The following is a 70,668-nucleotide window of genomic DNA, read 5'->3' as shown; positions in this document are numbered from 1 at the left end:
CTCTCTCTCTATACAGTAGCAGGTCCAGTCTCTCTCTCTATATAGCAGCAGGTCCAGTCTCTCTCTCTATATAGCAGCAGGTCCAGTCTCTCTCTCTATACAGTAGCAGGTCCAGTCTCTCTCTCTATACAGTAGCAGGTCCAGTCTCTCTCTATATAGCAGCAGGTCCAGTCTCTCTCTATATATAGCAGCAGGTCCAGCTCTCTCTCTCTCTATAGTAGAAGGTCCAGTCTCTCTCTCTATATAGCAGCAGGTCCAGTCTCTCTCTCTATATATAGCAGCAGGTCCAGTCTCTCTCTCTATAGCAGCAGGTCCAGTCTCTCTCTCTATAGCAGCAGGTACAGTCTCTCTCTATATAGCAGCAGGTCCAGTCTCTCTCTATATATATAGCAGCAGTTCCAGTCTCTCTCTCTATAGCAGCAGGTACAGTCTCTCTCTATATAGCAGTAGGTAAAGTCTCTCTCTCTATATATAGCAGCAGGTCCAGTCTCTTTCTCTCTATAGCAGCAGGTCCAGTCTCTCTCTCTATATATAGCAGCAGGTCCAGTCTCTTTCTCTCTCTATAGTAGCAGGTCCAGTCTCTCTCTATATAGTAGCAGGTCCAGTCTCTCTCTATATAGCAGCAGGTCCAGTCTCTCTCTCTATATACAGCAGTAGGTCCTGTCGCTTTCTCTCTCTATAGCAGCAGGTCCAGTCTCTCTCTCTATATATAGCAGCAGGTCCGGTCTCTCTCTCTCTATAGTAGAAGGTCCAGTCTCTCTCTCTATATTGCAGCAGGTCCACTCTCTCTCTCTCTATAGTAGCAGGTCCAGTCTCTCTCTCTCTATATGGCAGCAGGTCCAGTCTCTCTCTATACACTAGCAGGTCCAGTCTCTCTCTCTCTACAGCAGCAGGTCCAGTCTCTCTCTATATATAGCAGCAGGTCCAGTCTCTCTCTCTATATATAGCAGCAGGTCCAGTCTCTCTCTCTATAGCAGCAGGTACAGTCTCTCTTTATAAAGTAGCAGGTCCACTCTCTCTCTCTCTATAGTAGCAGGTCCAGTCTCTCTCTCTATATGGCAGCAGGTCTAGTCTCTCTCTATACAGTAGCAGGTCCAGTCTCTCTCTCTCTATATGGCAGCAGGTCCAGTCTCTCTCTCTATATATAGCAGCAGGTCCAGCCTCTCTCTCTATAGCAGCAGGTCCAGTCTCTCTCTCTATAGCAGCAGGTACAGTCTCTCTCTCTATAGCAGCAGGTCCAGTCTCTCTCTCTCTCTATAGCAGCAGGTCCAGTATCTCTCTCTATATAGCAGCAGGTCCAGTATCTCTCTATATAGCAGCAAGTCCAGTCTCTCTCTATACAGTAGTATGTCCAGTCTCTCTCTCTATATATAGTAGCAGGTCCAGTCTCTCTCTATATAGCAGCAAGTCCAGTCTCTCTCTCTATACAGTAGCAGGTCCAGTCTCTCTCTCTATATAGTAGCAGGTCCAGTCTCTCTCTCTATATAGCAGCAGGTCCAGTCTCTCTCTCTATACAGTAGCAGGTCCAGTCTCTCTCTCTATACAGTAGCAGGTCCAGTCTCTCTCTCTATAGAGTAGCAGGTCCAGTCTCTCTCTATACAGTAGCAGGTCCAGTCTCTCTCTCTCTCTCTCTATAGCAGCTGGTCCAGCCTCTCTCTCTATGTATAGCAGCAGGTAAAGTCTCTCTCTATATAGCAGCAAGTCCAGTCTCTCTCTCTATATAAATAGCAGCAGGTCCAGTCTCTCTCTCTATAGTAGCAGGTACAGTCTCTCTCTATACAGTACCAGGTCCAGTCTCTCTCTCTATATAGCAGCAGATCCAGTCTCTCTCTCTATATAGCAGCAGGTCCAGTCTCTCTCTCTATACAGTAGCAGGTCCAGTCTCTCTCTCTATACAGTAGCAGGTCCAGTCTCTCTCTATATAGCAGCAGGTCCAGTCTCTCTCTCTATATAGTAGCAGGTCCAGTCTCTCTCTCTATATAGCAGCAGGTCCAGTCTCTCTCTCTATATAGCAGCAGGTCCAGTCTCTCTCTCTATACAGTAGCAGGTCCAGTCTCTCTCTCTATACAGTAGCAGGTCCAGTCTCTCTCTCTATATAGCAGCAGATCCAGTCTCTCTCTCTATATAGCAGCAGGTCCAGTCTCTCTCTCTATACAGTAGCAGGTCCAGTCTCTCTCTCTATACAGTAGCAGGTCCAGTCTCTCTCTATATAGCAGCAGGTCCAGTCTCTCTCTATATATATAGCAGCAGGTCCAGTCTCTCTCTCTCTATAGTAGAAGGTCCAGTCTCTCTCTATATATAGCAGCAGGTCCAGTCTCTCTCTCTATATATAGCAGCAGGTCCAGTCTCTCTCTCTATAGCAGCAGGTCCAGTCTCTCTCTCTATACCAGCAGGTACAGTCTCTCTCTATATAGCAGCAGGTCCAGTCTCTCTCTATATATATAACAGCAGTTCCAGTCTCTCTCTCTATAGCAGCAGGTACAGTCTCTCTCTATATAGCAGTAGGTAAAGTCTCTCTCTCTATATATAGCAGCAGGTCCAGTCTCTTTCTCTCTATAGCAGCAGGTCCAGTCTCTCTCTCTATATATAGCAGCAGGTCCAGTCTCTTTCTCTCTCTATAGTAGCAGGTCCAGTCTCTCTCTATATAGTAGCAGGTCCAGTCTCTCTCTATATAGCAGCAGGTCCAGTCTCTCTCTATATATACAGCAGTAGGTCCTGTCGCTTTCTCTCTCTATAGCAGCAGGTCCAGTCTCTCTCTCTATATATAGCAGCAGGTCCAGTCTCTCTCTCTCTATAGTAGAAGGTCCAGTCTCTCTCTCTATATTGCAGCAGGTCCACTCTCTCTCTCTCTATAGTAGCAGGTCCAGTCTCTCTCTCTATATGGCAGCAGGTCCAGTCTCTCTCTATACACTAGCAGGTCCAGTCTCTCTCTCTCTACAGCAGCAGGTCCAGTCTCTCTCTATATATAGCAGCAGGTCCAGTCTCTCTCTCTATATATAGCAGCAGGTCCAGTCTCTCTCTCTATAGCAGCAGGTACAGTCTCTCTTTATAAAGTAGCAGGTCCACTCTCTCTCTCTCTATAGTAGCAGGTCCAGTCTCTCTCTCTATATGGCAGCAGGTCCAGTCTCTCTCTATACAGTAGCAGGTCCAGTCTCTCTCTCTCTATATGGCAGCAGGTCCAGTCTCTCTCTATATATATATAGCAGCAGGTCCAGCCTCTCTCTCTATAGCAGCAGGTCCAGTCTCTCTCTCTATAGCAGCAGGTACAGTCTCTCTCTATATAGCAGCAGGTCCAGTCTCTCTCTCTCTCTATAGCAGCAGGTCCAGTATCTCTCTCTATATAGCAGCAGGTCCAGTCTCTCTCTATACAGTAGTAGGTCCAGTCTCTCTCTCTATATATAGTAGCAGGTCCAGTCTCTCTCTATATAGCAGCAAGTCCAGTCTCTCTCTCTATACAATAGCAGGTCCAGTCTCTCTCTCTATATAGTAGCAGGTCCAGTCTCTATCTCTACATAGCAGCAGATCCAGTCTCTCTCTCTATACAGTAGCAGGTCCAGTCTCTCTCTCTATACAGTAGAAGGTCCTGTCTCTCTCTCTATATAGTAGCAGGTCCAGTCTCTCTCTATACAGTAGCAGGTCCAGTCTCTCACTCTCTCTCTATAGCAGCTGGTCCAGCCTCTCTCTCTATGTATAGCAGCAGGTCCAGTCTCTCTCTATATATCAGCAGGTCCAGTCTCTCTCTCTATATAGCAGCAGGTCCAGTCTCTCTCTCTATATATAGCAGCAGGTCCAGTCTCTCTCTCTATATATAGCAGCAGGTCCAGTCTCTCTCTCTCTATAGCAGCAGGTACAGTCTCTCTCTATATAGCAGCAGGTCCAGTCTCTCTCTCTATAGCAGCAGGTAAAGTCTCGTTCTCTCTATAGCAGCAGGTCCAGTCTCTCTCTCTATATATAGCAGCAGGTCCAGTCTCTCTCTCTCTATAGTAGAAGGTCCAGTCTCTCTCTCTCTATAGCAGCAGGTCCAGTCTCTCTCTCTCTATATAGCAGCAGGTCCAGTCTCTCTCTATATATAGCAGCAGGTCCAGTCTCTCTCTCTATAGTAGAAGGTCCAGTCTCTCTCTCTATATAGCAGCAGGTCCAGTCTCTCTCTGTATATAGCAGCAGGTCCAGTCTCTCTCTCTATATATAGCAGCAGGTCCAGTCTCTCTCTATACAGTAGAAGGTCCAGTCTCTCTCTATATAGCAGCAGGTCCAGTCTCTCTCTATATATAGCAGCAGGTCCAGTCTCTCTCTCTATATATAGCAGCAGGTCCAGTCTCTCTCTATACAGTAGAAGGTCCAGTCTCTCTCTCTCTACAGCAGCAGGTCCAGTCTCTCTCTATATATAGCAGCAGGTCCAGTCTCTCTCTCTATATATAGCAGCAGGTCCAGTCTCTCTCTCTATAGCAGCAGGTACAGTCTCTCTTTATAAAGATGCAGGTCCACTCTCTCTCTCTCTATAGTAGCAGGTCCAGTCTCTCTCTCTATATGGCAGCAGGTCTAGTCTCCCTCTATACAGTAGCAGGTCCAGTCTCTCTCTCTCTATATGGCAGCAGGTCCAGTCTCTCTCTATATATATATAGCAGCAGGTCCAGCCTCTCTCTCTATAGCAGCAGGTCCAGTCTCTCTCTCTATAGCAGCAGGTACAGTCTCTCTCGCTATAGCAGCAGGTCCAGTCTCTCTCTCTCTCTATAGCAGCAGGTCCAGTATCTCTCTCTATATAGCAGCAGGTCCAGTATCTCTCTATATAGCAGCAGGTCCAGTCTCTCTCTATACAGTAGTATGTCCAGTCTCTCTCTCTATATATAGTAGCAGGTCCAGTCTCTCTCTATATAGCAGCAAGTCCAGTCTCTCTCTCTATACAGTAGCAGGTCCAGTCTCTCTCTCTATATAGTAACAGGTCCAGTCTCTCTCTCTATATAGCAGCAGGTCCAGTCTCTCTCTCTATACAGTAGCAGGTCCAGTCTCTCTCTCTATACAGTAGCAGGTCCAGTCTCTCTCTCTATAGAGTAGCAGGTCCAGTCTCTCTCTATACAGTAGCAGGTCCAGTCTCTCTCTCTCTCTCTATAGCAGCTGGTCCAGCCTCTCTCTCTATGTATAGCAGCAGGTAAAGTCTCTCTCTATATAGCAGCAAGTCCAGTCTCTCTCTCTATATAAATAGCAGCAGGTCCAGTCTCTCTCTCTATAGTAGCAGGTACAGTCTCTCTCTATACAGTACCAGGTCCAGTCTCTCTCTCTATATAGCAGCAGATCCAGTCTCTCTCTCTATATAGCAGCAGGTCCAGTCTCTCTCTCTATACAGTAGCAGGTCCAGTCTCTCTCTCTATACAGTAGCAGGTCCAGTCTCTCTCTCTATATATAGTAGCAGGTCCAGTCTCTCTCTATATAGCAGCAGGTCCAGTCTCTCTCTCTATACAGTAGCAGGTCCAGTCTCTCTCTCTATATAGTAGCAGGTCCAGTCTCTCTCTCTATGTAGCAGCAGGTCCAGTCTCTCTCTCTATACAGTAGCAGGTCCAGTCTCTCTCTCTATACAGTAGCAGGTCCAGTCTCTCTCTCTATATAGTAGCAGGTCCAGTCTCTCTATATATATAGTAGCAGGTCCAGTCTCTCTCTATGCAGTAGCAGGTCCAGTCTCTCTCTCTCTCTATAGCAGCAGGTCCAGTCTCTCTCTATACAGTAGCAGGTCCAGTCTATCTCTCTCTCTCTATATATAGCAGCAGGTCCAGTCTCTCTCTCTATAGCAGCAGGTACAGTCTCTCTCTATATAGCAGCAGGTCCAGTCTCTCTCGATATATATTTAGCAGCAGGTCCAGTCTCTCTCTCTATAGCAACAGGTACAGTCTCTCTCTATAAAGTAGCAGGTCCAGTCTGTCTCTCTCTATAGTAGCAGGTCCAGTCTCTTTCTCTATATAGCAGCAGGTCCAGCCTCTCTCTCTCTATATAGCAGCAGGTCCAGTCTCTCTCTCTATATAGCAGCAGGTCCAGTCTCTTTCTCTCTATAGCAGCAGGTCCAGTCTCTCTCTCTATAGCAGCAGGTACAGTCTCTCTCTATATAGCAGCAGGTCCAGTCTCTCTCTATATATATATAGCAGCAGGTCCAGTCTCTCTCTCTCTATAGCAGCAGGTACAGTCTCTCTCTATATAGCAGTAGGTCCAGTCTCTCTCTATATATATAGCAGCAGGTCCAGTCTCTGTCTCTCTATAGCAGCAGGTCCAGTCTCTCTCTCTATATATAGCAGCAGGTCCAGTCTCTCTCTATATATATATAGCAGCAGGTCCAGTCTCTCTCTCTCTATAGCAGCAGGTACAGTCTCTCTCTATATAGCAGTAGGTCCAGTCTCTCTCTCTATATATAGCAGCAGGTCCAGTCTCTTTCTCTCTCTATAGTAGCAGGTCCAGTCTCTCTCTATATAGTAGCAGGTCCAGTCTCTCTCTATATAGCAGCAGGTCGTGTCTCTCTCTATATATATAGCAGTAGGTCCAGTCGCTTTCTCTCTCTATAGTAGCAGGTCCAGTCTCTCGATATATAGCAGCAGGTCCAGTCTCTCTCTATATATAGCAGCAGGTCCAGTCTCTCTCTATATATAGCAGCAGGTCCAGTCTCTGTCTCTATATATAGCAGCAGGTCCAGTCTCTCTCTCTATATATAGCAGCAGGTCCAGTCTCTCTCTCTATAGCAGCAGGTACAGTCTCTCTCTATATAGTAGCAGGTCCAGTCTCTCTCTCTATAGCAGCAGGTACAGTCTCGTTCTCTCTATAGCAGCAGGTCCAGTCTCTCTCTCTATAGCAGCAGGTACAGTTTCTCTCTCTATAGCAGCAGGCCCAGTATCTCTGTCTATAGCAGCAGGTCCAGTCTCTCTCTCTCTATAGTAGAAGGTCCAGTCTCTCTCTCTCTATAGTAGAAGGTCCAGTCTCTCTCTCTATATAGCAGCAGGTCCAGTCTCTCTCTATACAGTAGCAGGTACAGTCTCTCTCTCTATATATATAGCAGCAGGTCCAGTCTCTCTCTCTATAGCAGCAGGTACAGTCTCTCTCTATATTGCAGCAGGTCCACTCTCTCTCTATAGTAGCAGGTCCAGTCTCTCTCTCTATATGGCAGCAGGTCCAGTCTCTCTCTATACAGTAGCAGGTCCAGTCTCTCTCTCTCTCTCTCTCTCTCTATATCAGCAGGTCCAGTCTCTCTCTATATATAGCAGCAGGTCCAGTCTCTCTCTCTATATATAGCAGCAGGTCCAGTCTCTCACTCGATAGCAGCAGGTACAGTCTCTCTCTATAAAGTAGCAGGTCCACTCTCTCTCTCTATAGTAGCAGGTCCAGTCTCTCTCTCTATATGGCAGCAGGTCCAGTCTCTCTCTATACATTAGCAGGTCCAGTCTCTCTCTCTATATATGGGAGCAGGTCCAGTCTCTCTCTATATATATAGCAGCAGGTCCAGCCTCTCTCTATATATATAGCAGCATATCCAGTCTCTCTCTCTATTGCAGCCGGTACAGTCTCTCTCTATATAGCAGCAGGTCCAGTCTTTCTCTCTCTATATAGCAGCAGGTCCAGTCTCTCTCTCTATAGCAGCAGGTACAGTCTCTCTCTATATAGCAGCAGGTCCAGTCTCTCTCTCTCTATATAGCAGCAGGTCCAGTCTATCTCTCTATAGCAGCAGGTACAGTCTCTCTCTATATAGCAGCAGGTCCAGTCTCTCTCTCTCTGTAGTAGCAGGTCCAGTCTCTCTCTATATATAGCAGCAGGTCCAGCCTCTCTCTATATATATAGCAGCAGGTCCAGTCTCTCTCTCTATATAGTAGCAGGTCCAGTCTCTCTCTCTATATAGCAGCAGATCCAGTGTCTTTCTCTCTATAGCAGCAGGTCCAGTCTCTCCCTCTATAGCAGCAGGTACAGTCTCTCTCTATATAGCAGCTGGTCCAGTCTCTCTCTCTATATACAGCAGAAGGTCCAGTTTCTTAGAGCAGGTCCAGTCTCTCTCTCTATAGCAGCAGGTACAGTCTCTCTCTATATAGCAGCAGGTCCAGTCTCTCTCTCTCTCTATAGTAGCAGGTTGAGTCTCTCTCTATATAGCAGCAGGTCCAGTCTCTCTCTCTATAGCAGCAGGTACGGTCTCTCTCTATATAGCAGCAGGTCCAGTCTCTCTCTCTATATATAGCAGCAGGTCCAGTCTCGTTCTCTCTATAACAGCAGGTCCAGTCTCTCTCTATATATATAGCAGCAGGTCCAGTCTCTCTCTATGGTAGAAGGTCCAGTCTCTCTCTCTATATAGCAGCAGGTCCAGTATCTCTCTCTATATAGCAGCAGGTCCAGTCTCTCTCTCTCTAGCAGCAGGTACAGTCTATCTCTATATAGCAGCAGGTCCACTCTCTCTCTATAGTAGCAGGTCCAGTCTCTCTCTCTATATGGCAGCAGGTCCAGTCTCTCTCTATACAGTAGCAGGTACAGTCTCTCTCTATATAGCAGCAAGTCCAGTCTCTCTCTATATAGTAGCAGGTCCACTCTCTCTCTCTATAGTAGCAGGTCCAGTCTCTCTCTATATAGCAGCAGGTCCAGTCTCTTTCTCTCTATAGCAGCAGGTCCAGTCTCCTTCTCTATAGCAGCAGGTACAGTCTCTCTCTATATAGCAGCATGTCCAGTCTCTCTCTAGTCTCTCTATATAGCAGCAGGTGGCAGGTCCAGTCTCTCTCTCTATATATAGCAGCAAGTACAGTCTCTTTCTCTCTCTATAGTAGCAGGTCCAGTCTCTCTCTATATAGCAGCAGGTCCAGTCTCTCTCTATATATAGCAGCAGGTCCAATCTCTCTCTATATAGCAGCAGGTCCAGTCTCTCTCTCTGTATATAGCAGCAGGTACAGTCTCTCTCTCTATAGCAGCAGCTCCAGTCTCTCTCTCTAAATAGCAGCAGGTCCAGTCTCTCTCTCTATATATAGCAGCAGGTCCAGTCTCGTTCTCTCTATATATAGCAGCTGGTCCAGTCTCTCTCTCTATATATAGCAGCTGGTCCAGTCTCTCTCTCTATATAGTAGAAGGTCCAGTCTCTCTCTCTATTTAGCAGCAGGTCCAGTCTCTCGCTCTATATAGCAGCAGGTCTAGTCTCTCTCTATATATAGTAGCAGGTCCAGTCTCTCTCTCTATATAGCAGCAGGTCCAGTCTCTCTCTCTATATAGCAGCAGGTCCAGTCTCTCTCTCTATATAGCAGTAGGTCCAGTCTCTCTCTATATATAGTAGCAGGTCCAGTCTCTCTCTCTATATAGCAGCAGGTCCAGTCTCTCTCTATATATAGCAGCAGGTCCACTCCCTCTCTCTCTCTCTCTCTCTCTATAGTAGCAGGTCCAGTCTCTCTCTCTATAGCAGCAGGTATAGTCTCTCTCTATATAGCAGCAGGTCCACTCTCTCTCTCTCTCTCTCTCTCTCTATAGTAGCAGGTCCAGTCTCTCTCTCTATATAGCAGCAGGTCCAGTCTCTCTCTCTCTCTCTATAGCAGCAGGTCCAGTCTCTCTCTATATATAGCAGCAGGTCCAGTCTCTCTCTCTATATATATAGCAGCAGGTCCAGTCTCTCTCTATATATATAGCAGCAGGTCCAGTCTCTCTCTCTATAGCAGCAGGTACAGTCTCTCTCTATATAGCAGCAGGTCCAGTCTCTCTCTCTATATATAGCAGCACGTCCAGTCTCTCTCTCTATAGCAGCAGGTCCAGTCTCTCTCTCTATAGCAGCAGGTCCAGTCTCTCTCTCTATATAGCAGCAGGTCCAGTCTCTCTCTATATATAGCAGCAGGTCCAGTTTCTCTCTATATAGCAGCAGGTCCAGTCTCTCTCTCTATATGGCAGCAGGTCCAGTCTCTCTCTCTATATAGCAGCAGGTCCAGTCTCTCTCTCTATATAGCAGCAGGTCCAGTTTCTCTCTATATAGCAGCAGGTCCAGTCTCTCTCTCTATATAGCAGCAGGTCCAGCCTCTCTCTCTCTATATAGCAGCAGGTCCAGTCTCTCTCTCTATATAGCAGCAGGTCCAGTCTCTCTCTCTATAGCAGCAGGTCCAGTCTCTCTCTCTATAGTAGCAGGTCCAGTCTCTCTCTCTATTTGGCAGCAGTTCCAGTCTCTCTCTATATAGCAGCAGGTCCATGCTCTTTCTCTCTATAGCAGCAGGTCCACTCTCTCTCTCTCTATATAGAGCAGCAGGTCCAGTCTCTTTCTCTCTATAGCAGCAGGTCCAGTCTCTCTCTATATAGCAGCAGGTACGGTCTCTCTCTATATAGCAGCAGGTCCAGTCTCTCTTTCTATATATAGCATCAGGTCCAGTCTCGTTCTCTCTATAGCAGCAGGTCCAGTCTCTCTATATATATATAGCAGCAGGTCCAGTCTCTCTCTATGGTAGAAGGTCCAGTCTCTCTCTCTATATAGCAGCAGGTCCAGTATCTCTCTCTATATAGCAGCAGGTCCAGTCTCTCTCTCTCTAGCAGCAGGTACAGTCTCTCTCTATATAGCAGCAGGTCCACTCTCTCTCTATAGTAGCAGGTCCAGTCTCTCTCTCTATATGGCAGCAGGTCCAGTCTCTCTCTATACAGTAGCAGGTACAGTCTCTCTCTATATAGCAGCAGGTCCAGTCTCTCTCTATATAGTAGCAGGTCCACACTCTCTCTCTATAGTAGCAGGTCCAGTCTCTCTCTCTATATATATAGCAGCAGGTCCAGCCTCTCTCTCTATAGCAGCAGGTCCAGTCTCTCTCTCTATAGCAGCAGGTACAGTCTCTCTCTCTATAGCAGCAGGTCCAGTCTCTCTCTCTCTCTATAGCAGCAGGTCCAGTATCTCTCTCTATATAGCAGCAGGTCCAGTATCTCTCTATATAGCAGCAAGTCCAGTCTCTCTCTATACAGTAGTATGTCCAGTCTCTCTCTCTATATATAGTAGCAGGTCCAGTCTCTCTCTATATAGCAGCAAGTCCAGTCTCTCTCTCTATACAGTAGCAGGTCCAGTCTCTCTCTCTATATAGTAGCAGGTCCAGTCTCTCTCTCTATATAGCAGCAGGTCCAGTCTCTCTCTCTATACAGTAGCAGGTCCAGTCTCTCTCTCTATACAGTAGCAGGTCCAGTCTCTCTCTCTATAGAGTAGCAGGTCCAGTCTCTCTCTATACAGTAGCAGGTCCAGTCTCTCTCTCTCTCTCTATAGCAGCTGGTCCAGCCTCTCTCTCTATGTATAGCAGCAGGTAAAGTCTCTCTCTATATAGCAGCAAGTCCAGTCTCTCTCTCTATATAAATAGCAGCAGGTCCAGTCTCTCTCTCTATAGTAGCAGGTACAGTCTCTCTCTATACAGTACCAGGTCCAGTCTCTCTCTCTATATAGCAGCAGATCCAGTCTCTCTCTCTATATAGCAGCAGGTCCAGTCTCTCTCTCTATACAGTAGCAGGTCCAGTCTCTCTCTCTATACAGTAGCAGGTCCAGTCTCTCTCTATATAGCAGCAGGTCCAGTCTCTCTCTCTATATAGTAGCAGGTCCAGTCTCTCTCTCTATATAGCAGCAGGTCCAGTCTCTCTCTCTATATAGCAGCAGGTCCAGTCTCTCTCTCTATACAGTAGCAGGTCCAGTCTCTCTCTCTATACAGTAGCAGGTCCAGTCTCTCTCTATATATAGCAGCAGATCCAGTCTCTCTCTCTATATAGCAGCAGGTCCAGTCTCTCTCTCTATACAGTAGCAGGTCCAGTCTCTCTCTCTATACAGTAGCAGGTCCAGTCTCTCTCTATATAGCAGCAGGTCCAGTCTCTCTCTATATATATAGCAGCAGGTCCAGTCTCTCTCTCTCTATAGTAGAAGGTCCAGTCTCTCTCTATATATAGCAGCAGGTCCAGTCTCTCTCTCTATATATAGCAGCAGGTCCAGTCTCTCTCTCTATAGCAGCAGGTCCAGTCTCTCTCTCTATACCAGCAGGTACAGTCTCTCTCTATATAGCAGCAGGTCCAGTCTCTCTCTATATATATAACAGCAGTTCCAGTCTCTCTCTCTATAGCAGCAGGTACAGTCTCTCTCTATATAGCAGTAGGTAAAGTCTCTCTCTCTATATATAGCAGCAGGTCCAGTCTCTTTCTCTCTATAGCAGCAGGTCCAGTCTCTCTCTCTATATATAGCAGCAGGTCCAGTCTCTTTCTCTCTCTATAGTAGCAGGTCCAGTCTCTCTCTATATAGTAGCAGGTCCAGTCTCTCTCTATATAGCAGCAGGTCCAGTCTCTCTCTATATATACAGCAGCAGGTCCAGTCTCTTTCTCTCTATAGGAGCAGGTCCAGTCTCTCTCTCTATATATAGCAGCAAGTACAGTCTCTTTCTCTCTCTATAGTAGCAGGTCCAGTCTCTCTCTATATAGCAGCAGGTCCAGTCTCTCTCTATATATAGCAGCAGGTCCAATCTCTCTCTATATAGCAGCAGGTCCAGTCTCTCTCTCTGTATATAGCAGCAGGTACAGTCTCTCTCTCTATAGCAGCAGCTCCAGTCTCTCTCTCTAAATAGCAGCAGGTCCAGTCTCTCTCTCTATATATAGCAGCAGGTCCAGTCTCGTTCTCTCTATATATAGCAGCTGGTCCAGTCTCTCTCTCTATATATAGCAGCTGGTCCAGTCTCTCTCTCTATATAGTAGAAGGTCCAGTCTCTCTCTCTATTTAGCAGCAGGTCCAGTCTCTCGCTCTATATAGCAGCAGGTCTAGTCTCTCTCTATATATAGTAGCAGGTCCAGTCTCTCTCTCTATATAGCAGCAGGTCCAGTCTCTCTCTCTATATAGCAGCAGGTCCAGTCTCTCTCTATATATAGCAGTAGGTCCAGTCTCTCTCTATATATAGTAGCAGGTCCAGTCTCTCTCTCTATATAGCAGCAGGTCCAGTCTCTCTCTATATATAGCAGCAGGTCCACTCCCTCTCTCTCTCTCTCTCTCTCTATAGTAGCAGGTCCAGTCTCTCTCTCTATAGCAGCAGGTATAGTCTCTCTCTATATAGCAGCAGGTCCACTCTCTCTCTCTCTCTCTCTCTCTCTCTATAGTAGCAGGTCCAGTCTCTCTCTCTATATAGCAGCAGGTCCAGTCTCTCTCTCTCTCTCTATAGCAGCAGGTCCAGTCTCTCTCTATATATAGCAGCAGGTCCAGTCTCTCTCTCTATATATATAGCAGCAGGTCCAGTCTCTCTCTATATATATAGCAGCAGGTCCAGTCTCTCTCTCTATAGCAGCAGGTACAGTCTCTCTCTATATAGCAGCAGGTCCAGTCTCTCTCTCTATATATAGCAGCACGTCCAGTCTCTCTCTCTATAGCAGCAGGTCCAGTCTCTCTCTCTATAGCAGCAGGTCCAGTCTCTCTCTCTATATAGCAGCAGGTCCAGTCTCTCTCTATATATAGCAGCAGGTCCAGTTTCTCTCTATATAGCAGCAGGTCCAGTCTCTCTCTCTATATGGCAGCAGGTCCAGTCTCTCTCTCTATATAGCAGCAGGTCCAGTCTCTCTCTCTATATAGCAGCAGGTCCAGTTTCTCTCTATATAGCAGCAGGTCCAGTCTCTCTCTCTATATAGCAGCAGGTCCAGCCTCTCTCTCTCTATATAGCAGCAGGTCCAGTCTCTCTCTCTATATAGCAGCAGGTCCAGTCTCTCTCTCTATAGCAGCAGGTCCAGTCTCTCTCTCTATAGTAGCAGGTCCAGTCTCTCTCTCTATTTGGCAGCAGTTCCAGTCTCTCTCTATATAGCAGCAGGTCCATGCTCTTTCTCTCTAAGCAGCTTTTAAGCAGCAGGTCCAGTCTCTTTCTCTCTATAGCAGCAGGTCCAGTCTCTCTCTATATAGCAGCAGGTACGGTCTCTCTCTATATAGCAGCAGGTCCAGTCTCTCTTTCTATATATAGCATCAGGTCCAGTCTCGTTCTTTCTATAGCAGCAGGTCCAGTCTCTCTATATATATATAGAAGCAGGTCCAGTCTCTCTCTATGGTAGAAGGTCCAGTCTCTCTCTCTATATAGCAGCAGGTCCAGTATCTCTCTCTATATAGCAGCAGGTCCAGTCTCTCTCTCTCTAGCAGCAGGTACAGTCTCTCTCTATATAGCAGCAGGTCCACTCTCTCTCTATAGTAGCAGGTCCAGTCTCTCTCTCTATATGGCAGCAGGTCCAGTCTCTCTCTATACAGTAGCAGGTACAGTCTCTCTCTATATAGCAGCAGGTCCAGTCTCTCTCTATATAGTAGCAGGTCCACACTCTCTCTCTATAGTAGCAGGTCCAGCTCTCTCTCTATATATATAGCAGCAGGTCCAGCCTCTCTCTCTATAGCAGCAGGTCCAGTCTCTCTCTCTATAGCAGCAGGTACAGTCTCTCTCTCTATAGCAGCAGGTCCAGTCTCTCTCTCTCTCTATAGCAGCAGGTCCAGTATCTCTCTCTATATAGCAGCAGGTCCAGTATCTCTCTATATAGCAGCAAGTCCAGTCTCTCTCTATACAGTAGTATGTCCAGTCTCTCTCTCTATATATAGTAGCAGGTCCAGTCTCTCTCTATATAGCAGCAAGTCCAGTCTCTCTCTCTATACAGTAGCAGGTCCAGTCTCTCTCTCTATATAGTAGCAGGTCCAGTCTCTCTCTCTATATAGCAGCAGGTCCAGTCTCTCTCTCTATACAGTAGCAGGTCCAGTCTCTCTCTCTATACAGTAGCAGGTCCAGTCTCTCTCTCTATAGAGTAGCAGGTCCAGTCTCTCTCTATACAGTAGCAGGTCCAGTCTCTCTCTCTCTCTCTATAGCAGCTGGTCCAGCCTCTCTCTCTATGTATAGCAGCAGGTAAAGTCTCTCTCTATATAGCAGCAAGTCCAGTCTCTCTCTCTATATAAATAGCAGCAGGTCCAGTCTCTCTCTCTATAGTAGCAGGTACAGTCTCTCTCTATACAGTACCAGGTCCAGTCTCTCTCTCTATATAGCAGCAGATCCAGTCTCTCTCTCTATATAGCAGCAGGTCCAGTCTCTCTCTCTATACAGTAGCAGGTCCAGTCTCTCTCTCTATACAGTAGCAGGTCCAGTCTCTCTCTATATAGCAGCAGGTCCAGTCTCTCTCTCTATATAGTAGCAGGTCCAGTCTCTCTCTCTATATAGCAGCAGGTCCAGTCTCTCTCTCTATATAGCAGCAGGTCCAGTCTCTCTCTCTATACAGTAGCAGGTCCAGTCTCTCTCTCTATACAGTAGCAGGTCCAGTCTCTCTCTCTATATAGCAGCAGATCCAGTCTCTCTCTCTATATAGCAGCAGGTCCAGTCTCTCTCTCTATACAGTAGCAGGTCCAGTCTCTCTCTCTATACAGTAGCAGGTCCAGTCTCTCTCTATATAGCAGCAGGTCCAGTCTCTCTCTATATATATAGCAGCAGGTCCAGTCTCTCTCTCTCTATAGTAGAAGGTCCAGTCTCTCTCTATATATAGCAGCAGGTCCAGTCTCTCTCTCTATATATAGCAGCAGGTCCAGTCTCTCTCTCTCTATAGCAGCAGGTCCAGTCTCTCTCTCTATACCAGCAGGTACAGTCTCTCTCTATATAGCAGCAGGTCCAGTCTCTCTCTATATATATAACAGCAGTTCCAGTCTCTCTCTCTATAGCAGCAGGTACAGTCTCTCTCTATATAGCAGTAGGTAAAGTCTCTCTCTCTATATATAGCAGCAGGTCCAGTCTCTTTCTCTCTATAGCAGCAGGTCCAGTCTCTCTCTATTATATAGCAGCAGGTCCAGTCTCTTTCTCTCTCTATAGTAGCAGGTCCAGTCTCTCTCTATATAGTAGCAGGTCCAGTCTCTCTCTATATATAGCAGCAGGTCCAGTCGCTCTCTCTCTATAGCAGCAGGTCCAGTCTCTCTCTCTTATATAGCAGCAGGTCCAGTCTCTCTCTCTCTATAGTAGCAGGTCCAGTCTCTCTCTCTATATTGCAGCAGGTCCACTGTCTCTCTCTCTATAGTAGCAGGTCCAGTCTCTCTCTCTATAGCAGCAGGTCCAGTCTCTCTCTCTACTACAGCAGCAGGTCCAGTCTCTCTCTATATAGCAGCAGGTCCAGTCTCTCTCTCTATATATAGCAGCAGGTCCAGTCTCTCTCTCTATAGCAGCAGGTACAGTCTCTCTCTATACAGTAGCAGGTCCAGTCTCTCTCTCTCTATAGTAGCAGGTCCAGTCTCTCTCTCTATATAGCAGCAGGTCCAGCCTCTCTCTCTATAGCAGCAGGTCCAGTCTCTCTCTCTCTATAGCAGCAGGTCCAGTCTCTCTCATATATAGCAGCAGGTCCAGTCTCTCTCTCTCTCTATAGCAGCAGGTCCAGTCTCTCTCTCTATATAGCAGCAGGTCCAGTCTCTCTCTCTATACAGTAGCAGGTCCAGTCTCTCTCTCTCTATAGTAGCAGGTCCAGTCTCTCTCTCTATATAGCAGCAGGTCCAGTCTCTCTCTCTATACAATAGCAGGTCCAGTCTCTCTCTCTATACAGTAGCAGGTCCAGTCTCTCTCTCTATAGAGTAGCAGGTCCAGTCTCTCTCTATACAGTAGCAGGTCCAGTCCTCTCTCTCTCTCTATAGCAGCTGGTCCAGCCTCTCTCTCTATGTATAGCAGCAGGTAAAGTCTCTCTCTATATAGCAGCAAGTCCAGTCTCTCTCTCTATATAAATAGCAGCAGGTCCAGTCTCTCTCTCTATAGTAGCAGGTACAGTCTCTCTCTATACAGTACCAGGTCCAGTCTCTCTCTCTATATAGCAGCAGATCCAGTCTCTCTCTCTATATAGCAGCAGGTCCAGTCTCTCTCTCTATACAGTAGCAGGTCCAGTCTCTCTCTCTATACAGTAGCAGGTCCAGTCTCTCTCTATATAGCAGCAGGTCCAGTCTCTCTCTCTATATAGTAGCAGGTCCAGTCTCTCTCTCTATATAGCAGCAGGTCCAGTCTCTCTCTCTATATAGCAGCAGGTCCAGTCTCTCTCTCTATACAGTAGCAGGTCCAGTCTCTCTCTCTATACAGTAGCAGGTCCAGTCTCTCTCTCTATATAGCAGCAGATCCAGTCTCTCTCTCTATATAGCAGCAGGTCCAGTCTCTCTCTCTATACAGTAGCAGGTCCAGTCTCTCTCTCTATACAGTAGCAGGTCCAGTCTCTCTCTATATAGCAGCAGGTCCAGTCTCTCTCTATATATATAGCAGCAGGTCCAGTCTCTCTCTCTCTATAGTAGAAGGTCCAGTCTCTCTCTATATATAGCAGCAGGTCCAGTCTCTCTCTCTATATATAGCAGCAGGTCCAGTCTCTCTCTCTATAGCAGCAGGTCCAGTCTCTCTCTCTATACCAGCAGGTACAGTCTCTCTCTATATAGCAGCAGGTCCAGTCTCTCTCTATATATATAACAGCAGTTCCAGTCTCTCTCTCTATAGCAGCAGGTACAGTCTCTCTCTATATAGCAGTAGGTAAAGTCTCTCTCTCTATATATAGCAGCAGGTCCAGTCTCTTTCTCTCTATAGCAGCAGGTCCAGTCTCTCTCTCTATATATAGCAGCAGGTCCAGTCTCTTTCTCTCTCTATAGTAGCAGGTCCAGTCTCTCTCTATATAGTAGCAGGTCCAGTCTCTCTCTATATAGCAGCAGGTCCAGTCTCTCTCTATATATACAGCAGTAGGTCCTGTCGCTTTCTCTCTCTATAGCAGCAGGTCCAGTCTCTCTCTCTATATATAGCAGCAGGTCCAGTCTCTCTCTCTCTATAGTAGAAGGTCCAGTCTCTCTCTCTATATTGCAGCAGGTCCACTCTCTCTCTCTCTATAGTAGCAGGTCCAGTCTCTCTCTCTATATGGCAGCAGGTCCAGTCTCTCTCTATACACTAGCAGGTCCAGTCTCTCTCTCTCTACAGCAGCAGGTCCAGTCTCTCTCTATATATAGCAGCAGGTCCAGTCTCTCTCTCTATATATAGCAGCAGGTCCAGTCTCTCTCTCTATAGCAGCAGGTACAGTCTCTCTTTATAAAGTAGCAGGTCCACTCTCTCTCTCTCTATAGTAGCAGGTCCAGTCTCTCTCTCTATATGGCAGCAGGTCCAGTCTCTCTCTATACAGTAGCAGGTCCAGTCTCTCTCTCTCTATATGGCAGCAGGTCCAGTCTCTCTCTATATATATATAGCAGCAGGTCCAGCCTCTCTCTCTATAGCAGCAGGTCCAGTCTCTCTCTCTATAGCAGCAGGTACAGTCTCTCTCTATATAGCAGCAGGTCCAGTCTCTCTCTCTCTCTATAGCAGCAGGTCCAGTATCTCTCTCTATATAGCAGCAGGTCCAGTCTCTCTCTATACAGTAGTAGGTCCAGTCTCTCTCTCTATATATAGTAGCAGGTCCAGTCTCTCTCTATATAGCAGCAAGTCCAGTCTCTCTCTCTATACAATAGCAGGTCCAGTCTCTCTCTCTATAGCAGCAGGTCCAGTATCTCTCTCTATATAGCAGCAGGTCCAGTCTCTCTCTATACAGTAGTAGGTCCAGTCTCTCTCTCTATATATAGTAGCAGGTCCAGTCTCTCTCTATATAGCAGCAAGTCCAGTCTCTCTCTCTATACAATAGCAGGTCCAGTCTCTCTCTCTATATAGTAGCAGGTCCAGTCTCTATCTCTACATAGCAGCAGATCCAGTCTCTCTCTCTATACAGTAGCAGGTCCAGTCTCTCTCTCTATACAGTAGAAGGTCCTGTCTCTCTCTCTATATAGTAGCAGGTCCAGTCTCTCTCTATACAGTAGCAGGTCCAGTCTCTCGCTCTCTCTCTATAGCAGCTGGTCCAGCCTCTCTCTCTATGTATAGCAGCAGGTCCAGTCTCTCTCTATATATCAGCAGGTCCAGTCTCTCTCTCTATATAGCAGCAGGTCCAGTCTCTCTCTCTATATATAGCAGCAGGTCCAGTCTCTCTCTCTATATATAGCAGCAGGTCCAGTCTCTCTCTCTCTATAGCAGCAGGTACAGTCTCTCTCTATATAGCAGCAGGTCCAGTCTCTCTCTCTATAGCAGCAGGTAAAGTCTCGTTCTCTCTATAGCAGCAGGTCCAGTCTCTCTCTCTATATATAGCAGCAGGTCCAGTCTCTCTCTCTCTATAGTAGAAGGTCCAGTCTCTCTCTCTCTATAGCAGCAGGTCCAGTCTCTCTCTCTCTATATAGCAGCAGGTCCAGTCTCTCTCTATATATAGCAGCAGGTCCAGTCTCTCTCTCTATAGTAGAAGGTCCAGTCTCTCTCTCTATATAGCAGCAGGTCCAGTCTCTCTCTGTATATAGCAGCAGGTCCAGTCTCTCTCTCTATATATAGCAGCAGGTCCAGTCTCTCTCTCTATAGCAGCAGGTACAGTCTCTCTCTATATTGCAGCAGGTCCACTCTCTCTCTCTCTCTATAGTAGCAGGTCCAGTCTCTCTCTCTATATGGCAGCAGGTCCAGTCTCTCTCTATAGAGTAGAAGGTCCAGTCTCTCTCTCTCTAGAGCAGCAGGTCCAGTCTCTCTCTATATATAGCAGCAGGTCCAGTCTCTCTCTATATATAGCAGCAGGTCCAGTCTCTCTCTCTATAGCAGCAGGTACAGTCTCTCTTTATAAAGTAGCAGGTCCACTCTCTCTCTCTCTATAGTAGCAGGTCCAGTCTCTCTCTCTATATGGCAGCAGGTCTAGTCTCTCTCTATACAGTAGCAGGTCCAGCTCTCTCTCTCTATATGGCAGCAGGTCCAGTCTCTCTCTATATATATAGCAGCAGGTCCAGCCTCTCTCTCTATAGCAGCAGGTCCAGTCTCTCTCTCTATAGCAGCAGGTACAGTCTCTCTCTCTATAGCAGCAGGTCCAGCTCTCTCTCTCTCTATAGCAGCAGGTCCAGTATCTCTCTCTATATAGCAGCAGGTCCAGTATCTCTCTATATAGCAGCAGGTCCAGTCTCTCTCTATACAGTAGTATGTCCAGTCTCTCTCTCTATATATAGTAGCAGGTCCAGTCTCTCTCTATATAGCAGCAGGTCCAGTCTCTCTCTCTATACAGTAGCAGGTCCAGTCTCTCTCTCTATATAGTAGCAGGTCCAGTCTCTCTCTCTATATAGCAGCAGGTCCAGTCTCTCTCTCTATACAGTAGCAGGTCCAGTCTCTCTCTCTATACAGTAGCAGGTCCAGTCTCTCTCTCTATAGAGTAGCAGGTCCAGTCTCTCTCTATACAGTAGCAGGTCCAGTCTCTCTCTCTCTCTCTATAGCAGCTGGTCCAGCCTCTCTCTCTATGTATAGCAGCAGGTAAAGTCTCTCTCTATATAGCAGAAGGTCCAGTCTCTCTCTCTATACAGTAGCAGGTCCAGTCTCTCTCTCTATACAGTAGCAGGTCCAGTCTCTCTCTCTATATAGCAGCAGATCCAGTCTCTCTCTCTATATAGCAGCAGGTCCAGTCTCTCTCTCTATACAGTAGCAGGTCCAGTCTCTCTCTCTATACAGTAGCAGGTCCAGTCTCTCTCTATATAGCAGCAGGTCCAGTCTCTCTCTATATATATAGCAGCAGGTCCAGTCTCTCTCTCTCTATAGTAGAAGGTCCAGTCTCTCTCTATATATAGCAGCAGGTCCAGTCTCTCTCTCTATATATAGCAGCAGGTCCAGTCTCTCTCTCTATAGCAGCAGGTCCAGTCTCTCTCTCTATAGCAGCAGGTACAGTCTCTCTCTATATAGCAGCAGGTCCAGTCTCTCTCTATATATATAGCAGCAGTTCCAGTCTCTCTCTCTATAGCAGCAGGTACAGTCTCTCTCTATATAGCAGTAGGTAAAGTCTCTCTCTATATATAGCAGCAGGTCCAGTCTCTTTCTCTCTATAGCAGCAGGTCCAGTCTCTCTCTCTATATATAGCAGCAGGTCCAGTCTCTTTCTCTCTCTATAGTAGCAGGTCCAGTCTCTCTCTATATAGTAGCAGGTCCAGTCTCTCTCTATATAGCAGCAGGTCCAGTCTCTCTCTTATATACAGCAGTAGGTCCTGTCGCTTTCTCTCTCTATAGCAGCAGGTCCAGTCTCTCTCTCTATATATAGCAGCAGGTCCAGTCTCTCTCTCTCTATAGTAGAAGGTCCAGTCTCTCTCTCTATATTGCAGCAGGTCCACTCTCTCTCTCTCTATAGTAGCAGGTCCAGTCTCTCTCTCTATATGGCAGCAGGTCCAGTCTCTCTCTATACACTAGCAGGTCCAGTTCTCTCTCTCTCTACAGCAGCAGGTCCAGTCTCTCTCTATATATAGCAGCAGGTCCAGTCTCTCTCTCTATATATAGCAGCAGGTCCAGTCTCTCTCTCTATAGCAGCAGGTACAGTCTCTCTTTATAAAGTAGCAGGTCCACTCTCTCTCTCTCTATAGTAGCAGGTCCAGTCTCTCTCTCTATATGGCAGCAGGTCTAGTCTCTCTCTATACAGTAGCAGGTCCAGTCTCTCTCTCTCTATATGGCAGCAGGTCCAGTCTCTCTCTATATATATAGCAGCAGGTCCAGCCTCTCTCTCTATAGCAGCAGGTCCAGTCTCTCTCTCTATAGCAGCAGGTACAGTCTCTCTCTATATAGCAGCAGGTCCAGTCTCTCTCTCTCTCTATAGCAGCAGGTCCAGTATCTCTCTCTATATAGCAGCAGGTCCAGTCTCTCTCTATATAGCAGCAGGTCCAGTTCTCTCTCTATACAGTAGTAGGTCCAGTCTCTCTCTCTATATAGTAGCAGGTCCAGTCTCTCTCTCTATATAGCAGCAGGTCCAGTCTCTCTCTCTATACAGTAGCAGGTCCAGTCTCTCTCTCTATACAGTAGCAGGTCCAGTCTCTCTCTCTATAGAGTAGCAGGTCCAGTCTCTCTCTATACAGTAGCAGGTCCAGTCTCTCTCTCTCTCTCTATAGCAGCTGGTCCAGCCTCTCTCTCTATGTATAGCAGCAGGTAAAGTCTCTCTCTATATAGCAGCAAGTCCAGTCTCTCTCTCTATATAAATAGCAGCAGGTCCAGTCTCTCTCTCTATAGTAGCAGGTACAGTCTCTCTCTATACAGTACCAGGTCCAGTCTCTCTCTCTATATAGCAGCAGATCCAGTCTCTCTCTCTATATAGCAGCAGGTCCAGTCTCTCTCTCTATACAGTAGCAGGTCCAGTCTCTCTCTCTATACAGTAGCAGGTCCAGTCTCTCTCTATATAGCAGCAGGTCCAGTCTCTCTCTCTATATAGTAGCAGGTCCAGTCTCTCTCTCTATATAGCAGCAGGTCCAGTCTCTCTCTCTATATAGCAGCAGGTCCAGTCTCTCTCTCTATACAGTAGCAGGTCCAGTCTCTCTCTCTATACAGTAGCAGGTCCAGTCTCTCTCTCTATATAGCAGCAGATCCAGTCTCTCTCTCTATATAGCAGCAGGTCCAGTCTCTCTCTCTATACAGTAGCAGGTCCAGTCTCTCTCTCTATACAGTAGCAGGTCCAGTCTCTCTCTATATAGCAGCAGGTCCAGTCTCTCTCTATATATAGCAGCAGGTCCAGTCTCTCTCTCTCTATAGTAGAAGGTCCAGTCTCTCTCTATATATAGCAGCAGGTCCAGTCTCTCTCTCTATATATAGCAGCAGGTCCAGTCTCTCTCTCTATAGCAGCAGGTCCAGTCTCTCTCTCTATACCAGCAGGTACAGTCTCTCTCTATATAGCAGCAGGTCCAGTCTCTCTCTATATATATAACAGCAGTTCCAGTCTCTCTCTCTATAGCAGCAGGTACAGTCTCTCTCTATATAGCAGTAGGTAAAGTCTCTCTCTCTATATATAGCAGCAGGTCCAGTCTCTTTCTCTCTATAGCAGCAGGTCCAGTCTCTCTCTCTATATATAGCAGCAGGTCCAGTCTCTTTCTCTCTATATAGTAGCAGGTCCAGTCTCTCTCTATATAGTAGCAGGTCCAGTCTCTCTCTCTGTATATAGCAGCAGGTCCAGTCTCTCTCTATATATACAGCAGTAGGTCCTGTCGCTTTCTCTCTCTATAGCAGCAGGTCCAGTCTCTCTCTCTATATATAGCAGCAGGTCCAGTCTCTCTCTCTCTATAGTAGAAGGTCCAGTCTCTCTCTCTATATTGCAGCAGGTCCACTCTCTCTCTCTCTATAGTAGCAGGTCCAGTCTCTCTCTCTATATGGCAGCAGGTCCAGTCTCTCTCTATACACTAGCAGGTCCAGTCTCTCTCTCTCTACAGCAGCAGGTCCAGTCTCTCTCTATATATAGCAGCAGGTCCAGTCTCTCTCTCTATATATAGCAGCAGGTCCAGTCTCTCTCTCTATAGCAGCAGGTACAGTCTCTCTTTATAAAGTAGCAGGTCCACTCTCTCTCTCTCTATAGTAGCAGGTCCAGTCTCTCTCTCTATATGGCAGCAGGTCCAGTCTCTCTCTATACAGTAGCAGGTCCAGTCTCTCTCTCTCTATATGGCAGCAGGTCCAGTCTCTCTCTATATATATATAGCAGCAGGTCCAGCCTCTCTCTCTATAGCAGCAGGTCCAGTCTCTCTCTCTATAGCAGCAGGTACAGTCTCTCTCTATATAGCAGCAGGTCCAGTCTCTCTCTCTCTCTATAGCAGCAGGTCCAGTATCTCTCTCTATATAGCAGCAGGTCCAGTCTCTCTCTATACAGTAGTAGGTCCAGTCTCTCTCTCTATATATAGTAGCAGGTCCAGTCTCTCTCTATATAGCAGCAAGTCCAGTCTCTCTCTCTATACAATAGCAGGTCCAGTCTCTCTCTCTATATAGTAGCAGGTCCAGTCTCTATCTCTACATAGCAGCAGATCCAGTCTCTCTCTCTATACAGTAGCAGGTCCAGTCTCTCTCTCTATACAGTAGAAGGTCCTGTCTCTCTCTCTATATAGTAGCAGGTCCAGTCTCTCTCTATACAGTAGCAGGTCCAGTCTCTCGCTCTCTCTCTATAGCAGCTGGTCCAGCCTCTCTCTCTATGTATAGCAGCAGGTCCAGTCTCTCTCTATATATCAGCAGGTCCAGTCTCTCTCTCTATATAGCAGCAGGTCCAGTCTCTCTCTCTATATATAGCAGCAGGTCCAGTCTCTCTCTCTATATATAGCAGCAGGTCCAGTCTCTCTCTCTCTATAGCAGCAGGTACAGTCTCTCTCTATATAGCAGCAGGTCCAGTCTCTCTCTCTATAGCAGCAGGTAAAGTCTCGTTCTCTCTATAGCAGCAGGTCCAGTCTCTCTCTCTATATATAGCAGCAGGTCCAGTCTCTCTCTCTCTATAGTAGAAGGTCCAGTCTCTCTCTCTCTATAGCAGCAGGTCCAGTCTCTCTCTCTCTATATAGCAGCAGGTCCAGTCTCTCTCTATATATAGCAGCAGGTCCAGTCTCTCTCTCTATAGTAGAAGGTCCAGTCTCTCTCTCTATATAGCAGCAGGTCCAGTCTCTCTCTGTATATAGCAGCAGGTCCAGTCTCTCTCTCTATATATAGCAGCAGGTCCAGTCTCTCTCTCTATAGCAGCAGGTACAGTCTCTCTCTATATTGCAGCAGGTCCACTCTCTCTCTCTCTCTATAGTAGCAGGTCCAGTCTCTCTCTCTATATGGCAGCAGGTCCAGTCTCTCTCTATACAGTAGAAGGTCCAGTCTCTCTCTCTCTACAGCAGCAGGTCCAGTCTCTCTCTATATATAGCAGCAGGTCCAGTCTCTCTCTATATATATAGCAGCAGGTCCAGTCTCTCTCTCTATAGCAGCAGGTACAGTCTCTCTTTATAAAGAAGCAGGTCCACTCTCTCTCTCTCTATAGTAGCAGGTCCAGTCTCTCTCTCTATATGGCAGCAGGTCTAGTCTCCCTCTATACAGTAGCAGGTCCAGTCTCTCTCTCTCTATATGGCAGCAGGTCCAGTCTCTCTCTATATATATATAGCAGCAGGTCCAGCCTCTCTCTCTATAGCAGCAGGTCCAGTCTCTCTCTCTATAGCAGCAGGTACAGTCTCTCTCTCTATAGCAGCAGGTCCAGTCTCTCTCTCTCTCTATAGCAGCAGGTCCAGTATCTCTCTCTATATAGCAGCAGGTCCAGTATCTCTCTATATAGCAGCAGGTCCAGTCTCTCTCTATACAGTAGTATGTCCAGTCTCTCTCTCTATATATAGTAGCAGGTCCAGTCTCTCTCTATATAGCAGCAAGTCCAGTCTCTCTCTCTATACAGTAGCAGGTCCAGTCTCTCTCTCTATATAGTAACAGGTCCAGTCTCTCTCTCTATATAGCAGCAGGTCCAGTCTCTCTCTCTATACAGTAGCAGGTCCAGTCTCTCTCTCTATACAGTAGCAGGTCCAGTCTCTCTCTCTATAGAGTAGCAGGTCCAGTCTCTCTCTATACAGTAGCAGGTCCAGTCTCTCTCTCTCTCTCTATAGCAGCTGGTCCAGCCTCTCTCTCTATGTATAGCAGCAGGTAAAGTCTCTCTCTATATAGCAGCAAGTCCAGTCTCTCTCTCTATATAAATAGCAGCAGGTCCAGTCTCTCTCTCTATAGTAGCAGGTACAGTCTCTCTCTATACAGTACCAGGTCCAGTCTCTCTCTCTATATAGCAGCAGATCCAGTCTCTCTCTCTATATAGCAGCAGGTCCAGTCTCTCTCTCTATACAGTAGCAGGTCCAGTCTCTCTCTCTATACAGTAGCAGGTCCAGTCTCTCTCTCTATATATAGTAGCAGGTCCAGTCTCTCTCTATATAGCAGCAGGTCCAGTCTCTCTCTCTATACAGTAGCAGGTCCAGTCTCTCTCTCTATATAGTAGCAGGTCCAGTCTCTCTCTCTATGTAGCAGCAGGTCCAGTCTCTCTCTCTATACAGTAGCAGGTCCAGTCTCTCTCTCTATACAGTAGCAGGTCCAGTCTCTCTCTCTATATAGTAGCAGGTCCAGTCTCTCTATATATATAGTAGCAGGTCCAGTCTCTCTCTATGCAGTAGCAGGTCCAGTCTCTCTCTCTCTCTATAGCAGCAGGTCCAGTCTCTCTCTATACAGTAGCAGGTCCAGTCTATCTCTCTCTCTCTCTATATAGCAGCAGGTCCAGTCTCTCTCTCTATAGCAGCAGGTACAGTCTCTCTCTATATAGCAGCAGGTCCAGTCTCTCTCGATATATATTTAGCAGCAGGTCCAGTCTCTCTCTCTATAGCAACAGGTACAGTCTCTCTCTATAAAGTAGCAGGTCCAGTCTGTCTCTCTCTATAGTAGCAGGTCCAGTCTCTTTCTCTATATAGCAGCAGGTCCAGCCTCTCTCTCTCTATATAGCAGCAGGTCCAGTCTCTCTCTCTATATAGCAGCAGGTCCAGTCTCTTTCTCTCTATAGCAGCAGGTCCAGTCTCTCTCTCTATAGCAGCAGGTACAGTCTCTCTCTATATAGCAGCAGGTCCAGTCTCTCTCTATATATATATAGCAGCAGGTCCAGTCTCTCTCTCTCTATAGCAGCAGGTACAGTCTCTCTCTATATAGCAGTAGGTCCAGTCTCTCTCTATATATATAGCAGCAGGTCCAGTCTCTGTCTCTCTATAGCAGCAGGTCCAGTCTCTCTCTCTATATATAGCAGCAGGTCCAGTCTCTCTCTATATATATATAGCAGCAGGTCCAGTCTCTCTCTCTCTATAGCAGCAGGTACAGTCTCTCTCTATATAGCAGTAGGTCCAGTCTCTCTCTCTATATATAGCAGCAGGTCCAGTCTCTTTCTCTCTCTATAGTAGCAGGTCCAGTCTCTCTCTATATAGTAGCAGGTCCAGTCTCTCTCTATATAGCAGCAGGTCGTGTCTCTCTCTATATATATAGCAGTAGGTCCAGTCGCTTTCTCTCTCTATAGTAGCAGGTCCAGTCTCTCTCTTTATATAGCAGCAGGTCCAGTCTCTCTCTATATATAGCAGCAGGTCCAGTCTCTGTCTCTATATATAGCAGCAGGTCCAGTCTCTCTCTCTATATATAGCAGCAGGTCCAGTCTCTCTCTCTATAGCAGCAGGTACAGTCTCTCTCTATATAGTAGCAGGTCCAGTCTCTCTCTCTATAGCAGCAGGTACAGTCTCGTTCTCTCTATAGCAGCAGGTCCAGTCTCTCTCTCTATAGCAGCAGGTACAGTTTCTCTCTCTATAGCAGCAGGCCCAGTATCTCTGTCTATAGCAGCAGGTCCAGTCTCTCTCTCTCTATAGTAGAAGGTCCAGTCTCTCTCTCTCTATAGTAGAAGGTCCAGTCTCTCTCTCTATATAGCAGCAGGTCCAGTCTCTCTCTATACAGTAGCAGGTACAGTCTCTCTCTCTTATATATAGCAGCAGGTCCAGTCTCTCTCTCTATAGCAGCAGGTACAGTCTCTCTCTATATTGCAGCAGGTCCACTCTCTCTCTATAGTAGCAGGTCCAGTCTCTCTCTCTATATGGCAGCAGGTCCAGTCTCTCTCTATACAGTAGCAGGTCCAGTCTCTCTCTCTCTCTCTCTCTCTCTATATCAGCAGGTCCAGTCTCTCTCTATATATAGCAGCAGGTCCAGTCTCTCTCTCTATATATAGCAGCAGGTCCAGTCTCTCACTCGATAGCAGCAGGTACAGTCTCTCTCTATAAAGTAGCAGGTCCACTCTCTCTCTCTATAGTAGCAGGTCCAGTCTCTCTCTCTATATGGCAGCAGGTCCAGTCTCTCTCTATACATTAGCAGGTCCAGTCTCTCTCTCTATATATGGGAGCAGGTCCAGTCTCTCTCTATATATATAGCAGCAGGTCCAGCCTCTCTCTATATATATAGCAGCATATCCAGTCTCTCTCTCTATTGCAGCCGGTACAGTCTCTCTCTATATAGCAGCAGGTCCAGTCTCTCTCTCTATATAGCAGCAGGTCCAGTCTCTCTCTCTATAGCAGCAGGTACAGTCTCTCTCTATATAGCAGCAGGTCCAGTCTCTCTCTCTCTATATAGCAGCAGGTCCAGTCTATCTCTCTATAGCAGCAGGTACAGTCTCTCTCTATATAGCAGCAGGTCCAGTCTCTCTCTCTCTGTAGTAGCAGGTCCAGTCTCTCTCTATATATAGCAGCAGGTCCAGCCTCTCTCTATATATATAGCAGCAGGTCCAGTCTCTCTCTCTATATAGTAGCAGGTCCAGTCTCTCTCTCTATATAGCAGCAGATCCAGTGTCTTTCTCTCTATAGCAGCAGGTCCAGTCTCTCCCTCTATAGCAGCAGGTACAGTCTCTCTCTATATAGCAGCTGGTCCAGTCTCTCTCTCTATATACAGCAGAAGGTCCAGTCTCTCTCTCTATAGCAGCAGGTCCAGTCTCTCTCTCTATAGCAGCAGGTACAGTCTCTCTCTATATAGCAGCAGGTCCAGTCTCTCTCTCTCTCTATAGTAGCAGGTTGAGTCTCTCTCTATATAGCAGCAGGTCCAGTCTCTCTCTCTATAGCAGCAGGTACGGTCTCTCTCTATATAGCAGCAGGTCCAGTCTCTCTCTCTATATATAGCAGCAGGTCCAGTCTCGTTCTCTCTATAGCAGCAGGTCCAGTCTCTCTCTATATATATAGCAGCAGGTCCAGTCTCTCTCTATGGTAGAAGGTCCAGTCTCTCTCTCTATATAGCAGCAGGTCCAGTATCTCTCTCTATATAGCAGCAGGTCCAGTCTCTCTCTCTCTAGCAGCAGGTACAGTCTATCTCTATATAGCAGCAGGTCCACTCTCTCTCTATAGTAGCAGGTCCAGTCTCTCTCTCTATATGGCAGCAGGTCCAGTCTCTCTCTATACAGTAGCAGGTACAGTCTCTCTCTATATAGCAGCAAGTCCAGTCTCTCTCTATATAGTAGCAGGTCCACTCTCTCTCTCTATAGTAGCAGGTCCAGTCTCTCTCTATATAGCAGCAGGTCCAGTCTCTTTCTCTCTATAGCAGCAGGTCCAGTCTCCTTCTCTATAGCAGCAGGTACAGTCTCTCTCTATATAGCAGCATGTCCAGTCTCTCTCTCTATATATAGCAGCAGGTCCAGTCTCTCTCTCTATAGCAGCAGGTACGGTCTCTCTCTATATAGCAGCAGGTCCAGTCTCTCTCTATATATACAGCAGCAGGTCCAGTCTCTTTCTCTCTATAGGAGCAGGTCCAGTCTCTCTCTCTATATATGGCAGCAAGTACAGTCTCTTTCTCTCTCTATAGTAGCAGGTCCAGTCTCTCTCTATATAGCAGCAGGTCCAGTCTCTCTCTATATATAGCAGCAGGTCCAATCTCTCTCTATATAGCAGCAGGTCCAGTATCTCTCTCTGTATATAGCAGCAGGTACAGTCTCTCTCTCTATAGCAGCAGCTCCAGTCTCTCTCTCTAAATAGCAGCAGGTCCAGTCTCTCTCTCTATATATAGCAGCAGGTCCAGTCTCGTTCTCTCTATATATAGCAGCTGGTCCAGTCTCTCTCTCTATATATAGCAGCTGGTCCAGTCTCTCTCTCTATATAGTAGAAGGTCCAGTCTCTCTCTCTATTTAGCAGCAGGTCCAGTCTCTCGCTCTATATAGCAGCAGGTCTAGTCTCTCTCTATATATAGTAGCAGGTCCAGTCTCTCTCTCTATATAGCAGCAGGTCCAGTCTCTCTCTCTATATAGCAGCAGGTCCAGTCTCTCTCTCTATATAGCAGTAGGTCCAGTCTCTCTCTATATATAGTAGCAGGTCCAGTCTCTCTCTCTATATAGCAGCAGGTCCAGTCTCTCTCTATATATAGCAGCAGGTCCACTCCCTCTCTCTCTCTCTCTCTCTCTATAGTAGCAGGTCCAGTCTCTCTCTCTATAGCAGCAGGTATAGTCTCTCTCTATATAGCAGCAGGTCCACTCTCTCTCTCTCTCTCTCTCTCTATAGTAGCAGGTCCAGTCTCTCTCTCTATATAGCAGCAGGTCCAGTCTCTCTCTCTCTCTCTATAGCAGCAGGTCCAGTCTCTCTCTATATATAGCAGCAGGTCCAGTCTCTCTCTCTATATATATAGCAGCAGGTCCAGTCTCTCTCTATATATATAGCAGCAGGTCCAGTCTCTCTCTCTATAGCAGCAGGTACAGTCTCTCTCTATATAGCAGCAGGTCCAGTCTCTCTCTCTATATATAGCAGCACGTCCAGTCTCTCTCTCTATAGCAGCAGGTCCAGTCTCTCTCTCTATAGCAGCAGGTCCAGTCTCTCTCTCTATATAGCAGCAGGTCCAGTCTCTCTCTATATATAGCAGCAGGTCCAGTTTCTCTCTATATAGCAGCAGGTCCAGTCTCTCTCTCTATATGGCAGCAGGTCCAGTCTCTCTCTCTATATAGCAGCAGGTCCAGTCTCTCTCTCTATATAGCAGCAGGTCCAGTTTCTCTCTATATAGCAGCAGGTCCAGTCTCTCTCTCTATATAGCAGCAGGTCCAGCCTCTCTCTCTATATATAGCAGCAGGTCCAGTCTCTCTCTCTATATAGCAGCAGGTCCAGTCTCTCTCTCTATAGCAGCAGGTCCAGTCTCTCTCTCTATAGTAGCAGGTCCAGTCTCTCTCTCTATTTGGCAGCAGTTCCAGTCTCTCTCTATATAGCAGCAGGTCCATGCTCTTTCTCTCTATAGCAGCAGGTCCACCTCTCTCTCTCTATATAGAGCAGCAGGTCCAGTCTCTTTCTCTCTATAGCAGCAGGTCCAGTCTCTCTCTATATAGCAGCAGGTACGGTCTCTCTATATATAGCAGCAGGTCCAGTCTCTCTTTCATATATAGCATCAGGTCCAGTCTCGTTCTCTCTATAGCAGCAGGTCCAGTCTCTCTCTATATATAGCAGCAGGTCCAGTCTCTCTCTATGGTAGCAGGTCCAGTCTCTCTCTCTATATAGCAGCAGGTCCAGTATCTCTCTCTATATAGCAGCAGGTCCAGTCTCTCTCTCTATAGCAGCAGGTCCAGTCTCTCTCTCTATAGTAGCAGGTCCAGTCTCTCTCTCTATTTGGCAGCAGTTCCAGTCTCTCTCTATATAGCAGCAGGTCCATGCTCTTTCTCTCTATAGCAGCAGGTCCACTCTCTCTCTCTATATATAGAGCAGCAGGTCCAGTCTCTTTCTCTCTATAGCAGCAGGTCCAGTCTCTCTCTATATAGCAGCAGGTACGGTCTCTCTATATATAGCAGCAGGTCCAGTCTCTCTTTCTATATATAGCATCAGGTCCAGTCTCGTTCTCTCTATAGCAGCAGGTCCAGTCTCTCTATATATATAGCAGCAGGTCCAGTCTCTCTCTATGGTAGAAGGTCCAGTCTCTCTCTCTATATAGCAGCAGGTCCAGTATCTCTCTCTATATAGCAGCAGGTCCAGTCTCTCTCTCTCTAGCAGCAGGTACAGTCTCTCTCTATATAGCAGCAGGTCCACTCTCTCTCTATAGTAGCAGGTCCAGTCTCTCTCTCTATATGGCAGCAGGTCCAGTCTCTCTCTATACAGTAGCAGGTACAGTCTCTCTCTATATAGCAGCAGGTCCAGTCTCTCTCTATATAGTAGCAGGTCCACACTCTCTCTCTATAGTAGCAGGTCCAGTCTCTCTCTATATAGCAGCAGGTCCAGTCTCTTTCTCTCTATAGCAGCAGGTCCAGTCTCCTTCTCTATAGCAGCAGGTACAGTCTCTCTCTATATAGCAGCATGTCCAGTCTCTCTCTCTATGTATAGCAGCAGGTCCAGTCTCTCTCTCTATAGCAGCAGGTACGGTCTCTCTCTATATAGCAGCAGGTCCAGCCTCTCTCTCTCTCTATATAGCAGGAGGTCCAGTCTCTCTCTCTATATAGCAGCAGGTCCAGTCTCTTTCTCTCTATAGCAGCAGGTCCAGTCTCCTTCTCTATAGCAGCAGGTACAGTCTCTCTCTATATAGCAGCAGGTCCAGTCTCTCTCTCTATATATAGCAGCAGGTCCAGTCTCTCTCTCTATAGCAGCAGGTACGGTCTCTCTCTATAAAGCAGCAGGTCCAGTCTCTCTCTCTATATATAGCAGCAGGTCCAGTCTCTCTCTCTATATATAGCAGCAAGTCCAGTCTCTTTCTCTCTCTATAGTAGCAGGTCCAGTCTCTCTCTATATAGCAGCAGGTCCAGTCTCTCTCTATATATAGCAGCAGGTCCAATCTCTCTCTATATAGCAGCAGGTCCAGTCTCTCTCTCTGTATATAGCAGCAGGTACAGTCTCTCTCTCTATAGCAGCAGCTCCAGTCTCTCTCTCTATATAGCAGCAGGTCCAGTCTCTCTCTCTATATATAGCAGCAGGTCCAGTCTCGTTCTCTCTATATATAGCAGCTGGTCCAGTCTCTCTCTCTATATATAGCAGCTGGTCCAGTCTCTCTCTCTCTATATAGTAGAAGGTCCAGTCTCTCTCTCTATATAGCAGCAGGTCCAGTCTCTCGCTCTATATAGCAGCAGGTCTAGTCTCTCTCTATATATAGTAGCAGGTCCAGTCTCTCTCTCTATATAGCAGCAGGTCCAGTCTCTCTCTATATATAGCAGCAGGTCCAGTCTCTCTCTCTATATAGCAGCAGGTCCAGTCTCTCTCTATATATAGTAGCAGGTCCAGTCTCTCTCTCTATATAGCAGCAGGTCCAGTCTCTCTCTATATATAGCAGCAGGTCCACTCTCTCTCTCTCTCTCTCTATAGTAGCAGGTCCAGTCTCTCTCTATATAGCAGCAGGTCCACTCTCTCTCTCTCTCTCTATAGTAGCAGGTCCAGTCTCTCTCTCTATATAGCAGCAGGTCCAGTCTCTCTCTCTCTCTCTCTCTCTCTATAGCAGCAGGTCCAGTCTCTCTCTCTATATATATAGCAGCCGGTCCAGTCTCTCTCTCTATATATAGCAGCAGGTCCAGTCTCTCTCTCTATAGCAGCAGGTCCAGTCTCTCTCTCTATATATAGCAGCACGTCCAGTCTCTCTCTCTATAGCAGCAGGTCCAGTCTCTCTCTCTATAGCAGCAGGTCCAGTCTCTCTCTCTATATAGCAGCAGGTCCAGTCTCTCTCTCTATATAGCAGCAGGTCCAGTTTCTCTCTATATAGCAGCAGGTCCAGTCTCTCTCTCTATATAGCAGCAGGTCCAGCCTCTCTCTCTCTATATAGCAGCAGGTCCAGTCTCTCTCTCTATATAGCAGCAGGTCCAGTCTCTCTCTCTATAGCAGCAGGTCCAGTCTCTCTCTCTATAGTAGCAGGTCCAGTCTCTCTCTCTATATAGAGCAGCATGTCCAGTCTCTTTCTCTCTATAGCAGCAGGTCCAGTCTCTCTCTATATAGCAGCAGGTCCATGCTCTTTCTCTCTATAGCAGCAGGTCCACTCTCTCTCTATATATAGAGCAGCAGGTCCAGTCTCTTTCTCTCTATAGCAGCAGGTCCAGTCTCTCTCTATATAGCAGCAGGTCCATGCTCTTTCTCTCTATAGCAGCAGGTCCACTCTCTCTCTCTCTCTCTATAGAGCAGCAGGTCCAGCCTCTCTCTCTCTATAGAGCAGCAGGTCCAGTCTCTCTCTCTCTATAGAGCAGCAGGTCCAGCCTCTTTCTCTCTATAGAGCAGCAGGTCCAGTCTCTCTCTCTCTATATAGCAGCAGGTCCAGCCTCTCTCTCTCTATAGAGCAGCAGGTCCAGTCTCTTTCTCTCTGTAGCAGCAGGTCCAGCCTCTCTCTCTCTATAGAGCAGCAGGTCCAGCCTCTTACTTTGCGATCTTAGCCAGCCAGAGTTACGTTTCACTCCAGTTTTTGTTTTTGCCACTTTCCCATTGATATGCAAACATTGTTTTTCTGGAATGTAGGTCGGGGGGACAATGTGTGGCCTCAACAGCTGTTTGCTCTTTGGTCCTCACTTCCCTGGTGAGGACTTCACGTGCTGTCTCCTGTTGTGCTGGTTTGGGAACCAGTCTTTAGGGCTGCCTTGCCTGCCTTCCAACCATTGTGTCATTGCTTCAGGCTGGATGCTGGTAGTAGGTGTGTCGGATTACTGTGTGCCTGCTTATGGTGTGATCTGAACTCTGTTACAGGGGAGATATGGCAGTAGGTTTGGAAGAATGCACCAAGTCTACCAAACATACATATTGTGATGGAGATTGGAGTGTTTGCCAATACTTAGTGTTTAAAATATATGTTTTTTATTTGGGGTTAATGGTTTGAATAGTTGATGAAAACTTTCTTTGAAAATTCTAGAATTCAAGAGAAGGTTAGTGTTTAAGTTAAAGGCACCCTATTCGCTACATGCCCTGTGAGCCCTGGTCCAACGTAGTGCACTATATGTAGGGTTCAGGGAATAGGATGCCATTTAGGACACGTCCATGTGATGTCACTGGTGTGTAACCTGAGGAGCTGTCTTCAAATCAAAACAAACCTTTGACTAAACAGAGGAACACGGAAGTGAACACATCCTCCTTTACAAGGCTTTACCTGTCCAGAAACCCCGCATACTACAATGAATGTATGACTTTACAAGGCTTTACCTGTCCAGAAACCCCGCATACTACAATGAATGTATGACTTTACAAGGCTTTACCTGTCCAGAAACCACGCATACTACAATGAATGTATGACTTTACAAGGCTTTACCTGTCCAGAAACCACGCATACTACAATGAATGTATGACTTTACAAGGCTTTACCTGTCCAGAAACCATGCATACTACAATGAATGTATGACTTTACAAGGCTTTACCTGTCCAGAAACCACGCATACTACAATGAATGTATGACTTTACAAGGCTTTACCTGTCCAGAAACTACGCATACTACAATGAATGTATGACTTTACAAGGCTCTACCTGTCCAGAAACCATGCATACTACAATGAATGTATGACTTTACAAGGCTTTACCTGTCCAGAAACCACGCATACTACAATGAATGTATGACTTTACAAGGCTTTACCTGTCCAGAAACCATGCATACTACAATGAATGTATGACTTTACAAGGCTTCACCTGTCAAAATACAAACACAGACTAAAATTAATGGATGACTTTATTTTTTATTTTATTTTATTTCACCTTTATTTAACCAGGTAGGCAAGTTGAGAACAAGTTCTCATTTACAATTGCGACCTGGCCAAGATAAAGCAAGCAGTTTGACACATACAACAACACAAAGTTACACATGGAGTTAAATAAACATACAGTCAATAATATAGTAGAAAAATAAGTCTATATACAAAGTGAACAAATGAGGTGAGATAAGGGAGGTAAAGGCAAATGGTGGCAAAGTAAATATAATATAGCAAGTAAAACAATGGAATGGTAGATTTACAGTGGAAGAAAGTGCAAAGTAGAAATAGAAATAATGGGGTGCAAAGGAGCAAAATAAATAAATACAGTAGGGGAAGAGGTAGTTGTTTGGGCTAAATTATAGATGGGCTATGTACAGGTGCAGTAATCTGTGAGCTGCTCTGACAGCTGGTGCTTAAAGCTAGTGAGGGAGATAAGTGTTTCCAGTTTCAGAGATTTTTGTAGTTCGTTCCAGTCATTGGCAGCAGAGAACTGGAAGGAGAGACGGCTGAAGGAGGAATTGGCTTTACCTGTCCAAATACAACCACAGACTAAAATGAATGGATGCTTTTACAAGGCCTTATCTGTCCAAATACAACCACAGACTAAAATGAATGGATGCTTTTACAAGGCCTTATCTGTCCAAATACAACCACAGACTAAAATGAATGGATGCTTTTACAAGGCCTTATCTGTCCAAATACAACCACAGACTAAAATGAATGGATGCTTTTACAAGGCCTTATCTGTCAAAATCCCACTGCAGACTAAAATGAATGGATGCCAACAAAGGTAGGAAGGTGAACAGCGAGAAGGAAGGTGTATTTTGGTCTGATGGCTGGTAGGAATGGGTCTGGTCTGGTCCTGGTATAGAAACTGACTGACTGGGCGACCGGCCGCCTGTCGACCGACCGACACACGTTATATTATAGACCCCTGGTGGATCAGGGTACAGACTGACTGACTGCTTGACTGACTGGGTACTGACTGACTGACTGCCTAGGTGTAGACTGGAACCAGTGGGAGGGAGACAGGAAACTGTTGCCCACAGGATAACATTGTTGTACGGAGGGTGTCTGGGGGGACACAGGCAGGTTAGGAGCACCATGGGTAGCGCTGAGATGCATGTCTAAAGTTATGTCCCAAATAACACCCTATTCCCTATGTAGTGCACTACTTTGACCAGAGTCCTCATCAAAAGTAGTGCACTTCATAGGAAATAGGGTGTTATTTGGGACTCATTCTAAGTCTCTGGAGTCACTATGTGGTATATTGTGTGGCATTTATTTACTCTCTCTTTTTAAATGTCTTTGTCTATTTAGGATTCTAATTATTACATTAAATGAGAACTTTGAATTATTGATTTACTAATGTGTTCTCTTACGGGAGTAGGTTAAGAATGATGATCAAGAAAAAAATCCTTATCATACAGTCAGTCAACACTCACACACACACACACACACACACACACACACACCACACACACATGCACACACACACATTAACATTTTACATTTACGTCATTTAGCAGACGCTCTTATCCAGAGCGACTTACATACCCTCCCTTATTCTCTTGCAGTTGTTGAATGACAGATATAAGATGTCTTGATGGTGTGCACACAGGACGCAGGAGGCCTGTCAGTGAATGACAGATATAAGATGTCTTGATGGTGTGCACACAGGACGCAGGAGGCCTGTGAGTGAATGACAGATATAAGATGTCTTGATGGTGTGCACACAGGACGCAGGAGGCCTGTGAGTGAATGACAGATATAAGATGTCTTGATGGTGAGCACACAGGACGCAGGAGGCCTGTGAGTGAATGACAGATATAAGATGTCTTGATGGTGAGCACACAGGAGGCCTGTGAGTGAATGACAGATATAAGATGTCTTGATGGTGTGCACACAGGACGCAGGAGGCCTGTGAGTGAATGACAGATATAAGATGTCTTGATGGTGTGCACACAGGACGCAGGAGGCCTGTGAGTGAATGACAGATATAAGATGTCTTGATGGTGAGCACACAGGACGCAGGAGGCCTGTGAGTGCCGTTGCTGCCGACAGACCCCACAGTCCACACTGTAAATCAACCCTGGGGATGTTCCTCTGAGACTTACCTGCTGTGTGTGTGTGTGTGTGTGTGTGTGTGTGTGTGTGTGTGTGTGTGTGTGTGTGTGTGTGTGTGTGTGTGTGTGTGTGTGTGTGTGTGTGTGTGTGTGTGTGTGTGTGTCTGTGTGTGTCACACTCAGCCAGCCAGAGAGGGCCTGTAGACGGGTGGGATAACACTCACACGGAGATTGAGTTACCATGGAATTAGCTCAGGGCTGTGGGAAGCAGCACCTCCTGAACACACACACACTCACTTAGACACACACATAAACACACACACACTCACTGAGACACACACATAAACACACTCACTGAGACACACACATAAACACACACACTCACTGAGACACACACATAAACACACACACACTCACTGAGACACACACACACACACTCACTGAGACACACATAAACATACACACACACACTCACTGAGACACACACACACACTCACTGAGACACACATAAACATACACACACACACTCACTGAGACACACACACACACACTCACTGAGACACACACACACACACTCACTGAGACACACACATAAACACACACACACTCACTGAGACACACACATAAACACACACACACACACAAACAGTCACTAAGGGAAACCTGAGGGAAGACTGAAGGCAGCTGGGCACACGCCAGTTCTCTAACAAATGCTTTCTGATAGCTTTTAACTTCCTGACATTGCCTTGAGAACCAGTATGAGGCTCATGGTGCATGGGATTCTTGGATTAGTTCATTATAATAGTTCTGGTGCCATATTTATATTTCTTTACAGTAAGGTCATAATATTACAATCATGTAAAATAAAGACAAAGCAAACGAACTAAGGGCAAATTATTGCAAATCAGAAGACATAATTGTTCCAATGCCATGAGGGCAAACATCCAAGCATCCAGAAGAGATATGAGGGTTGAAATTGGTTTGCTGGGGAAAGCAACATAATTGGTTTGCTGGGGAAAGCAACATAATTGGTTTGCTGGGGAAAGCAACATAATTGGTTTGCTGGGGAAAGCAACATAATTGGTTTGCTGGGGAAAGCAACATAATAGGTTTGCTGGGGAAAGCAACATAATTGTTTCGCAGGGGAAAGTAACATAATAGGTTTGCTGAGGAAAGTAACAAAATTGGTTTGCTGGGGAAAGTAACATAATTGGTTTGCTGGGGAATGTAACATAATTGTGTGTAATGATCACAAATAATTCAGTACCAATACAGAAGGCCTTGACAGTAGTCAGTGTGAGGAGAACGGTTTGTCTGGGTAATGGAAACCATCTGACCACCAGTCTTGGCCACATGTGTCCCAAATGGCACCCTAAAGTGTATATAGTGCACTACTTTTGACCAGTGTAGTGCAAAAGTAGTGCACTATATATGGAATAGGGTGCCATTTGTTACGCATACCTAGTGTAGATGAAGCAGCACCACCGTAGAGCCTGATTAGGGCTAACAGCTCCATAAACAGAGTTGGAGCGACGCCTCCAAAATCCACTGAAGTTCAGGGAAAAGTCACAGAGGGGCCATGTACGGCTTCTGTCTGGGGTCAAGGTAAAGCAAGTGGTTGTCGTTGATCTGGCTGAGATGTTTGGTCTGTGGACTGTCCTGCCAAATGCCTGTCAGAACTCTCTAAGCATTCTGGAATACAGAGAGAATAACACAGGGAGGCTGTCCAGGGAGGCTGTCCAGGGAGGCTGTCCAGGGAAGCCGTTCAGGGAGACCGTCCAGGAAGACAGTCCAGGGAAGCCGTTCAGGGAGACCGTCCAGGAAGCCGTTCAGGGAGACCGTCCAGGAAGACAGTCCAGGGAAGCCGTTCAGGGAGACCGTCCAGGAAGCCGTTCAGGGAGGCCGTCCAGGAAGACAGTCCAGGAAGGCCGTCCAGGGAGGCCGTCCAGGAGACCGTCCAGGGAGGCCGTCCAGGAGACCGTCCAGGGAGGCCGTCCAGGAGACCGTCCAGGGAGGCCGTCCAGGAGACCGTCCAGGAAGACAGTCCAGGGAGGCCGTCCAGGAGACCGTCTAGGGAGACCGTCCAGGGAGGCTGTCCAGGGAGGCTTTCCAGGGGAGGCTGTCTAGGGAGTCTGTCCAGTGAGGCAGTCCAGGGATGCTGTCCAGGGGAGGCTGTCTAGGGAGACTGTGTGTGTGCGTGTGTGTGTGCGTGTGCGTGTGTGCATGTGCATGTGTGCGCGTGTGTGTGTGTGTGTGCAGTTGCTCCTTGGAATCAACTCCAAGTGCCAACAAGTTAACAACTGAGCTGATGGACAGGCCAGGGAAACAGGTGCTCTCCTCCAAGGTGCTGCTGGGAACAGAACAGAGACAGACAGGGGAGAGACCTGCTCCAAGGTGCTGCTGGGAACAGAACAGAGACAGACAGGGGAGAGACCTGCTCCAAGGTGCTGCTGGGAACAGAACAGAGACAGACAGGGGAGAGACCTGCTCCAAGGTGCTGCTGGGAACAGAACAGAGACAGACAGGGGAGAGACCTGCTCCAAGGTGCTGCTGGGAACAGAACAGAGACAGACAGGGGAGAGACCTGCTCCAAGGTGCTGCTGGGAACAGAACAGAGACAGACAGGGGAGAGACCTGCTCCAAGGTGCTGCTGGGAACAGAACAGAGACAGACAGGGGAGAGACCTGCTCCAAGGTGCTGCTGGGAACAGAACAGAGACAGACAGGGGAGAGACCTGCTCCAAGGTGCTGCTGGGAACAGAACAGAGACAGACAGGGGAGAGACCTGCTCCAAGGTGCTGCTGGGAACAGAACAGAGACAGACAGGGGAGAGACCTGCTCCAAGGTGCTGCTGGGAACAGAACAGAGACAGACAGGGGAGAGACCTGCTCCAAGGTGCTGCTGGGAACAGAACAGAGACAGACAGGGGAGAGACCTGCTCCAAGGTGCTGCTGGGAACAGAACAGAGACAGACAGGGGAGAGACCTGCTCCAAGGTGCTGCTGGGAACAGAACAGAGACAGACAGGGGAGAGACCTGCTCCAAGGTGCTGCTGGGAACAGAACAGAGACAGACAGGGGAGAGACCTGCTCCAAGGTGCTTCTGGGAACAGAACAGAGACAGACAGGGGAGAGACCTGCTCCAAGGTGCTGCTGGGAACCGAACAGAGACAGACAGGGGAGAGACCTGCTCCAAGGTGCTGCTGGGAACAGAACAGAGACAGACAGGGGAGAGACCTGCTCCAAGGTGCTGCTGGGAACAGAACAGAGACAGACAGGGGAGAGACCTGCTCCAAGGTGCTGCTGGGAACAGAACAGAGACAGACAGGGGAGAGACCTGCTCCAAGGTGCTGCTGGGAACAGAACAGAGACAGACAGGGGAGAGACCTGCTCCAAGGTGCTGCTGGGAACAGAACAGAGACAGACAGGGGAGAGACCTGCTCCAAGGTGCTGCTGGGAACAGAACAGAGACAGACAGGGGAGAGACCTGCTCCAAGGTGCTGCTGGGAACAGAACAGAGACAGACAGGGGAGAGACCTGCTCCAAGGTGCTGCTGGGAACAGAACAGAGACAGACAGGGGAGAGACCTGCTCCAAGGTGCTGCTGGGAACAGAACAGAGACAGACAGGGGAGAGACCTGCTCCAAGGTGCTGCTGGGAACAGAACAGAGACAGACAGGGGAGAGACCTGCTCCAAGGTGCTGCTGGGAACAGAACAGAGACAGACAGGGGAGAGACCTGCTCCAAGGTGCTGCTGGGAACAGAACAGAGACAGACAGGGGAGAGACCTGCTCCAAGGTGCTGCTGGGAACAGAACAGAGACAGACAGGGGAGAGACCTGCTCCAAGGTGCTGCTGGGAACAGAACAGAGACAGACAGGGGAGAGACCTGCTCCAAGGTGCTTCTGGGAACAGAACAGAGACAGACAGGGGAGAGACCTGCTCCAAGGTGCTTCTGGGAACAGAACAGAGACAGACAGGGGAGAGACCTGCTCCAAGGTGCTGCTGGGAACAGAACAGAGACAGACAGGGGAGAGACCTGCTCCAAGGTGCTGCTGGGAACAGAACAGAGACAGACAGGGGAGAGACCTGCTCCAAGGTGCTGCTGGGAACAGAACAGAGACAGACAGGGGAGAGACCTGCTCCAAGGTGCTGCTGGGAACAGAACAGAGACAGACAGGGGAGAGACCTGCTCCAAGGTGCTGCTGGGAACAGAACAGAGACAGACAGGGGAGAGACCTGCTCCAAGGTGCTGCTGGGAACAGAACAGAGACAGACAGGGGAGAGACCTGCTCCAAGGTGCTGCTGGGAACAGAACAGAGACAGACAGGGGAGAGACCTGCTCCAAGGTGCTGCTGGGAACAGAACAGAGACAGACAGGGGAGAGACCTGCTCCAAGGTGCTGCTGGGAACAGAACAGAGACAGACAGGGGAGAGACCTGCTCCAAGGTGCTGCTGGGAACAGAACAGAGACAGACAGGGGAGAGACCTGCTCCAAGGTGCTGCTGGGAACAGAACAGAGACAGACAGGGGAGAGACCTGCTCCAAGGTGCTGCTGGGAACAGAACAGAGACAGACAGGGGAGAGACCTGCTCCAAGGTGCTGCTGGGAACAGAACAGAGACAGACAGGGGAGAGACCTGCTCCAAGGTGCTGCTGGGAACAGAACAGAGACAGACAGGGGAGAGACCTGCTCCAAGGTGCTGCTGGGAACAGAACAGAGACAGACAGGGGAGAGACCTGCTCCAAGGTGCTGCTGGGAACAGAACAGAGACAGACAGGGGAGAGACCTGCTCCAAGGTGCTGCTGGGAACAGAACTGAGACAGACAGGGGAGAGACCTGCTCCAAGGTGCTGCTGGGAACAGAACAGAGACAGACAGGGGAGAGACCTGCTCCAAGGTGCTGCTGGGAACAGAACAGAGACAGACAGGGGAGAGACCTGCTCCAAGGTGCTGCTGGGAACAGAACAGAGACAGACAACTGTTGATTCAACTCTGGAGAAACATCTAGTTTTGCCCATGGTAAAGATCTGTCAGTGTCATGCTTTTCTTTCTCCAATTACTGGCTGAATGTTTCCTAGGTGAGGGGTGCCATTCAGGCTCCTTGAGCCAGTCAATTCACCTGGTTGCTCTTCAGAACAGGGAACTTCCTAGAAGTGCTTGGCAACTGAAGCAACAAGAGCCACTGGGGCCTCCAGTCCGATCAATGCTGTTGTTGACCCACACAGCTGACAGCATACAATGAACAACACACTCTGCCTAATGGCCCATGAGTCCTGTTACACACCAGTGAAGAAGGCGAGAGCTCTTGGGCTAATGGTTCCTGTGGCCCCTGACTGGGAGCTCAACAGGGGGGCTGAGGACCGACTGACAGGCTGGCTGCCTGGGAGTCTTGGTTTGAGCCCCAAATGGCACCCCTATAGGGATCTGGTCAAAAGTAATACATTTTATGGAGAATAGCGTGCTATTTGGGACGCATCCTTGAGGAGGTTAAAACGATTTATTGAGTGGTGATTGAAAATATATTCTGTGAGTTGTCTTAAAGCTGCAATATGTAACTTTTTGGGCTACTTGACCAAATTCACATAGAAAATGGAGTTATAGATATGTCATTTTTGTTGAAAGCAAGTCTAAGTGTTAGATCAGTTCTATGTGCGCTATTGCTATGCTTCCCGTTCTTAAGTTTCCAATTGGCTCATTGATCCCTCCCTCCTCTCCCTGTAACTATTCTCCAGGTCATTGCTGTAAATGAGAACCTGTTCTCAGTAAATTTACATTGTAAAATAAGGGTACAAAAAAATGTATGAAATAAAATAAAACATTTGGTCGTTTGCGTAAACTGAAATTAGGCAAACTATTAGAATTTGACCAGGAAATCGCTGAGCGATTTCTGCCTAGTCCATCTTTAACTAATGGTAGGCCTACATTTGGAGTCTACGGATTATATTTGTGTCGCCCATACTGGCATCCAGAGAGGCCCCGCCCTCATTGAACGAAAACAACAAAACATGTCACTCAAACGTTAGCTTCATTTTAATAGGCTTAGTACTTTCAGAGCCCGCCTATTCCCCACCCCTCTCATTTTAAGCTACATGGTCTGAAAATAAAACCCTGAGAACAAGGCTTGACCTTAAACAGTTGCGCGGACACGTCGCTTTCGCAGGATTTGCGGAGTTCACATTGAGGGACAGTCTATACAGAATATTGCTATTTGGGATTCTGGAGCAAAATGAGACGAAATCACAATTACAGCTGTTCATCTGATAGCGAATTTGATGACAATATAGAAGTGGAGAAGGACAGTGGTGACGAAAATGTGTATGTTGAAAATTCAGTTATGAAGAATAGGAAGAAACATTTTTTTTATTATAAAATCAATTTATTTGTCATTCTGATATAGGCCTAATGTGTATTTTTTGTGTGTGCTAATCTAAATCACGCATCTCTACACAGTGTATCTCTCTTGAAAAAAAGGCTATGCGTGACAGTAGCCTATCGTCACCAATATGTTATTGAAACTAAATGAAAATTACTTTGATTATTTCAGAAACCTTGACTCTCCGCATGACTTGATGTCACCCCCGAAAACCACTCAAACTCAAGCCAGAAAACGACGCAGAGGAGTGAGTATTACATTTCTCTTGCGTAATTACGCACCAAATATTGCCATTATTGAGGTTCACCATCACCTTGATATGCTGCCGGAGACCCCAACATCATATTATACCTCGCGCTCATCCACAGATTATTGAGAAACGGCGACGTGACCGAATCAACAACAGCCTGACTGATCTCAGAAGACTTGTGCCAAGTGCGTTTGAGAAGCAGGTAGGCTACAGTACAATTGCATATACCATACAAACCTATTGGATTCAGATTATATTAATCTCAGTAGTCAATTTCCGCCTTTTCTACATCTTTGGTTAGGACTGTGTTATTTTACAAGTAACACAATCTAATATTTTGTCATAGGGATCGTCAAAATTGGAAAAAGCTGAAATTTTGCAGATTACTGTGGATCATTTGAAGATGATACATGCTGCCAGCGGACAAGGTGAGTCAATACCAAAACAATACAAAGATTTGATTTATGATGAAAGCCTGTAAAAAATATGTTGTGATAGGGAAACTTCTAGAAAAACTTCTGCATATTTGTAGGGAACTAGGCATATCCCCCAAGCTCCAACACAGAATAAGAACCAAGTGTCTCCATGTCCTTTTGTTCCTCTAGTTCTGTAGTGCTCTGTATACTCCTATGTTTTGTAGTTCCTGTTCCTGACCCTCTGGCTCCCTCTCCTGGTAGTGTATTTTGAAGCCCATGCCCTGGCCAAGGACTACCGCAGCCTGGGCTTCAGGGAGTGTCTGTCAGAGACGGCCCGTTACCTAAGCATCATGGAGGGCTGGAACAGTGTTGAGCCACTCCGCGTACGCCTGGTCTCCCACCTCAACAACTACGCCTCTCAGAGTGACATCCACACTGGATTGACTGGACACCCTGGACAACTAGCCTGGGGCTCCGCTTTGAGGACTCCCTCCGCCCACCTGCAACACCCCCTCCTCTTACCACTCCCCCAGGGACAGACACTAGCCCCCCACAGTACCAGCAGCCCACCCTCCTCCTGCTCCATCTCCTCCTCCATGTCATCCCCCTGTTCTACTGATACCTCAGTTACCTCCAGACTCAGTGTGACGGCCCCCTCAGAGGCACTCAGGGTGCCCCCCAATGACAATCTACCCCTGGGGCTGGCCCTGCCAGTCTCAGCCTCCAAGCTCTCCCAACAACCACCCCTCCTCTCCTCCCTCTCCTCCCTGTCTGCCTTCTCCTTCAGTACTTTTCCCCTAGTGTCCCCGGCAGCCCTCAACTCAGCAGGCTCCTCCACAGCCCTGAGAAATCAGCCTTACAGGCCTTGGGGGACAGAGATCGGGGCCTTCTGAACTCTTGTGATCAGGACGGAATGCAACAGCTAAAATCCCCACCTCCCGCTAACCTGCCTCCGGCCAATCTGCCTCCCGCCAACACTCCACAAACCCAGCAGGAGTACCTGGCTGTCTCATCTGTTTTTTCCCTCTGGTAATGAGGGGGATGGGGTAGGCTAATGCCACCTCCCTTGGTCAGTACTGCTGTATAAAGGAACATAGATAACATAGTGTTCTATCCTATATGTTTTTATGAGTAATTAATGTTAAATGTTGTTGTGAGCCCAGGTATGGCCTCCAAGGTAGGAAAGGACTGACTATTGTTTCATGACCACTAACTGATTTCATTTAGTTTATTATCAGAGTGCACTAAGAGAAGGATTTTGGGGTATTTGTAGGTCAAATATAATATTGTAAAAATATAACTCCTGCAGCTTTGAAAGAGAACAAAGACATCCGCAACATAGCATAAATAGAGTTACACATGAACTGGATCTGCTAACACTTTAGTTATGTCTATATGGGATTGTCGAACATGCTTTATATAGAAAGCAAAGTTGAAAAAAAATGTTTTGTAATATTTTTGTACCAATAAACTGAGTTTGTAAGAAGAAACATATTTTTTTGATCAATGCTCAGGATCCATGTGTTTTACCTATAAACTGTTGTGGGGCTTAGAGTATGTTGTCCACTTCCCACATCACTTCAAATCAACTCAAATCATTTATCACTTTCCACTGAGTTTCTTTCTTGGTTTTAGGTGAATGAAGGAGAAGCATACAGATGTAGGATCTTCATTTGATCACTCTTCTGTTGCTGACCATTGTCCTACACAGCAGGAAATGCAAACTTATAGTGTATTTGAGTTTTAAAGACTTCTAAAGTGTGTAATTTCCACATTGAAATTTCAGACTTGATTTGCCCTACAAAAAAGGTATCAACACCTACAAAAATGTCCATTAATTATAATCCACATAATAATTCACATTTCCTGTTGCTGCAGGATTATTTTCCTGCTGTAACAAACTGGCTCAAATTAAGATCCTACATCTGCATGTACTATATATTTTATATATGAGAAAAGTGGTAGCTAACAGTAATATAGCTGAGACTTACTGTCTGGCTGACTGGCTGACTGACTGGCTGACTGGTTGTAATCTCTCATGGACAGATGCAAGATTTTGGTTCTGGGTTGACGAGATTAGGGTTGGTTGAGACACAGTCTCCTAACTTTGTTTTAGCGCCATTGTTGCCTCTATGAATACCTAGTAAGTGATTAAAAGGAAATCCTTGAGGAAATCATCAATGCACCTTGACTCCACTCATATCGGCTGGCCTGGTCTGACCCCACTAATATAGTCTGGTCTGACCCCACTAATATATTCTGGTCTGACCCCACTAATATAGTCTGGTCTGACCCCACTAATATATTCTGGTCTGACCCCACTAATATAGTCTGGTCTGAACCCACTAATACAGTCTGGTCTGACCCCACTAATACAGTCTGGTCTGACCCCACTAATATAGTCTGGTCTTACCCCACTAATATAGTCTGGTCTGACCCCACTAATATAGTCTGGCCTGACCCCACTAATATAGTCTGGTCTGAACCCACTAATATAGTCTGGTCTGACCCCACTAATATATTCTGGTCTGACCCCACTAATATGGTCTGGTCTGGGCAGGAGACTATAGTGGGACCAAGATTGAGGTATAGATGACAGCTGGATGACACATACTGAAGCCTGTAGACAACAGCAGATTACTTTTGACTAGGGCTTATGGGGTTCTTGTCAAAAGTAGTGTACAGTAGGGAATAGGTTGCCATTTGGGACTCAATCACTCAATGTGCCCTTTAGTTCCTGCTGTGGTAGTATGCAATTTATCCACTAGAGACCATTGGGTGGCAGTAGAAAACTAGTGATGGAGACTTGCTGCAGCCAAATCATTAGTGTAAGGTTTATAGCGTCCCAGCGGAAAGAAAAACATAATATCTCCAAAACTGAAACTTTTCAGGAAATGAAAAAGAGCCATATTCTACCATTTATAAACATACAATCACAAAACTTCAAAAGCTATTTTGAAATGTATTTTATTTGACCTGGAGTCATGAACTGTTCAGCGTACATAAAGGACAATCATGCTAATAACAGTAACCATGCAGGTACATCAAGAATTTTCTTCCCTCCCTGTTCTTTACAATCTGTTACTCAGTCACACAAACTTTGTTGGATGAAAATATGGAGTTTTTCTGTGAAAAATAAATAAAGACGTGGAATGTCGTTCAATATGGTGTTCACTGGCTCCATCTGCTGGCTCAATGGACCTCACTGCATTACAATAGAATAGAAAAGAATAGAACGGAATACAACAGAATAGAACACAATAGAACAAAACAGAATAGAACAGAACAAAACAAAATAGAACAGAAAGTAACAGAATTTAATAGAATTTGCAGGGTGGAGATAGAGCACCCCAGTATGAATCCTAATACCCATAAAAACTAGCGGTCAATCAAGGAAATGGTTCCAATAATTTCCCCACCATTCATTTTTCCCATAGGGGATTTTAGAAACACTTAAAATAAGAGCTGTGTTTCGTGTAGGCTTACCCTGGCGTGACGTTTTGATAACCGTGTAAATCTCTATTGGACAAGGTGACTTTTATCAATAAATGTGCCTGTATTTACCACCCAAAAAATGAAATGCTAACTAGCGGCTAATGTGTCTATCATAAACTACACATGCCATGATGATCTGGACGAGACTGCCGAAACGAAGCAAAGGTAAGAATCTCTGGATTAGCTATATATTGTTAGCTAAATGTAGTAATGAATAAATGAATTAATTGGAAAATTGTACTTAAATTGACAATTCTGTGAACTGTCTTTTACACTTTTTAAATTGACACAATACCTGTTAGCAAAGATGTCAGCTAGAGATGACGTGCAGGAGCTTGCAGGGATTTGTAGTCTTGCATGATACCGGAGCGCCAAGTCTAGGACCAAAAGGCTCCTCAACAGCTTCCACCTCCAAGCCATAAGACTGCTGAACAATTAATAAAATCGCCCGCCACCGGACAATTTACACTGACCCCCCCTCCCTTTTTGTGCACTGCTGCTACTCGCTGTTTAAACAAACACCTGTCTTCTGAAACTTGTTAAGTCGCTCTGGATAAGAGCGTCTGCTAAATGATGTAAATGTAAAATGTAAATGTATCTTGTTCTAAGAAATGAAGGCTATTCCATGCGGGAAATTGCCAAGAAACTGAAGATCTCGTACAATGGTGCTTTTCTTTGCAACTCTGCCTAGAAGGCCAGCATCCCAGAGTCGCCTCTTCACTGTTGACGTTGAGACTGGTGTTTTGCGGGTACTATTTAATGAAGCTGCCAGTTGAGGACTTGTGAGGTGTCCGTTTCTCAAACTAGACACTCTAATGTACTTGTCCACTTCTCAGTTGTGCACCCGGGCCTCCCACTTTCTAAGTGACCCCAAACTTTTGAATGGTAGTGTATATATTAAAATAAATTAAAAAAGTTACAAATATTTGTATTTATTTCATGTTTTTATGAATATCGCTAGCAATAATGGAATAAACAAAATGTGTATTACATACCCACAGTAGAAAAGAGGAGAATATATTATTTATAATAATATTTATAATAGGCTACCATTGCTCCAAGGGCCGCTGGCTGCTGGTAGGCTTTCTTGACTTCATTTTTGTCAACATGTTCTTGTTGTCTTTAATCTTTATTTAACCAGCTAAACAGCTGCTCTTAGTGAAAATGTTTTGGAGTTACCTTTCTAGCTAATTGGCTATGTTAGGGTTTACATGTTCTCTTCCAATTAGGCTATAATGTGTTGAGGTCAAAATAGTTTTTCATTATCTACCAAATCTATTCATTTGAAAATGTTGATTACTTCTTGACATGATCATTCACTTGATGATAAGACAAGATACAGTACGTGATGTTTTAAAATAGATTTTTGCTAACATGTGATTGGGGTTCCTTGGTCTCCGGTTTGCCTGGCAAGGGGTCCCTGGGTAAGAAAAGGCTGAAGACCCCTGCCAAAGACAGTGCAGTCTGGGCCCCTGCCCGAAAATAATTTATTCCCCGCCGCTCATCCTCTCTGTTTCCATGGAAGCACCAGATATAGCACTTGATTGGCTTGCATGGGTAAGCACGTGCTAGGGGAGGCTTCAAATATGACAACGGGCCCAGATGTAATTATTGTTTAGTCGAAGCTGTGTGCGTTTGTCAGTTAACTTGGTTTGTGTAGCGATTAGCTCAAATTTACAACATGGTCGAGGCATTCATTGGAACTTGGAAGATGACTTCCAGTGAGAATTTTGATGAATATATGAAGGCAATAGGTAAAGTCTTACTTACCTATAAACTGTTGTGGGGCTTAGAGTATGTTGTCCACTTCCCACATCACTTCAAATCAACTCAAATCATTTATCACTTTCAACTGAGTTTCTTTCTTGGTTTTAGGTGAATGAAGGAGAAGCATACAGATGTAGGATCTTCATTTGATCACTCTTCTGTTGCTGACCATTGTCCTACACAGCAGGAAATGCAAACTTATAGTGTATTTGAGTTTTAAAGACTTCTAAAGTGTGTAATTTCCACATTGAAATTTCAGACTTGATTTGCCCTACAAAAAAGGTATCAACACCTACAAAAATGTCCATTAATTATAATCCACATAATAATTCACATTTCCTGTTGCTGCAGGATTATTTTCCTGCTGTAACAAACTGGCTCAAATTAAGATCCTACATCTGCATGTACTATATATTTTATATATGAGAAAAGTGGTAGCTAACAGTAATATAGCTGAGACTTACTGTCTGCTGACTGGCTGATGACTGGCTGACTGGTTGTAATCTCTCATGGACAGATGCAAGATTTTGGTTCTGGGTTGACGAGATTAGGGTTGGTTGAGACACAGTCTCCTAACTTTGTTTTAGCGCCATTGTTGCCTCTATGAATACCTAGTAAGTGATTAAAAGGAAATCCTTGAGGAAATCATCAATGCACCTTGACTCCACTCATATCGGCTGGCCTGGTCTGACCCCACTAATATAGTCTGGTCTGACCCCACTAATATATTCTGGTCTGACCCCACTAATATAGTCTGGTCTGACCCCACTAATATATTCTGGTCTGACCCCACTAATATAGTCTGGTCTGAACCCACTAATACAGTCTGGTCTGACCCCACTAATACAGTCTGGTCTGACCCCACTAATATAGTCTGGTCTTACCCCACTAATATAGTCTGGTCTGACCCCACTAATATAGTCTGGCCTGACCCCACTAATATAGTCTGGTCTGAACCCACTAATATAGTCTGGTCTGAACCCACTAATATAGTCTGGTCTGACCCCACTAATATAGTCTGGTCTGAACCCACTAATATAGTCTGGTCTGACCCCACTAATATAGTCTGGTCTGACCCCACTAATATAGTCTGGTCTGACCCCACTAATATAGTCTGGCCTGACCCCACTAATATAGTCTGGTCTGACCCCACTAATATAGTCTGGCCTGACCCCACTAATATAGTCTGGTCTGAACCCACTAATATGGTCTGGTCTGACCCCACTAATACATTCTGGTCTGACCCCACTAATATAGTCTGGTCTGACCCCACTAATATGTTCTGGTCTGACCCCACTAATATATTCTGGTCTGACCCCACTAATATAGTCTGGTCTGAACCCACTAATATAGTCTGGTCTGACCCCACTAATATATTCTGGTCTGACCCCACTAATATGGTCTGGTCTGGGCAGGAGACTATAGTGGGACCAAGATTGAGGTGTAGATGACAGCTGGATGACACATACTGAAGCCTGTAGACAACAGCAGATTACTTTTGACTAGGGCTTATGGGGTTCTTGTCAAAAGTAGTGTACAGTAGGGAATAGGTTGCCATTTGGGACTTAATCACTCAATGTGCCCTTTAGTTCCTGCTGTGGTAGTATGCAATTTATCCACTAGAGACCATTGGGTGGCAGTAGAAAACTAGTGATGGAGACTTGCTGCAGCCAAATCATTAGTGTAAGGTTTATAGCGTCCCAGCGGAAAGAAAAACATAATATCTCCAAAACTGAAACTTTTCAGGAAATGAAAAAGAGCCATATTCTACCATTTATAAACATACAATCACAAAACTTCAAAAGCTATTTTGAAATGTATTTTATTTGACCTGGAGTCATGAACTGTTCAGCGTACATAAAGGACAATCATGCTAATAACAGTAACCATGCAGGTACATCAAGAATTTTCTTCCCTCCCTGTTCTTTACAATCTGTTACTCAGTCACACAAACTTTGTTGGATGAAAATATGGAGTTTTTCTGTGAAAAATAAATAAAGACGTGGAATGTCGTTCAATATGGTGTTCACTGGCTCCATCTGCTGGCTCAATGGACCTCACTGCTTTACAATAGAATAGAAAAGAATAGAACGGAATACAACAGAATAGAACACAATAGAACAAAACAGAATAGAACAGAACAAAACAAAATAGAACAGAAAGTAACAGAATTTAATAGAATTTGCAGGGTGGAGATAGAGCACCCCAGTATGAATCCTAATACCCATAAAAACTAGCGGTCAATCAAGGAAATGGTTCCAATAATTTCCCCACCATTCATTTTTCACATAGGGGATTTTAGATACACTTAAAATAAGAGCTGTGTTTCGTGTAGGCTTACGTGGCGTGACGTTTTGATAACCGTGTAAATCTCTATTGGACAAGGTGACTTTTATCAATAAATGTGCCTGTATTTACCACCCAAAAAATGAAATGCTAACTAGCGGCTAATGTGTCTATCATAAACTACACATGCCATGATGATCTGGACGAGACTGCCGAAACGAAGCAAAGGTAAGAATCTCTGGATTAGCTATATATTGTTAGCTAAATGTAGTAATTAATAAATGAATTAATTGGAAAATTGTACTTAAATTGACAATTCTGTGAACTGTCTTTTACACTTTTTAAATTGACACAATACCTGTTAGCAAAGATGTCAGCTAGAGATGACGTGCAGGAGCTTGCAGGGATTTGTAGTCTTGCATGATACCGGAGCGCCAAGTCTAGGACCAAAAGGCTCCTCAACAGCTTCCACCTCCAAGCCATAAGACTGCTGAACAATTAATAAAATCGGCCGCCACCGGACAATTTACACTGACCCCCCCTCCCTTTTTGTGCACTGCTGCTACTCGCTGTTTAAACAAAGACCTGTCTTCTGAAACTTGTTAAGTCGCTCTGGATAAGAGCGTCTGCTAAATGACGTAAATGTAAAATGTAAATGTATCTTGTTCTAAGAAATGAAGGCTATTCCATGCGGGAAATTGCCAAGAAACTGAAGATCTCGTACAATGCTGCTTTTCTTTGCAACTCTGCCTAGAAGGCCAGCATCCCAGAGTCGCCTCTTCACTGTTGACGTTGAGACTGGTGTTTTGCGGGTACTATTTAATGAAGCTGCCAGTTGAGGACTTGTGAGGTGTCCGTTTCTCAAACTAGACACTCTAATGTACTTGTCCACTTCTCAGTTGTGCACCCGGGCCTCCCACTTTCTAAGTGACCCCAAACTTTTGAATGGTAGTGTATATATTAAAATAAATAAAAAAGTTAAAAATATTTGTATTTATTTCATGTTTTTATGAATATCGCTAGCAATAATGGAATAAACAAAATGTGTATTACATACCCACAGTAGAAAAGAGGAGAATATATTATTTATAATAATATTTATAATAGGCTACCATTGCTCCAAGGGCCGCTGGCTGCTGGTAGGCTTTCTTGACTTCATTTTTGTCAACATGTTCTTGTTGTCTTTAATCTTTGTTTAACCAGCTAAACAGCTGCTCTTAGTGAAAATGTTTTGGAGTTACCTTTCTAGCTAATTGGCTATGTTAGGGTTTACATGTTCTCTTCCAATTAGGCTATAATGTGTTGAGGTCAAAATAGTTTTTCATTATCTACCAAATCTATTCATTTGAAAATGTTGATTACTTCTTGACATGATCATTCACTTGATGATAAGACAAGATACAGTACGTGATGTTTTAAAATAGATTTTTGCTAACATGTGATTGGGGTTCCTTGGTCTCCGGTTTGCCTGGCAAGGGGTCCCTGGGTAAGAAAAGGCTGAAGACCCCTGCCAAAGACAGTGCAGTCTGGGCCCCTGCCCGAAAATAATTTATTCCCCGCCCCTCATCCTCTCTGTTTCCATGGAAGCACCAGATATAGCACTTGATTGGCTTGCATGGGTAAGCACGTGCTAGGGGAGGCTTCAAATATGACAACGGGCCCAGATGTAATTATTGTTTAGTCGAAGCTGTGTGCGTTTGTCAGTTAACTTGGTTTGTGTAGCGATTAGCTCAAATTTACAACATGGTCGAGGCATTCATTGGAACTTGGAAGATGACTTCCAGTGAGAATTTTGATGAATATATGAAGGCAATAGGTAAAGTCTTACTTACCTATAAACTGTTGTGGGGCTTAGAGTATGTTGTCCACTTCCCACATCACTTCAAATCAACTCAAATCATTTATCACTTTCAACTGAGTTTCTTTCTTGGTTTTAGGTGAATGAAGGAGAAGCATACAGATGTAGGATCTTCATTTGATCACTCTTCTGTTGCTGACCATTGTCCTACACAGCAGGAAATGCAAACTTATAGTGTATTTGAGTTTTAAAGACTTCTAAAGTGTGTAATTTCCACATTGAAATTTCAGACTTGATTTGCCCTACAAAAAAGGTATCAACACCTACAAAAATGTCCATTAATTATAATCCACATAATAATTCACATTTCCTGTTGCTGCAGGATTATTTTCCTGCTGTAACAAACTGGCTCAAATTAAGATCCTACATCTGCATGTACTATATATTTTATATATGAGAAAAGTGGTAGCTAACAGTAATATAGCTGAGACTTACTGTCTGGCTGACTGGCTGACTGACTGGCTGACTGGTTGTAATCTCTCATGGACAGATGCAAGATTTTGGTTCTGGGTTGACGAGATTAGGGTTGGTTGAGACACAGTCTCCTAACTTTGTTTTAGCGCCATTGTTGCCTCTATGAATACCTAGTAAGTGATTAAAAGGAAATCCTTGAGGAAATCATCAATGCACCTTGACTCCACTCATATCGGCTGGCCTGGTCTGACCCCACTAATATAGTCTGGTCTGACCCCACTAATATATTCTGGTCTGACCCCACTAATATAGTCTGGTCTGACCCCACTAATATATTCTGGTCTGACCCCACTAATATAGTCTGGTCTGAACCCACTAATACAGTCTGGTCTGACCCCACTAATACAGTCTGGTCTGACCCCACTAATATAGTCTGGTCTTACCCCACTAATATAGTCTGGTCTGACCCCACTAATATAGTCTGGCCTGACCCCACTAATATAGTCTGGTCTGAACCCACTAATATAGTCTGGTCTGAACCCACTAATATAGTCTGGTCTGACCCCACTAATATAGTCTGGTCTGAACCCACTAATATAGTCTGGTCTGACCCCACTAATATAGTCTGGTCTTACCCCACTAATATAGTCTGGTCTGACCCCACTAATATAGTCTGGCCTGACCCCACTAATATAGTCTGGTCTGACCCCACTAATATAGTCTGGCCTGACCCCACTAATATAGTCTGGTCTGAACCCACTAATATAGTCTGGTCTGACCCCACTAATATATTCTGGTCTGACCCCACTAATATAGTCTGGTCTGAACCCACTAATATATTCTGGTCTGACCCCACTAATATATTCTGGTCTGACCCCACTAATATAGTCTGGTCTGAACCCACTAATATAGTCTGGTCTGACCCCACTAATATATTCTGGTCTGACCCCACTAATATGGTCTGGTCTGGGCAGGAGACTATAGTGGGACCAAGATTGAGGTATAGATGACAGCTGGATGACACATACTGAAGCCTGTAGACAACAGCAGATTACTTTTGACTAGGGCTTATGGGGTTCTTGTCAAAAGTAGTGTACAGTAGGGAATAGGTTGCCATTTGGGACTTAATCACTCAATGTGCCCTTTAGTTCCTGCTGTGGTAGTATGCAATTTATCCACTAGAGACCATTGGGTGGCAGTAGAAAACTAGTGATGGAGACTTGCTGCAGCCAAATCATTAGTGTAAGGTTTATAGCGTCCCAGCGGAAAGAAAAACATAATATCTCCAAAACTGAAACTTTTCAGGAAATGAAAAAGAGCCATATTCTACCATTTATAAACATACAATCACAAAACTTCAAAAGCTATTTTGAAATGTATTTTATTTGACCTGGAGTCATGAACTGTTCAGCGTACATAAAGGACAATCATGCTAATAACAGTAACCATGCAGGTACATCAAGAATTTTCTTCCCTCCCTGTTCTTTACAATCTGTTACTCAGTCACACAAACTTTGTTGGATGAAAATATGGAGTTTTTCTGTGAAAAATAAATAAAGACGTGGAATGTCGTTCAATATGGTGTTCACTGGCTCCATCTGCTGGCTCAATGGACCTCACTGCTTTACAATAGAATAGAAAAGAATAGAACGGAATACAACAGAATAGAACACAATAGAACAAAACAGAATAGAACAGAACAAAACAAAATAGAACAGAAAGTAACAGAATTTAATAGAATTTGCAGGGTGGAGATAGAGCACCCCAGTATGAATCCTAATACCCATAAAAACTAGCGGTCAATCAAGGAAATGGTTCCAATAATTTCCCCACCATTCATTTTTCACATAGGGGATTTTAGATACACTTAAAATAAGAGCTGTGTTTCGTGTAGGCTTACGTGGCGTGACGTTTTGATAACCGTGTAAATCTCTATTGGACAAGGTGACTTTTATCAATAAATTTGCCTGTATTTACCACCCAAAAAATGAAATGCTAACTAGCGGCTAATGTGTCTATCATAAACTACACATGCCATGATGATCTGGACGAGACTGCCGAAACGAAGCAAAGGTAAGAATCTCTGGATTAGCTATATATTGTTAGCTAAATGTAGTAATTAATTAATTAATTAATTGGAAAATTGTACTTAAATTGACAATTCTGTGAACTGTCTTTTACACTTTTTAAATTGACACAATACCTGTTAGCAAAGATGTCAGCTAGAGATGACGTGCAGGAGCTTGCAGGGATTTGTAGTCTTGCATGATACCGGAGCGCCAAGTCTAGGACCAAAAGGCTCCTCAACAGCTTCCACCTCCAAGCCATAAGACTGCTGAACAATTAATAAAATCGGCCGCCACCGGACAATTTACACTGACCCCCCCTCCCTTTTTGTACACTGCTGCTACTCGCTGTTTAAACAAAGACCTGTCTTCTGAAACTTGTTAAGTCGCTCTGGATAAGAGCGTCTGCTAAATGACGTAAATGTAAAATGTAAATGTATCTTGTTCTAAGAAATGAAGGCTATTCCATGCGGGAAATTGCCAAGAAACTGAAGATCTCGTACAATGCTGCTTTTCTTTGCAACTCTGCCTAGAAGGCCAGCATCCCAGAGTCGCCTCTTCACTGTTGACGTTGAGACTGGTGTTTTGCGGGTACTATTTAATGAAGCTGCCAGTTGAGGACTTGTGAGGTGTCCGTTTCTCAAACTAGACACTCTAATGTACTTGTCCACTTCTCAGTTGTGCACCCGGGCCTCCCACTCCTCTTTCTATTCCAGTTAGAGCCAGTTTGCGCTGTTCTGTGAAGGGAGTAGTACACAGCGTTGTACGAGATCTTCCGTTTCTTGGCAATTTCTCGCATGGAATAGCCTTCATTTCTCAGAACAAGAATAGACTGACGAGTTTCAGAAGAAAGGTCTTTATTTCTGGCCATTTTGATGATGCTCCAGACACTCAACTAGTCTAAAGAATGCCAGTTTTATTGCTTCTTTAATCATAACAACAGTTTTCAGCTGTGCTAACATAATTGTAAAAGGGTTTTCTAATGATCAATTAGCCTTTTAAAATGATCAACTTGGATTAGCTAACACAACGTGCCATTGGAACACAGAAGTGATGGTTGCTGATAATGGGCCTCTGTACGCCTATGTAGATATTCCATAAAAAAATCAGGCATTTCCAGCTACAATAGTCAATTACAACGTTAACAATGTCTACACTGTATTTCTGATCAATTTGATGTTATTTTAATGGACAAAAAAAGTGCTTGTCTTTCAAAAACAAGGACATTTCTAAGTGACCCCAAACTTTTGAATGGTAGTGTATATATTAAAATAAATAAAAAAAGTTAAAAATATTTGTATTTATTTCATGTTTTTATGAATATCGCTAGCAATAATGGAATAAACAAAATGTGTATTACATACCCACAGTAGAAAAGAGGAGAATATATTATTTATAATAATATTTATAATAGGCTACCATTGCTCCAAGGGCCGCTGGCTGCTGGTAGGCTTTCTTGACTTCATTTTTGTCAACATGTTCTTGTTGTCTTTAATCTTTGTTTAACCAGCTAAACAGCTGCCCTTAGTGAAAATGTTTTGGAGTTACCTTTCTAGCTAATTGGCTATGTTAGGGTTTACATGTTCTCTTCCAATTAGGCTATAATGTGTTGAGGTCAAAATAGTTTTTCATTATCTACCAAATCTATTCATTTGAAAATGTTGATTACTTCTTGACATGATCATTCACTTGATGATAAGACAAGATACAGTACGTGATGTTTTAAAATAGATTTTTGCTAACATGTGATTGGGGTTCCTTGGTCTCCGGTTTGCCTGGCAAGGGGTCCCTGGGTAAGAAAAGGCTGAAGACCCCTGCCAAAGACAGTGCAGTCTGGGCCCCTGCCCGAAAATAATTTATTCCCCGCCCCTCATCCTCTCTGTTTCCATGGAAGCACCAGATATAGCACTTGATTGGCTTGCATGGGTAAGCACGTGCTAGGGGAGGCTTCAAATATGACAACGGGCCCAGATGTAATTATTGTTTAGTCGAAGCTGTGTGCGTTTGTCAGTTAACTTGGTTTGTGTAGCGATTAGCTCAAATTTACAACATGGTCGAGGCATTCATTGGAACTTGGAAGATGACTTCCAGTGAGAATTTTGATGAATATATGAAGGCAATAGGTAAAGTCTTACTTTTTAAAATAAAGCTGTTTTTAATGAAAGATGTTGCATGTAGATCTAGAACCTTACTAAAGTTGGCTAGATAAATATCCCCTTGTTTCATAGGTGTGGGCTTTGCTACTCGGCAGATGGGGAATATGGCGAAGCCCAATTTGCAGTTCAGCATCGACGACGGTGTAATATCAATGAAATCCCAGAGCACTTTCAAAACTACAGAGACCAAGTTTAAATTGAATGAAGAATTCGACGAGATGACTGCAGATGACAGGAAAACCAAGGTGGGTGCAGAAGCCACACCATAGACATGCCGGTTGTTACAGTAGTGTGGTTTCCAATTGATTAATATATATATATATATATATTACTTTTTTTAAACTTAAGTTGGAGTCATGTGCCCTCCTTACACTACTCTATTTCCAGACTCTGATGACCTTTGAGAACGGAAAACTGGTGCAAAAACAGACTTGGGACGGCAAGACTACCACGCTCGAGCGGGAGTTGCAAGATGGAAAATTGATTGCGGTAAGGTTTAGTCTCTATTGCTTTTCCCATCTCTGCTTGGTTGGATATAAAATATGCGCTTTTGATACGAGTATTTTGGAATATGTCCACGGCTTGATATTACAATATTGTTCAATGTTGCATGTTGTCATCATTATGCAATACACGTTGTCATCCATCTCTTGCAAATTGCGTTCTCCCGGGGTACCAGCAAGGATGGCACGCGTTTTTACGCGCGAACGTGTTCAAAATGCCATTTAAAGTTTTGGCTGGGAAGCGTGGCTTGATGAGCACTTGCAGTCATGTGAAACACGCTAGTTAATTTTTTAAAACTAAAGGATTAATTGGTAATCGAGAATGCTAATAAAAGCAATGACTTACATAAACCCGGGATTGCTGATGCATGTGTTGGCATTGCCATTGCGAGGCTTTGCTGCCACCGGTTCGCCATATTGGCACTATCCAGTAGGAGCAGTCCTCCATAGGAATGAATGGAATTCTACAGTATTTTAATGGAATGTTTTTTTGGAGGGGGCTGTAGTGGGGACAGTAACATCCGTTTCCCTAAAGTATTTTATAATGCACTATTTTGCTCACATAATGTGTCTGTTCTAGAATAAATGACTATAGATTCCAACATATTTTATGATTGAGTACTAAGGTGGCTGCACAGTGGCATCAACACAGTTCCCCTGGTCAGTCATCCAGGGTTTATACACCGTTGTATAAAACCTGTTAACTTATCTACGCTCTGTTCATTGCCCAACATTGTCAGGTCCCTTTATATTTGACGTTTTAACTCCTACCCTGTCACATTTAGCTTACGTGATAATGCCCTTCAGTTTAAAGGAAGTTAGTGTGGTTTGGCTCATTCAGACTGCAGTTTAAGTGGAACTACAACGACTAATTGACGCACTCAGGATGATTTGGTGGTTTGTTCATCACTGAATGTGTCATTACATTTTGAGTTCTAGGTTCTGACATGTGGTCATTGCATGACCTAAAGCGTGTACTGCTCTCTTTTCCAGAAATGTGTAATGGATGATGTGGTGGCGCTGAGGACCTATGAGAAAGAGGTGTGATTCCAGTCTGCTGAATTGAAGACCCCCACCAGCAAATCAAAAACATGCATATTATCTGTTCAATACCTACCATGTTAAATTCACTGACTACTCAATTGGTACCAAAAGCCCATGAAGCTTTCAATAAAGTCAATTGTTGTGCTTTGTGAAAAGTGGTATTTCCTTCATTTCAATATATAGGCCAGTTTATCGAACTTAATCCATGTGGATTACAAACTGGCAAATCTCTGAAGGTCTATGCTGAGTACTTTGGTTGTAGGTGATGCTAACATTATACATTTCATTGTCAATTTTTGCCCAATAAATTGATGTTAGCTTACTTTGAGAGCAGTTACACTAAGTGTTCACTGCAAAATACAGCGACTTCACAATGTACCTATTTTGAGGACTGGTGACCAAGTAGAATGTCCAAAACGGACCTTTTGTCTACAATACTATGTAAAAAAAAAATGACATGACTGACTAGTGGGGGAAATGATTCTTTATTGTGAAACTAGGCCATCACCACTCCTAAACCACTGAGGAATATGAAGTATTGCCACAATTGTCTGAGCAGTGGCATGGCAACTAAACCCTGGATGCCTTCATATTCAGCTTGCTGCTAACTAGACATTTACTGAACTTTAAAACCTGTATTGATGAATTTATTTTCCCTTTCAGGGCTGTTCTATGCTGTAAACTTTTCAGCACAATTCAGGTGCTTCTGAATTTGATTACTGGGATCAAGTGTCTGCCCAGTGGTGCTGTTATGACTGCATCAATGCCGTTTCTTCCAAGTGTCTCTAGGAAAGGTCCGACTTGAGTGTTCCTCTCACTTGGATGTCTCCCAAATGGCACTCTATAAAGCTAACAGTGCACTAGTTTTCACAAGCCTTAAGGGCCCTTGTCAAAATTTGGGATTCATCACTGCAAATGAATTTACCGTAGGAAACCTGCTGAATCCTAAATCCATTCATCGTGGGTGGGAAATAATTCACAAGCTTACCCAGGCTGGGTGCCAAAATGTAATTCTCAAACTACAAGTACAGGTGCCAAGTTGACTATTTTAAAAATGATTATGGGCTTACATTCTACATAGTAGTTCCTTTTTCCGTTTGGCTGTTCTGTTGTAGGCCTACCTCTGGGAGGAATTAGCCCTAACAGCTGATACTTAGGTTAGCATGTAAACCCAAGACCAGAAATGGTAACATTTCAAGACAGTTAAGTTTAGACGTGCCGGCGCTTCTATGGAATGGGGTGCTCATCTGGGTAGAGCAATGTAGTCAAAGTAAAGGTTATGCCGTCTCCCATAAGACTGACCAATATCGCCATACTGTTATGGGCTAACCAAATACAAATCTCCTGGAAAGATTGGTCCAAAGGAGATTGTCAACAGGTCCCAAAAATGTAATTTCCAATAAGAATGCATAATACCAGAGGGAGTACTGTCCAGGCCTCTTCAAAGCCTTCCAGCACCCATTAGACATATGATGCCTTATGCTGCGTTCGTAACTAAGTGGGAGTTTACCACATACGACTGGGGGAAAATCCATTTGAACGGCCTTCCAACTGGTAATTACTAGTGGGAATCTCTATAATCCTGAGCTCTCACTTCTCCCACATGCTGACCTCTGACGTTAGATTATGGTTTACGTAGCTTGTTGGCCGTTAGCCAATCAGCGTTCCTCAACGAGTTCAAAGCACGTGAATGCATCCAACTGGTATTTATGGCTTCACAACTGGTAACATCCCACCTCCCGCTTGGTTTCGAACGCAGCATTAACAGTCTCTTGTTCATGAACGGAGTAAGTTCTGAGTATTAAAGTTGTAATACCACTGGATTAGTATTGCTGTTGCTGCCTAATGGAGCTAGACTGATGAATGAATGACGGGCACATTTTTGTATCTGGCTCTTTTGGTTGAGATGCAATTGTAAACCTTAACCTTTAATGCATCCCAAATGGCTCCCTATTCCCTACATAGTGCACTACTTTTGACCCGGGCCTAACCTTCTGCATCACAAATGTCTCCCTGTTCCCTGCATAGTGCACTACTTTTGACCAGAGCCCAATGCACTATAAAGGGAATCGGGTGTCATTTGGGATGCAGACCTTGAGAGAAGACCAACTGTCTTTTGCTTCATGGTCAGATTTTTCACACTTGATATCATGGCCTTTTTGAAACTAAGTGTTGATTTGTCATGATTGCGTCACTACAGTTGCAAGTTAGTTGGTTACACACACACACACACACTTGATAGTTCAGTCAACACATCCGGGAGGGTTTCTTGAAAACCAAAAGCAACCTATTCCTCGAACATCGTGTTTGCTAAATGTATCAAGTATGCACATAACTATTGGATCAAAAAGCTCACACTGTCTTGCACACACTTTGAAACCAGCAGGGTTACAACTGAGGAGTAAATGTCATGGGGTCCCTTGGTATGCTGTTAATAGTCAAACACAAAAGGACAATCTATATGGAATGTGATGTCCTAGGTTACGTCCCAAATGGCACCCTATTTACTATATAGTGTACTACTTTTGTCCACAGCCCTATGGGTCCTGGTCATAAGTAGTGCACTACAACGGGAATAGTGTGCCATTTGAGGCAGACGAAGTATCAGAGTGGCTGGGGAGTGTATGGGGAGGTCTAGAGGGGAGGCCAAATCCCAGTTTAAGGTCTACGTTGTGACCTCTCCTCATCTGTAACAGGCTTATTGTTGTGGATGCAAAGACTTCATCCCAAATGGCAGCCAATTCCCTATATAGTGCACTACTTTTGACTAGGGCCCATAGGGGGGCCCATAGGGCTCTGCTCAAAAGAAATACACTAAATAGGGAATAGGGTGCCATTTAGGACACAGACACAGACTTCCAGTCTAAGCAAGTGCACCTAATTCCTTTAATTAGGGCTTTCTGGGGCAGTAGGTTGGGGCCAAATTCTCCGAAAGATTTGGGGGTTTTAGTGAATGATTATGACCATGGGTGGTGCTCCTGCAGCCTGCTCCTGCAGCAATCTGTCCTGATTAATGAAAAGCTGACCTAGCCAAGTTGAATAAGACCAAGGACACACACGCACATGTATGCACACTCACGCCACACACACACACACACACACACACACATTTGCACACACTCCTCTGACATTTTTGTTACTCTTTCACTCCATTTTCCCTTTTCTTCTCCTTACCAGTCCCCTGTCCACCCCTACTCAACTTACCAGTCCCCTGTCTACACCTACTAAACTTACCAGTCCCCTGTCCACCCCACTCAACTTACCAGTCCCCTGTCCACCCCTACTCAACTTACCAGTCCCCTGTCTACACCTACTAAACTTACCAGTCCCCTGTCCACCCTACTCAACTTACCAGTCCCCTGTCTACACCTACTAAACTTACCAGTCCCCTGTCCACCCCACTCAACTTACCAGTCCCCTGTCCACCCCTACTCAACTTACCAGTCCCCTGTCCACCCCTACTCAACTTACCAGTCCCCTGTCCACCCCTACTCAACTTACCAGTCCCCTGTCCACCCCTACTCAACTTACCAGTCCCCTGTCCACCCCTACTCAACTTACCAGTCCCCTGTCCACCCCTACTCAACTTACCAGTCCCCTGTCCACCCCTACTCAACTTACCAGTCCCCTGTCCACCCCACTCAACTTACCAGTCCCCTGTCCAGCCCTACTCAACTTACCAGTCCCCTGTCCACCCCTACTCAACTTACCAGTCCCCTGTCCACCCCTACTCAACTTACCAGTCCCCTGTCCACCCCTACTCAACTTACCAGTCCCCTGTCCAGCCCTACTCAACTTACCAGTCCCCTGTCCAGCCCTACTCAACTTACCAGTCCCCTGTCCAGCCCTACTCAACTTACCAGTCCCCTGTCCACCCCTACTCAACTTACCAGTCCCCTGTCCACCCCTACTCAACTTACCAGTCCCCTGTCCACCCCTACTCAACTTACCAGTCCCCTGTCCACCCCTACTCAACTTACCAGTCCCCTGTCCACCCCTACTCAACTTACCAGTCCCCTGTCCACCCCTACTCAACTTACCAGTCCCCTGTATCATGAGAACACATTCAGGGACTTTCTATTACAATCTGATCTCCCAAAGAACGTCGGAACCCTGAGTGTCCCATTGTTACGGCTGAATAACCACATTGTTGTTAAGGTTAAGCTTACTTAGGGCAGTTCTTTGAAAATGGCCTTGTGCCTCAGATTTTTCTTTAGACGCTGTGGTAGTGGCAGGGGTCCTTTGAACAGATTTATTTTATTTGAGGCGTCAAAGAACTGATTGGCAAGTTCTTGGAAATTACTTGGCTAAGGAATTCTGAGATGAAGGCTGTAATGTAATTGAACTTATTAACTGTTTGCTTGCTGTAAAACGTTAAGAAAAGCAGTAGTGGTGGAAATAGAGGGCATATCAGATACATTCAATTTCACAATTCTCAAAGTGCAAAAAACACTGAGTTTAAATAGCCTACTATTGCTATATAAAATATACAGACAGTGGGAGATTTGCAGGACAAGGTGGTGCACACTGCACCCCCAGTCATCCATTGAAGGTGTGAGATGTAAGTCATTTCAAGGATATACCAGGCCTTAATGGAACAAAGATCTCCTCTCTCTCTCTGGTTATTCTTTGGCAATGATCTGAAAACAGGAGAGGTGAAAATAATATGGCTATTAGTGATGGGTTTGGATCTAAAGACCATAGTCGAATTCATTGTGATTGGACTGAAGAACAGTCAATAATACTATCTGGTACAGAAGGCTAGTCAGTGTATTTCCAATGCTCTGCGTCTTTCACTATAAGGGTAGCAGTGCTGCGCCCTAGTGGTACATAGAAGTGCACGGTGTTAATTTTGGCCAGGCTGGGAATGGGATGACGAAACAATTTTATTTATGAAATGTTGCTGTGAGTGTTTGGTTTATCATCGATATTGTTTACCTCTTTGAATACAGCATACTCGCAAAATATTTGCAATTATTATCACAGTAATGATGTTATTCCAGAAATCGTATATTTTCTTCACGGAAATGGTAACACCATTCCGGATGTGACGTTGGCGTTAAACATGGCTGATTTGGAGAACACAAACAGACAAGTCGATAAGAAAAACATGTCTTTTAATATTAGAGAGAAGCTAGATATAGGCGAAAATATGCTGAAATTACGCCATCAAGACACTTCGGAAAGCGGAAAGGGCACGGTCGAAACACGTACAACCTCGGAGTACTGTGAAAAGTTGCAGGGGTGGATGTGGCAGTACTACACGGCATATGTGAACTGGCAAAGTTGGCTGGCAGTGTCTTCTCCGTATTTTGCACCGCAACCAGTGCAACCATTCACCGCACCGGTCTGGCCAGCGGATTTCCCTAATTTTGATGCCCAGAACTGGTACAATAATCCATTTGGACTCCCCTTATCGACGTATCCAACCGCCATCCCCGCGGCTGGACTTCCGCCTGGGGAAACGGCTGGGAGTGGTGCTGTGTCCACTTCAGTACCAGCGCAGCAACAACCACAACAGAACGGCAATGCACAACGGCCAGGTAGCTAGCAGACAGATGTTGTTATTATTGTATTTGGTTAATGTGTCTACTATGATAACCTTAGCTATATAGCCAAAGAAGTGTTTGAGATAAAGCAAAATGACAGGCCTGTTAGTGATGAATTATGAAAATAGTGCCCTCTGTGGTCTGCTGAAGTTCAAACTATAGGTTCATCTGCTATAGGCCTGGGTTGCTAAAGACTCCCAACCGAGGCATATTAATTTTTGAAACAAGGAATTTCCTTTTGAAAAACAATAACCGTCATCAATGAATGTGTTTGCGATGTCTGTGGCTCGTTTGGTAGAGCATGGTGCTTGCAGCACCAGGGTTGTGGGTTTGATCCCCATGGGGGACCAGTACAGAAAATCAAAATGAAAATGTATTTACTCACGACTTTAAGATGCTTTGGATAAAAGCATCTGGTAAATCAGTGGTTCCCAAACTTGGGGTCGGCAGGGGAGGCCCATAGATATTGTTGTAATTTTTTGGTCACTCAAATATCACATGAATTAACATTAGACATGGCAAAAAATGGGAAAACCTTTAAACCTGGAAAATGTTCTCCACCAACGAGGAGTGTGAACAGCTTGTGTCATGAACATTGCTTGTGCCCATAGAAATAGACATGGCGCGTGCGCACACAAGGGTGGCCCGGGATGTTCCCCAACGCTGGAAGGGGGGCCCCGAATGGAAAACGTTTGGTAACCCCTGGCGTCTGCTAAATGACTCAAATGTAAATGTGTTGTATGTTTGCAGGTCGAGAATACAGTATCCCCTCTCCTCTTCAAAGGTTCATGGCCGAAATGGTGGATTTCTTCATTCTGTTCTTCATCAAAGCAACCATTATTCTCAGCATCATGCATCTGAGTGGGATGAAGTGAGTTTAGTTTAATACAAATGTTTCTGTTCTTCTATTCCCTATAGTGCATTCCTTTAGACCAGAGCTCTATTGGGGGCCCCTCTATGGGCCCCTGATCAAAAGTAGTGCATTACAGGGAATAGTATTTTATTTCAACATCCTAGAAATTGATTTGTTTTGCACTCCCATCGGTGATGGTAAAGATTAGTCCAATGCATGCATACCTACTGTATATATAGTTATGATTGAAGAATCATTTGTAGCATGCATACCTACTGTATATATAGTTATGATTGAAGAATCATTTGTAGCATGCATACCTACTGTATATATAGTTATGATTGAAGAATCATTTGTAGCATGCATAACTACTGTGTATATAGTTATGATTGAAGAATCATTTGTAGCATGCATACCTACTGTATATATAGTTATGATTGAAGAATCATTTGTAGCATGCATAACTACTGTATATATAGTTATGATTGAAGAATCATTTGTAGCATGCATACCTACTGTATATATAGTTATGATTGAAGAATCATTTGTAGCATGCATACCTACTGTATATATAGTTATGATTGAAGAATCATTTGTAGCATGCATACCTACTGTATATATAGTTATGATTGAAGAATCATTTGTAGCATGCATACCTACTGTATATATAGTTATGATTGAAGAATCATTTGTATTTTTCTTTCAGGGACATTTCCAAGTTTGCCATGCATTTCATTGTGGAGGAAATAGATGAAGACACTTCCATGGAGGAACTCCAGAAGATGATGCTGGTCGCCCTGGTCTACCGGATATTAGTGTGTTTCTATGAGGTCAGGTGACAAATCAAACTGCTACTATGAACAGAAATCACATAGAATGTTTTTATTTTCTGCTTAAATGTCTCTGGGCTGTGAAATGACCCTTGACTGTTTTTGTCCTGACGTTGCAGTGTGATTGTTTTTTAACTATTTGATATGGATTCTGTGTATTTTATCATGTTTCTCCTGTCTGCAAATACAAGTTCCCTCTGTTGATAGTAGGGTTTTATTGATTGTCTCCTGTCAGATTGTGTGTATCTGGGGAGCAGGGGGCGCCACTCCAGGGAAGTTTCTCATTGGTCTCCGAGTGATCAGCTGTGATTCCTCCGTCCTGGTTCAACCCAACCGGGTCCTCGTGGTGCCTGCCACTAACGTCACTCTCTCTGCGTAAGTAGTGGATCACACCAACACCAACCCTCTCATCCATCCATGTGTTGTGAAATAATAAACCAGCTCATTTGGTTATTTGACACTTGATTTTTGAAGTGGTGATGAGGTGAAACATGACAAACATGACAATCTGGCCATTAGATGAAGTCCCTTGATGTTCTGCTCATCTGTTGTTTCTATCATCTCCGTGACTTTCACACATCTTCTTCCTGTGTCCCTCTTCAGATCCACAGTCCGAGCCTTGAACAAAAACTTCTCCATTGCCTTCTTGTTCCCAGCCTTCATCACAGTCTTCTTCTTCCAACACAACAGGACTGTGTATGACATGGTGGCTGGCACTATCGTTGTCAAGCGCACCGGAGCCAGATGACCATTCTGATTGGTTAAGGCCAAGCTAAAGCCTGGCTGGGACCTGGCTTCTATTTTATTTGAAGAGGTACATGTTGCTCTCAACCCTGCAGTACAGAGGAGGCTGGTGAGGGGAGGACGTCTCATAATAATGGCTGGAGTGGAGTGGATGGAATGGTATCAAACACATGGAAACCATAAATTCCGTTCCATCCATTACAGTGAGTCCGTCCTCCGATTGAAAGTGACACCACTACTCCAGCACTAACGCAGCCTAGTGTCACTAGGCTATGGGGAGACAACTGAACTGGGAACCACTCTGCCAAAACGATGAGGGGAGGCGAAAGCTCTGCATAAGCCTGAAGACAGAAAATACAGTATGACATCATCAGTATCTAGGTCCCTCTCACAGCTCTTGTATGTGACGTCAGAGTTTCTAGAACCATCTCTTGTTTTTCAGAGGAGGTATACGTTCTACCCTTTTAGATTTGTGCAATGGTAGTATGCAAATTAGCACCCGATCAGTTAGGAAGCACTGAGGAATGAACTTTTTTCAGGAAATGTTATTAAATGTTTTAATTTAATTGCCTTGGGTTTTCAAAATTAATTAAATGAAAATGTCATCTCTAGGATGAGAAAGTGGAAGACGAGAGAATAGTTATTTAGTAGTTTTAGCCTATCAGCATATTGATGCAGTTTTATAATTTGGCTTATTTTAAGATATTGCTTGGTAACAATCCAACACTCCTAGAATCACAACATGCTAATGGTTTGGTTGACATTGCCCTCGCGTCTTACTGCACTATGGGTACATTATTGTCTAATCATTATCTGGTTACAACGAGACACTTCTTTGGTTGTCATCAGACTATAAAATAGCTTTATTTTGGATCTGTTAACATAACAGAACACCTGGGCTGATTCAGTGTTGACTTTCAGTGTAGACTTTCACGTGTATTATCTCAATGCTCAAGAGGATATTTATTTAACCTTTATTTAACTAGGCAAGCCAGTTAAGAACAAATTCTTATTTACAAAGACGGCCTACACTGGCCAAGCCCAAACACGGACGAAGCTGGGCCAATTGCGCGCTGCCCTATGGGACTCCCAATCACGGCCGGATGTGATACAGCCTGGAATCGAACCAGGGTCTGTAGTGACGCCTCTAGCACTGAGATGCAGTGCCTTAGACCGCTGCGTCACTCTGGAGCCCCATATGGCGTGTTTTAGTTGATATTCTGTCTGATCTAACATGGAAAAACACATTTGTTACTTAGGACTGTATTTATGTTCGGAACTTCAGTCGTAATTGAATCGCTCTCTAAATTATTCCTTAAACTTTGTAAAATGAAATACTTTACCAAATAAATACCAGAAAGCTGGAGTGGCATGTTGTTCTCCATCACTTCATTAAGCAATTTTACCACAGCCTGCATTAATGAACTCAACAAGTATTAAGGGGTATGTTAATGATTGGTCTAATCTTGTTGTCTAAATGTACCCATGACCACCAAACTTGTCACCATGTTCAATTTAGCCACGGAGATGAAAACATTTTGAGTGCTTCAAGCGGACCGTATTATGATTGTGTCTGTCAGTAAATACATCTACCATATGAGGTGTCAATAGGGTTTCAATTCTGGTCATTTCCCCAAAGTTTCCAGGTTTTCCAGAAATCCTAGTTTGAAGATTCCCGAATTCTGAAGGGAATAAGCAAGAAATCTGGAATCCTTTAGCCAGAATTTCTGGAAAAAACAGTAAATACCTCAGTATTGAGTCCAGATGTAGTATCACTTTTTCAGAATTAGATGTCAGCTAACTATGATTCTAATTTCTGTTTGTTGTTTTAAGTCCAACGTGACAGGCTCACCTGTCTTCCTAACATGTTACCTTTACATGGTTATCATTTTAATATATTTGCCTTTATTATAGAATATAAGTACTACAGTATTGCTATACATTTGTTAAAGTACAGTAACACTATAAAGAAAGTGGCCCGGTATAAAATGTAAGTCATTCAAAAACACTCTTAATTCAGTTGCTAGGCTACATCTAATACCATGGGATGATAGTACAGTATTGATGTATTTTATTAGCAATTTTATACATTAATTTATGAAATATGTTTGTGTACTAATTATTTTATTTTAGTAAATGAGCTTGGTGTATTAATTGGAATTGTCAGCACATTTCGGGGTGAGTTTGCACTTTTTATGGATTTTAATTCACATGAATAAAACTTTATTGATCATTATTTTACAGAGAATGGGTTTCAAATTTCATGGACCAGTCATGGCAACTGTTCAATTTCCTTGTCTGTGTGATGATATCGATATGTGCCAAAGCATTCTGTTATGAAGTGTAATCAACCCAACAATACCAAGACATATTATACTGTGTGTGTGCTGGATCGCTCAGGGCGTCCCGAACGGTGCAGCCTATGGGCCCTGGTCACTGAGTGAACTATCCTGTTTAAATAAATTGATTGACTAGAACCCTTGGCTAGTCCTGCCATGCAACAACACACCAGTGTTGCATTATTCCAGACCTGTCTACAGTTTTTTGGTCTTGTCTCGACGTTGGATAAGATTTTACTCGGTCTTGACTCCATGTCGGACACTAGCTCGGTTTCCATCCAATTTACGACAGATTTTCATACAAATATTCTAAAATCCAAATGAAGGAAACATTTGCATTTTCCCATCAGTGGTGTTTCCACCAAACTGACTTTTTTGTATTTTTTGAATTAATTCATTTTTATATTGAGTTTTTTTTTACGTATTGTTTTTATTCATAATACAAAATTATCAACTTACATCGCTACATCTAACATGTCTAACAAAACACAGGTATAAACAAGAAAATACTAAATACATACATAAAATAAAATATATAAATAATTTTAAAAAAAAACACAATTCTAGGGCAAATCTAGGCCTTGGACGTGCGCTCTAGTCAACTGTTCGAAGATACTTTGCGGGTAGTCTAAATTTATGAAATTATTATGGATAAGATTGAGAATATTTTTAGTTGATGATCGATGCTTAACTGCCGTTTGTCATGTCACCAGAATCAGACCCTCGATATTTATTGGAAAGGTGCATCCTTCACCACCCAGTTAAATTGGAAAGAACCGGGATGAACACTTTAATGCCGT

At 44.8% G+C, this 70,668-nt stretch overlaps 3 protein-coding genes across 3 annotated transcripts; all 3 read left to right on the top strand.

Moving 5' to 3' along the window:
* The first annotated feature begins 43,027 nt into the window (after nucleotides 1-43,027).
* Nucleotides 43,028-45,454, top strand: LOC106596848 (hairy/enhancer-of-split related with YRPW motif protein 1). Its single transcript, XM_014188103.2, has 5 exons — nucleotides 43,028-43,240; nucleotides 43,470-43,545; nucleotides 43,667-43,750; nucleotides 43,895-43,976; nucleotides 44,226-45,454. Exons 1-5 carry the CDS (start codon nucleotides 43,152-43,154, stop codon nucleotides 44,855-44,857), a joined length of 963 nt encoding a protein of 320 aa, XP_014043578.2. The 5' UTR covers nucleotides 43,028-43,151; the 3' UTR covers nucleotides 44,858-45,454.
* A 12,379-nt stretch (nucleotides 45,455-57,833) lies between these two features.
* Nucleotides 57,834-59,702, top strand: fabp4 (Fatty acid-binding protein, adipocyte). The gene is given in 4 exon segments (NM_001141203.1): nucleotides 57,834-57,973; nucleotides 58,079-58,251; nucleotides 58,394-58,495; nucleotides 59,503-59,702. Coding segments are annotated over 4 exon segments (402 nt in total). The 5' UTR covers nucleotides 57,834-57,900; the 3' UTR covers nucleotides 59,557-59,702.
* Nucleotides 59,703-64,584: 4,882 nt separating this feature from the next.
* On the top strand, nucleotides 64,585-69,765 carry LOC106593472 (protein FAM8A1). The gene is made up of 5 exons (XM_014184805.2): nucleotides 64,585-65,096; nucleotides 65,853-65,973; nucleotides 66,662-66,785; nucleotides 67,021-67,160; nucleotides 67,389-69,765. The coding sequence occupies exons 1-5, from the start codon at nucleotides 64,619-64,621 to the stop codon at nucleotides 67,531-67,533; spliced, it is 1,008 nt and encodes a 335-aa protein (XP_014040280.1). The 5' UTR covers nucleotides 64,585-64,618; the 3' UTR covers nucleotides 67,534-69,765.
* Nucleotides 69,766-70,668: the final 903 nt, after the last annotated feature.

The sequence above is a fragment of the Salmo salar genome, chromosome ssa02, assembly GCF_905237065.1.
Source record: "Salmo salar chromosome ssa02, Ssal_v3.1, whole genome shotgun sequence".
Classification (NCBI taxonomy): domain Eukaryota; kingdom Metazoa; phylum Chordata; class Actinopteri; order Salmoniformes; family Salmonidae; genus Salmo; species Salmo salar.
Note: the sequence above shows the minus strand (reverse complement) of the source record. Positions and strands in the feature narration are given on the sequence as shown.

What these genes read in the sequence shown, in the direction of transcription:
- LOC106596848 (XM_014188103.2), top strand. Translation starts at nt 43,152, where the DNA reads ATGAGACGAAATCACAATTACAGCTGTTCATCTGATAGCGAATTTGAT. An exon ending in CAAGTGCGTTTGAGAAGCAG is followed by an intron (nt 43,751 to 43,894) that starts GTAGGCTACAGT and finishes ATTTTGTCATAG; the next exon opens with GGATCGTCAAAATTGGAAAA. An exon ending in ACATGCTGCCAGCGGACAAG is followed by an intron (nt 43,977 to 44,225) that starts GTGAGTCAATAC and finishes CTCTCCTGGTAG; the next exon opens with TGTATTTTGAAGCCCATGCC.
- LOC106593472 (XM_014184805.2), top strand. Translation starts at nt 64,619, where the DNA reads ATGGCTGATTTGGAGAACACAAACAGACAAGTCGATAAGAAAAACATG. An exon ending in ATGCATCTGAGTGGGATGAA is followed by an intron (nt 65,974 to 66,661) that starts GTGAGTTTAGTT and finishes TTTTTCTTTCAG; the next exon opens with GGACATTTCCAAGTTTGCCA. An exon ending in TATTAGTGTGTTTCTATGAG is followed by an intron (nt 66,786 to 67,020) that starts GTCAGGTGACAA and finishes GTCTCCTGTCAG; the next exon opens with ATTGTGTGTATCTGGGGAGC.